At 37.1% G+C, this 72,089-nt stretch overlaps 3 protein-coding genes and 1 long non-coding RNA gene across 7 annotated transcripts; 2 read left to right on the top strand and 2 right to left on the bottom strand.

The window, feature by feature from the left end:
- Positions 1-8,720: 8,720 nt before the first annotated feature.
- LOC142170537 (uncharacterized) lies at positions 8,721-11,153 on the bottom strand. The gene is made up of 2 exons (XM_075232462.1): positions 10,899-11,153; positions 8,721-9,686 (listed from the first exon to the last, which is right to left on the bottom strand). Exon 2 carries the CDS (start codon positions 9,581-9,583, stop codon positions 9,092-9,094), a length of 492 nt encoding a protein of 163 aa, XP_075088563.1. The 5' UTR covers positions 9,584-9,686; positions 10,899-11,153; the 3' UTR covers positions 8,721-9,091.
- A 30,440-nt stretch (positions 11,154-41,593) lies between these two features.
- On the top strand, positions 41,594-42,827 carry LOC142170536 (uncharacterized). The gene is made up of 2 exons (XR_012699769.1): positions 41,594-41,669; positions 42,374-42,827. It is a non-coding gene; the product is annotated as an uncharacterized LOC142170536 (long non-coding RNA).
- An 8,971-nt stretch (positions 42,828-51,798) lies between these two features.
- Positions 51,799-59,291, top strand: LOC107762960 (protein CLT2, chloroplastic). 3 transcript variants are annotated; one of them, XR_012699967.1, is made up of 11 exons: positions 51,799-52,280; positions 54,118-54,263; positions 54,554-54,591; positions 55,600-55,715; positions 55,968-56,067; positions 56,151-56,186; positions 56,334-56,384; positions 56,545-56,695; positions 57,119-57,242; positions 58,351-58,476; positions 58,592-59,291. XR_012699967.1 is itself a non-coding variant. In XM_016581363.2 (10 exons), the coding sequence occupies exons 1-10, from the start codon at positions 51,898-51,900 to the stop codon at positions 58,744-58,746; spliced, it is 1,275 nt and encodes a 424-aa protein (XP_016436849.2). In that variant the 5' UTR covers positions 51,799-51,897; the 3' UTR covers positions 58,747-59,291. The 3 variants fall into 3 exon arrangements, 1 of the variants encoding a protein (XP_016436849.2); XR_012699966.1 differs by having other exon boundaries at positions 56,545-57,242; XM_016581363.2 differs by lacking the exon at positions 56,545-56,695.
- Positions 59,292-63,564: 4,273 nt separating this feature from the next.
- On the bottom strand, positions 63,565-65,342 carry LOC142170659 (uncharacterized). 2 transcript variants are annotated; one of them, XM_075232694.1, is made up of 5 exons: positions 65,201-65,342; positions 64,990-65,130; positions 64,554-64,708; positions 64,248-64,371; positions 63,565-63,737 (listed from the first exon to the last, which is right to left on the bottom strand). In XM_075232694.1, the coding sequence occupies exons 3-5, from the start codon at positions 64,661-64,663 to the stop codon at positions 63,726-63,728; spliced, it is 246 nt and encodes an 81-aa protein (XP_075088795.1). In that variant the 5' UTR covers positions 64,664-64,708; positions 64,990-65,130; positions 65,201-65,342; the 3' UTR covers positions 63,565-63,725. The 2 variants fall into 2 exon arrangements, with proteins under 2 accessions (XP_075088795.1, XP_075088794.1); XM_075232693.1 differs by having other exon boundaries at positions 64,554-65,130.
- Positions 65,343-72,089: the final 6,747 nt, after the last annotated feature.

Genomic DNA, 72,089 nt, shown 5'->3' with positions numbered 1-72,089 from the left:
TCACAACTGCACGGACAACTCACGTGCCAAAAATATCAATATATAAAAAAAATATGCACGATCAATTTACTTTACAAATAGTTTGAGTGAAGAAAATGACATTGCACTTAAATTAAAGCATCATATAGACTATTGATTTGGATATAAAACTTATTAATTTAAAACATAATAGTAATTTTTTATTTAAAACAACTCAATCATTGAAAATCACTAAAAACCAAAAATATAAATCTTCAAAGTCTCGTACTAAAAAGTCAAAGCCAACACAATGCAATAAGGAGCGCAAAACACATAATCATAAAGTCAACTAGTACATCATGGAAGAAGACAAGAATTTACATATTAATGAAATAAAATCACCAAAGACAAGAACATAAATAAAGAAATATCAACGGGGCACTCACGAGGTACCGCCTCGTAGTCCCAAATCATAAATAAACTCACAATATCTCATTTCCTTATATCACCGCGGGAGCCTTCACATATAATTTTTAAGAAAATATTTTTCCCCGAAATAGCATCTCGCGTTTTAGCCACCCTTATCACACCGCATGACTTCTAGTAGTTCCCCTACTAGCCACGCGTTTCAAGCCACCCTTATCTCACCGCATGCGTTTCAACACCCTGGTCTTATATCACCACATGTGTATCAATATCACAATATTTCACAAATCGCACCTGAAGTGCCCAAATATCATAGCATAATACAACTTGCACCTCAAGTGCCCAATTATCGCAGCATAATACAACTTGCACCTCAAGTGATCACATATCAAAACATATCATAAATTGCACATCAAGTGCTCAAATATTACAACATATTACAAATTTCACATCCAGTGCTCAAATCTTACAACATATCACAAATTTCACGTCGACTGCTCAAATATTACAACATATATCAGGTGCCCAAATATTACAACTTGCCACATAAATCAACAATACATTATTTTTTCACAATAAGAAGCCCACGGCTCGGTCATAATGCGCACAAAAATTCTAACAAAATATCTGGAAGTGAAAACTCAACAAAATAATATTTCACAATTTAACACTTTGCCTCAATATGATTTACAGCATTTATAACTCAATATCAATTTCAACAACATGAACTGAAAAGAAATTCATCAAGGGACAACACTTTTTTTTAATTCACAACTTCATGAAATAAATATATTTATTCATCTTATTAACTAAATTTCTCATTTAAATTGTATGTAGATAAAATCAATAATGAAAACTATTTTCATAAAAATAGCAACTCAAACAAATATAGAGTTCACATAAAAGTCAAGTAGCAATCACACCAAATTATCATATAAAAATAATCTAGACAAATAAGGAATGAGACATGACAAATAAGAGATTTAATAAGTCCCAACAATTTTTCAATTTAATACATAAGGTTGTCTACGAATTTTAACCGATATAATTTGCACATATAAATTAAGTACGTACTCGTCACCTCGCGTACATGGTTTTCAATCACACAATTTCCACATAAAACTCAGTGCCTAAGGGGAAATTCCCCCACACAATGTTAGGCAAGATACTTACCTCAAATCACGCTATGTCAATCCAATAATAGACATTTTCCTCGATTATCCAACTCTGAATGGTTCGAATCTAGCCAAAAATAATTCAATACAATCAACACAAATTATTGGAATCAATCCCATATGAAAAATACCAAATTTTCCAATAAAATCCAAAATTAGATCAAAAATCGCTCGTGGGGCCCACATCTCGGAATCCGACGAAAGTTACAAAATATGAATGCCCATTCAACCACGAATCCAACCATACCAAAATTACTAAATTCCAACAACAAATCGACCTCCAATTCTTAAATCTAAAGTATAAAGAATTTCTACCATTTTTAACCCAATTCACTAATTTTTGGATAAAAACAACAATAGATTCATGTATTTTAACCAAAAACGAGTTAGAATCACTTACCCCCAATGAAAATCGCCTCAAAAATTGCTTCAATCTGAGCTTCATAGCTCCAAGTGTGTTAAAAATGGCTGAAACTCGTGTTTTGTAATCTGTCGAGGTAAGTCGCAGGTGTCGAATACGACTTATAAATCGCATTTGGTAACAACAATTTGCCTCTGCCCCAGAACACAGCATTACCAGCCTTCAGTAAATTACTCATAACTTTTTGTACAAATGTCCAAATGATGAACAGTTTAAATCGCTAGAAACTAGACTCAAATACCTTTAATTTGATAGGTTGTGCATCACATAACACTTTATATATATGTAGATATGCTAGTCCAAAGTGTAATCTTGTGCGTGCTCATTTAGAATTTTAGTCTATCTTGAAAATTTCCAACTTGGCTTAGACTTAGGCTTCTCCTTAGACCCCAAATCACTTATAATATACTTCGCACACTTATTATTATATCCAATTGACATCTATCATATTAATAGTCCGTCTTTGCACACAAAATAATATAATTAGCGCACATCAACTTTCTTAATAGCTTAAGTACTTCAAAAAAATTCTGGGGTGTTACAGAAAACCACGTTTGTCTAACATAGAAGCTGAAATGATTTTCGAAATAAATTTAGGAACATAATAACAATCATCCAACATAAGTACTTTGCTCGTAGGCATTATTAAAGAAATTGATCCTACAGCTACGGCCGCAACTTTTGCACTATTTCTAACTTGTAGATTAACTTCTCCTTTCTTTAGCCTCTTACTTATCTTGAACCCTTGCAACATATTACATATGTTATAACCACTGCCAGTATCTAATACCCACAGTGAAGAATTAGTAGTAGCTAAAGAAACCTTAAAAATATTTTTCATTAATGTCTCACCTTGTTTCTTGTCCTTTAGAGTTACAAGATACTCCTTGCAGTTTCTCTTCCAATGCCCTTTCTTCTTACAGTGAAAACATTCAACATCATATACTGACTGCAAGATCAAATCTTCAGAAAGCTCTTTACCAAGCTTGTACCACAACTTCTTATGTTCTTCGGTAAAAACAATCATATGATTGACAAAGGACAACTAGAGAGTTTTCAATGTCCAACTGTGTATCAACCATCTTCTTAAGACATTCAACGATTGCAATTGGATCCATATTCTGATGTTTCCTCTGGAGTTCAGAAATCATAGAAGCGAGAATTATGTATTCAATAGCACGACATTCTTCGATGTGTTTCTGATAAACCTTGGTGCCTTGAACATCATTCTCTGGTGGAATTATCTTTGTAGGCTTATCGATCACATCAATAAGCTTTTCATGCATGAGAACAATTCTCAAATTTCTATACCAGTCATCAAAGTTTGGTCCTACCAACTTGTTGGTCTCAAGTATTTCACGCAGTGATATAACAGACATATTGAGAAACCTAAAATATAGAAAAGAAAAGGCAATGATATTGGAATATATTTGCATATATCATAAAGACATGGACTTTTATCTAAATGATATTTCCACTAATTATTTTAAACTATTTACCCTCATTATAGTTTATGAAATCTTTATTTCTGTTAGTGGAGTAAAGGAATCCTTTAACAATATGTATGAGCCCCTTGGAAGTCAAGTCGTTTCACACATATATTTTAAAGGTAGGTACTCTTACCAATTGTATCTCCATATAATTTTCTTAAATAGCTCTATGTCAAGTAGTCCCCTGGTAGTCAGGTCGATCCTATTGGCATAGTTGAGTTCAACCATCATGATAGCAAAGAACTTATTAAATTTTATACTCCCCAAATAGTCCAGGCGTCTAGTAAAAAATTGAATAATTCTTTCAATCCATGCATCTAATGCAATAAATAATTTTAACATATTCTCGAACTATAAGTCTCCTGGTAGTCAGACCGCTCCTTATAAACAAGAAATAAGTAAAATTATTTACTTAGATGGATAACTCTATAATAAAATATCTTATATTTTATTATTTAAGAACCCAAATTTTAGTAAGAGAGAATTGTTACTAAAACAGCTTTTAATAACATGAAGATCAAATCTTTATAGCATGTGAATGTAGTTCAAGTTGTCATGCTTAGTCCTAAGTTGATTTACATCACATGTAATAAATAATTCAAAATTATGTAACGAACAAGCACGTGACATAAAAACAAAATTCAACATTCTTCTAACATGTTTAATCTATATATCACATATATCACAAAAAAGTAATTCATGCCAAAATATCATTATTAATTAACATCTCATGAACTAATAACAATTAAAAATAATAATAGAATCATGTAACCTATTATAGATTCCCGTCGTATCTAATACAAAATTTTAAATTCAAGTTATTAACTATCCCAATAGTTATATGAATACATATTTTATCCACAATAAAATAATATCAGCATTCAAACGATTTGACTATTGCACAAGACACATGTATTATGGTTTGAACTCTTCAAATATAATATTAAAATATTTTGTAAATAAATTTTAGACACAATAAACCATGAGCTCTAATACCACTGAAGGATTGCATATAGGTGTTCGTAACACGCAGCGGAAGACAATAACAATCCTATGTAGATCTTTCCGTGTTTAAAATTTATTTACATATCAAAGATCGAATCTAAGACATACATGGTGAAGAGAGCCTCGTTTCAGAATTTTCTTCGATAGTGCGAAGAATCTATGCGTATTCACACCGAGACCGATCATTGCTATCAACTCTTTGATCAACGAAACCCGCAAACAAATTGAACGAACTATTCTGCTAAAGTTCTTCTCAAAAACCGTAGCCAACGTGAAAGACCAAGTAACTAAATTTTCTTATCAAGAGTATTTCTTGACTCTTTCAATATCTTTGCGTGTGGCAAACCTATTATACGTTTTATATGTTGTAGGTCTAGGTTTTCTATAAACCTTCTTCATATATGTATGTGTGTGTGTGTGTATATATATATATATATGTGTGTGTGTGTGTGTACTAGTACTACCTTAGTAGTCCCTTTTCCAATACAATGAGGAAAAGTCAAAGGCGATGACTTTGTGCAAGTCTAATGCCAAACATAATTTCCAATTGAAACTGGAATCCCATGACAAATGGGTATCATGTTTGCCGACAAGTCTTTTTGGACTCTTACGCTACTTAATCCAATTCAAAATTGGATTACAAGCATAATTAATAATATATATATACAACTTTTGTGCAATATCAGTTATATTATATAAATCACATATATATTTCAATCAAGAGATATATTTTAATTTTCTATTCTAATAGAAAAGTTTAATTTGTTCACAATATTAATTATATCCTCTGTGCTAACAAAGAATATAATAATATTTCATTTGGACTAATAATTAAATTTATTTGACAAATTAAATTATTTAATTTAATTATCAAATAATAAAGTAATTAATTCTTTAGCAAAGATCAGAACATTCATTAGTGTGCGACCCCATAGATTCAATACTAAGCCGGTAGTAAATTGATCATATCAATATACTAATCAAGGGTGGCGTCTAGCAACACTCCTTAATGACCGGATAGCATGAAGTATACAATTTACTCTCAAGAACCTGTAGAAGAATAATGTATTAATTCCTTCCGTCCATATAGCTCCGAGTCACCCTAGGATATGGTTCAACTGTAAAATCCTAATAGACGACCAACTATGTGTTCATGTCAAATATAATCGACCATCGAATGACCTAAGAAACTCATTTCTTCTTTCATTCAATTGCCATAGCCATGGTCTTAATTGGGTCGTTTATAATTCATGACAACATGGAGCTTAAACTCATTACCAAGAGTTGACAATTTCCATTTTGATCAATCACTAATTCTACAAGCATTTAATCATGCCCAATATCCTTTCAACTATCGCCCTAGGACCATAGGTGTCTGGTATCAAAGCACAATAAATAACTTGTCAATTACTATAACGATCTCAGGTCAAAGAAAACTTTTACATTACATTCTTCAAGAGAATATTCTATTGACAGTTAATGGTAATTTTAACCATTAGGAGTTATCCAATAAGTCGGTTTCAATGATCATATCTCTATATGCATCATCTATCTATGTAATTTAGTTAATGAGATCATTTAATCTTTATCCCATAAAGACGATCACATAAATATTGATCTAACTGGATTACTAATGTCTAAATTAATAATCCTACGATCAAGAACAAATTTAGATTAAGTTATAAGAGATTTTACTCTCATTATCATGATCTCCATCACGATGACAAGTCTCAAAATTTAATCAAGGACCTTATTAAATTAATCAAACAATTAATAATAACTATGATAAAAGAATATAAAATGCCATATATTTTTATATCAAATAACGTTCACAAAATATGTTCAAATCATCAATATGATATTGGATCTAGGGAATATCTACTATATCCCTAACAATCTCCCACTTGAACTAGAGCCAATCACTCTTGTACTTCATTCCCAATTTCCACTTGTACTTGTCAAACTCCTTTGCGCCAAGAGCTTTAGTGAATGGGTCAGCAGCATTTTCTTTTCCATCAGCCTTTTGAATCTCGACGTCTCCACGTTCAATGATCTCTCTTATCAAGTGATATCTTTGCAGAATGTGTTTGGATTTTTGGTATGATCTTGGTTCTTTTGCTTGAGCAATGGCTCCAGTATTGTCACACAATAGTGGAATTGTACCTTCTATTGAAGGAACCACACCAAGTTCAGTTAAGAACTTTATCATCCATACAGCTTCACTAGCTGCTATATATTCTGCTTCAGTCACTGAATCAGCTATTGTAGCTCGTTTGGAACTTTTCCAACTCACCGCACCACCATTTAAGGTGAATACATAACCAGAAATAGATTTGCTATCATCTCTATCTGAAGAGAAACTTGCATCAGTATAACCTTCAAGTTTCAACTCAAAATCTCCATAGATGAGGAATTGGTCTTTAGTCCTTCTTAAGTACTTAAGAATGGTCTTCACTAGCCTTTTTGTACACACAAGGTTCTTCTTCGCATCTAACAAAATTGAACTTTTCAATTGTCTTGTTAAAGCTAATATTCCAACTTCGAGAAGCTTGCTTTAGTCCATAAATGGATCTTTGTAGCTTGCAAATTTTAATATGATCAGACGAAGATGCCTTCAGGTTGTGTCATGTACACATCCTCTTCTAGCTCACCATTAAGGAAAGTTATTTTCACATCCATTTTCCATATTTCATAATCATAGTATGCTACTATAGCAAGCAAAATCCGATTAGATTTGAGCATTGCCACAGGAGAAAACGTCTCGTCGTAGTCGACTCCTTCTTTTTGACGATATCTCTTGGCAACAAGAAGGGCTTTGTAGGTCTCTACCTTTCCGTCTGCTCCAATCTTTTTCTTAAAACCCCATTTACAACCTATAGGTTTTATATCCTTTGAAGGTTCAACTAAAGTCCATACTTTATTTTCCTTCATAGATTCCATTTCGGATTCCATGGACTTTTGCCACTTCTCATAATCAGAACTTTGTATAGCCTCTTCATAGGTCTTAGGGTCATCATCATTATGATCAACCTCATTTGATACATCATCTCGTATCATTAAATTTAATCTAGTTGGTACATGACATTCTCTTGTAGACATTCTACTTGTACAACCTGTTCACCTTGTGCTGGATTTGGTTGTTATTCAATTTGGTTTGAAACTAGTTCATTAACCTGTTCTTGAACTTCATTTAGTTCTTGAACTTCAACCGTTGAAGATGGCAACTTCCTTGGCAACTTCAAAACAACCAATAAAGGTTCTTCAACTTGGGTCTCGTGATCTTTATATTTGTGTTGATTCATCAGTTTCTTGAACTTCATAAAGTTCTATTTCTCCATTATAATTTCCATCCAAAAGAAATTCCCTTTCCAAAAAGGTTTCTCCTCTAGCCACAAACACTTTATGGTCAGAAGGGTGATAGAAATAATATCTTGTTGTTTCCTTGGGATACCTAATGAACCTACACTTATTAGATCTCGAGTCAAGTTTATTAAACTGTAGTCTCTTAACATAAGCTAGACAACCCCAAACTTTAATATATTTAAGGTTAGGCTTACATCCTGTCCATATCTCATATGGTGTTGTAGAGACTGACTTAGTGGAAACTTTATTAAGTAAGTATGTTGCTGCTTTCAAAGAATATCCCCATAAATTTATTGGAAGATCAGTGAACCCCATCATAGATCTCACCATATCTAATAAGGTTTGATTTTTCGTTTCAGACATACCATTGTGTTGTGGTGTTCCTAGAGGTGTCCACTGTGAGAGAATCCCATTGTCTGTGAGATATCTGGTAAAATCTTCACTAAGATATTTTCCTCCTCTTTCAGACCTTAGTACTTTGATACTTTTACCATACTTCCCAACTTCACTATGGAACCTTTTGAACATTTCAAAAGATTCAAACTTGCGTTTCATAAGATACACAAATTCATATCTTGACATATCATCAGTGAAGATGATGAAATAAGAACATCCACCTCTAGCTTAAATTTTCATGAGCCCACAAACATCTGTATAAATTAGTCCCAATAATTTAGAAGCTCACTTTCAGTAAATGGAGATTTGGTCATTTTTCCTTTGAGATAAGATTCACAAGTTGGATAGGATTCAAAATCATATTTGTCAAGGTACCCTTCCTTGTACAACTTGTTAATTCTTTTCTCTCCAATATGACCAAGCCTACAATGCCAAAGATATGCATGATTTACTTGATCATCTCTTTTCCTCTTAAGACTTGAAACATGCATAATCAAATTAGTATTCACATTAGGTAAGACATAAACGTCATGTTGGAGATAGCCATTCACATATAAATTATCACTATAACAAATAGAGCAAAGACCATTGTCTATATTAATGCGAAAACCACGTTTGTCTAACATAGAAACTGAAATTATGTTCGAAATAAATTTAGGAACGTAATAACAATCATCCAACATAAGTACTTTTCCCGTAGGCATTATTAAAGAAATTGATCCTACAGCTACGACCGCAACTTTTGCACCATTTCCAACTTGTAGATTAAATTCTCCTTTCTTTAGCCTCCTACTTATCTTGAACCCTTGCAACATATTACAGATGTTATAACCACTGCCAGTATCTAATACCCACAGTCAAGAATTAGTAGTAGCTAAAGAAACCTTAAAAATATTTTTCATTAATGTCTCACCTTGTTTCTTGTCCATTAGAGTTGCAAGATACTCCTTGCAATTTCTCTTCCAATGCCCTTTTTTCTTACGGTGAAAACATTCAGCATCATATACTGACTGCAAGATCAAATCTTCAGAAAGCTCTTTACCAAGCTTGTACCCCAACTTCTTATGTTCTTCAGTAAGAACAATCATATGATTGACAAGGGGTCCAACTAGAGAGTTTTCAATTTCCAACTGTGTATTAACCATCTTCTTAAGATATTCAATGATTGCAGTTGGATCCATATTCTGATTTTTCCTCTGGAGTTCAGAACTCATAGAAGTGAGAATGATGTGTTCAATAGCACGCCATTCTTCCATATGCTTCTGATAAACCTTGGTGCCTTGAACATCATTCTCTGGTGGGATTATCTTTGCAGTCTTATCGATCACATCAATGAGCTTTTCATGCATGAGAACATTCTCAAATTTCTATACCAGTCATCAAAGTTTGGTCCTACCAACTTGTTGGTCTCAAGGATTTTAACGCAGTGATATAACAGACATATTGAGAAACCTAAAATATAGAAAAGAAAAGGCAATGATATAAGAACATATTTGCATATATCATAAAGACATGGACTTTTATCTAAGTGATATTTTCACTAATTATTTTAAACCATTTATCCTCATTATAGTTTACGAAATCTTTATTTCTGTTAGTGGAGTAAAGAAATCCTTTAACAATATATATGAGCCCCTTGGAAGTCAAGTCGTTTCACACATATATTTTAAAGGTAGGTACTCTTACCAATTATATCCCCATACAATTTTCTTAAATAGCTCTATGTCAAATAATCCCCTGGTAGTCAGGTCGATCCTATTGGCATAGTTGAGTTCAACCATCATGATAGCAAAGAACTTATTAAATTTTATACTCTCCGGATAGTCCAGGCGTCTAGTAAAAAAATTAAATAATTCTTTCAATCCATACATCTAATGTAATAAATAATTTTAACATATTCTCGAACTATAAGTCTTCTGATAGTTAGGCCGCTCCATATAAACAAGAAATAAGTAAAATTAATTACTTTGATGGATAGCTCTATAATAAAATATCTTATATTTTATTATTTAAGAACCCAAATTTTAGTAAGAGGGAACTGTTACTAAAACAACTTTTTATAACATGAAGATCAAATCTTTATAGCATGTGAATGTAGTTCAAGTTGTCATGCTTAGTCCTAAATTGATTTACATCACATGTAATAAATAATTCAAAATTATGTAACGAACAAGCACGTGACATAAAAACAAAATTCAACATTCTTCTAACATGTTTAATCTAATATCACATATATCACAAAAAAGTAATTCATGCCAAAATATCATTATTAATTAACATCTCATGAACTAATAACAATTAAAAATAACAATAGAATCATGTAACCTATTATAGATTCCCTTCGTATCTAATACAAAATTTAAAATTCAATTTATGAATTATCTCAATAGTTATATGAATACATATTTTATCCACAATAAAATAATATCAGCATTCAAACGATTTGACTATTGCACAAGACACATGTATTATGGTTTGAGCTCTTCAAATATAATAAAAAAATATTTCGTAAATAAATTTTACGCAATAAACCATGAGCTCTGATACCACTGAAGGATTGCATATAGGTGTTCGTAACACGCAGCGGAAGACAATAACAATCCTAGGCAGATCTTTTCGTGTTTAAAATTTATTTACATGTCAAAGATCGAATCTAAGTCGTACCTGGTGAAAAGAGCCTCGTTTCAGAATTTTCTTCAATAGTACGAAGACTCTATATGTATCCACACCGAGATCGATTATTGCTATCAACTCTTTGATCAACGAAACCCGCAAACAAATTGAACGAACTATTGTGCTAAAGTTCTTCTCAAAAATCGTAGCCAACGTGAAAGACCAAGAAACTAAATTTTCTTGTCAAGAGTATTTCTTGACTCTTTCAATATCTTTGCGTGTGGCAAACCTATTATACGTTTTATATGTTGCCGGTCTTGGTTTTCTATAAACCTTCTTCACATATATATATATGTGTGTGTACTAGTACTACCTTAGTAATCCCTTTTCCAATACAATGAGGAAAAGTCGGAGGCGGTGACTTTGTGCAATTCTAATGCCAAACGTAATTTCCAATTGAAATTGGAATCCCATGACAAATGGGTATCATGTTTGCCGACAAGTCCTTTTGGACTCTTATGCTACTTAATCCAATTCAAAATTGGATTACAAGCATAATTAATATTATATATACAACTTTTGTGCAATATCAATTATATTATATATATCACATCCATATTTCCATCAAGAAATATATTTTAATTTTCTATTCCAAATAGAAAAATTTAATTTGTTCACAGTATTAATTATAACCTCTGTGCTAGCAAAGAATATAATAATATTTTATTTGGACTAATAATTAAATTTATTTGACTAATTAAATTATTTAATTTAATTATCAAATAATAAAGTAATTAATCCTTTATCAAAGATCAGAACATTCGTTAGTGTGCGACCCCATAAGTTCAATACTAAGCCGGTAGTAAATTGATCATATCAATATACTAATCAAGGGTGGCGTCTAACAATACTCCTTAATGACCGGATATCATGAAGTATACAATTTACTCTCAAGAACCTGTAGAAGAATAATGTATTAATTCATTCCATCCTTATAGCTCCGAGTCACCCTAGGATATGGTTCAACTGTCAAATCCTAATAGGCGACAAACTATGTGTTCATGTCAATTATAATTGAACATCGAATGACCTAAGAAACTCATTTCTTCTTTCATTCAATTGCCATGGCCAAGGTCTTAATTGGGTCATTTATAATTCATGACAACATGGAGCTTAAACTCATTATCAAGAGTTGACAGATTCCATTTTGATCAATCACTAATTCTACAAGCATTTAATTATGCTCAATATCCTTTAAACTATCGCCCTAGGGCCATAGGTGTCCGGTATCAAAGCACAATAAATAACTTGTCAATTACTATGACGATCTCAGGTCAAAGAAAACTTTTACATTACATTCTTCAAGAGAATATTCTATTGACAGTTTATGGTAATTCTAACAATTAGGAATTATCCAATGAGTCGGTTCAATGATCATATCTCAATATGCATCATCTATCTATGTAATTTAGTTAATGAGATCAATTAATCTTTATCCCATAAAGACGATCACATAAATATTGATCTAACTGGATTACTAATGTCCAAATTAATAATCCTACGATCAAGAACAAATTTAGATTAAATTATAAGAGACTTTACTCTCATTATCATGATCTCCATCACGATGACAAGTCTCAAAATTTAATCAAGGACCTTATTAAATTAATCAAATAATTAATAATAACTATTATAAAAGAATATCAAATGCCATATATTTTTATATCAAATAACGTTCACAAAAATATGTTCAAATCATCAAATATGATATTGGATCTAGGGCATATCTACTATATCCCTAACAATCTCCCACTTGCACTAGAGCCAATCGCTCTTGTACTTTATTCCCAATTTCCACTTGTGCTTGTCAAACTTCTTTGCACCAAGAGCTTTAGTGAATGGGTCTGCAGCATTTTCTTTTCCATCAACCTTTTGAATCTCGATGTCTCCACGTTCAATGATCTCTTTTATCAAGTGATACCTTCACAGAACGTGTTTGGATTTTTGGTGTGATCTTGGTTTTTTTGCTTGAGCAATGGCTCCAGTATTGTCACACAACAGTGGAACTGCACCTTCTATTGAAGGAACTATACCAAGTTCAGTTAAGAACTTTTTCATCCATACAGCTTCACTAGCTGCTATATATTCTGCTTCAGTCACTGAATCAGCTACTATAGCTTGTCTGGAACTTTTCCAACTCACCACACCACCATTTAAGATGAATACATAAACAGAAATAGATTTGCTATCATCTCTATCTGAAGAGAAACTTGCATTAGTATAACTTTCAAGTTTCAACTCAGAATCTCCATAGATGAGGAATTGGTCTTTAGTCCTTCTTAAGTACTTAAGAATGGTATTCACCACCTTCCAATGTTCCTCACCGAGATTTGACTGATAGCGGCTAGTCACTCCAAGTGTATAAGCCACATTAGGACGTGTACATGTCATGGTATACATGATAGCTCCCACTACACTAGCGTATGGGATCCTACTCATGCGTTCTCTCTCTTCAAGTGTTTTGGGACAATCCTCCCTACTGAGAGTAATTCCAGTGCCTATCGGTAGATAGCCTCTTTTGGAATTATCCATATTATACCTCTTTAAAATGGTATTAATGTACAAAGTCTAGTAAAGTCCAAGCAACTTCCTAGATCTATCTCTATAGATCTTTATTCCTAATATATAAGATGTTTCTCCCAAGTCTTTCATGGAGAACTGTTCAGATAGCCAAATCTTAGTACTTTGCAATGCAGGTATGTCATTCCCTATGAGCAATATATCATCAACATACAACACTAAAAATATAATTGTGCTCCTACTAGCCTTTTTGTACACACAAGGTTCTTCTTCGCATCTAACAAAATTGAACTTTTCAATTGTCTTGTTAAAGCGAATATTCCAACTTCGAGAAGCTTGCTTTAGTCCATAAATGGATCTTTGTAGCTTGCAAATTTTATTATGATCAGACGAAGATGTGAAACCTTCAGGTTGTGTCATGTACACATCCTCTTCTAGCTCACCATTAAGGAAAGTTGTTTTCACATCCATTTGCCATATTTCATAATCATAGTATGCTGCTATAGCAAGCAAAATCCGAATAGATTTGAGCACTGCCATAGGAGAAAACGTCTCGTCGTAGTCGACTCCTTCTTTCTGACAATATCCCTTGGCAACAAGACGGGCTTTGTAGGTCTCTACCTTTCCGTCTGCTCCAATCTTTTTCTTAAAAACCCATTTACAACCAATAGGTTTTATGTCCTTTGAAGGTTCAACTAAAGTCCATACTTTGTTTTCCTTCATATATTACATTTCGGATTCTATGGCCTTTTGCCACTTCTCATAATCAGAACTTTGTATAGCCTTTTCATAGGTCTTAGGGTCATCATCATTATGATCAACCTCATTTGATACATCATCTTGTACCATTAAATTTAATCTAGTTGGTACATGACATTCTCGTGTAGACCTTCTAAGAGGTACTTGTACAACATGTTCACCTTGTGCTGGATTTGGTTGTTGTTCAATTTGGTTTGAAACTGGTTCATTAACCTGTTCTTGAACTTCATTTAGTTCTTGAACTTCAACCATTGAAGATGGAAACTTCCTTGGTAACTTTAAAACATCCAATAAAGGTTCTTAAACTTGGGTCTCATGATCTTTATATTGTGTTGATTCATCAGTTTCTTGAACTTCATAAAGTTCTATTTCTCCATTATAATTTCCTTCCAAAAGAAATTTCCTTTCCAAAAAGGTTTCTCCTCTGGCCACAAACACTTTATGGTCAGAAGGGTGATAGAAATAATATCACGTTGTTTCCTTGGGATACCCAATGAACCTACACTTATCAGATCTTGAGTCAAGTTTATTAAACTGTAGTCTCTTAACATAAGCTGGACAACCCCAAACTTTAATATGTTTAAGGTTAGGCTTACATCCTTTCCATATCTCATATGGTATTGTAGAGACTGACTTAGTGGGAACATTATTAAGTAAGTATGTTGCTATTTCAGCATATCCCCTTAAATTTATTGGAAGATCAGTGAACCCCCATCATAGATCTAACCATATCTATCACGACCCAAAAGCTAACTAGTCATGATGGCACCTAACTCATCCTGCTAAGTAAGCCAACTCATCAAGTCCAATATAATATAAATTACTGAAGGAAAAATAAATGATCTCTTATCACCTCTCAAGGACTGGTAGTACAAATTATGAGCTTCTAAGAATAGAATTTACAAAACTGATAGAATTTACACCGGTACATTTTCTAAGTCAGCTCCCATCGAACACACCAACGTCGACATCCGAAATCTACACGCAATGTGCAGGAAGTGTAGTATGAGTACAACCGACCCCATGTACTCAAAAAGTAACAAACCTAAACTTAGGTTAAAAGTAGTGACGAGCTTGTACCAAGGTCAGAGTCCACACTAATATCCAATAAAATCTCATAACAATATAATTAAAGCATCACAAGGAATAACTCAATAATAAAATGCTCAGCTCGTTCACAGTTTCAAAAAAAATATTTTCTTTTCAAGTATAATAGTAAAACTCAATTCTTTTCATTGAAATCACAAGTATGTGTAACGACCCGACCGGTCGTTTTGAGATTTTGCACTTTGATCACCAGTTCTCGGGCATGACTAGCCTCGTGTAATGTATTATGACTTGTGTAAATCGTTGTTTTGGGTTTTTAGGGAAATCAGAACGAATTTGGAAGAACAATTCTCAGTTTAAAGCTTTAAATTTGAAAGGTTTGACCAATATTTGACTTGTTTGTATATGATCTTGGATTGAAATTTTTATGATTTGGTTAGCTCCGTTAGGTGATTTATGACTTAGGAGCATGATCGGAATGCATTTTGGAAGTTCGTGGAAGGTTTAGGCTTGAATTAGTGAAATTGAGATTTTGGCATTTTCCGGTTGATAGATGAGAATTTAATATAGAGGTCGGAATAAAATTCCGGAAGTTGCAATATTTCCGTTATGTTATTTGGGATGTGTGTGACAAATTTCAAGTACTCGGACGTGGTTTGGTTGGGTTTTTGATCAAAAGCGTAATTCAGAAGATTTTAGGAAGTTTGGCTTGAATCCGATGTGCTTTGGATGATTTGATGTTGTTTGAGGTGTTTTGATAATTGTGACAAGTTTGAATAAGGTATTGTGTCATGTTTGTGCTTTTGGTTGAGGTCCCGGGGCCTCGGGGTGATTTCGGGTGGTTATCGGAGAATTGGAATTTTGTTGCAGCTTCAGATTTGCTGCTTCTGATATTTTCGTATCTGCGGGTTGTGGACCGCAGATGCGGCGTCGTATGTGCGGTTAATTAGTCGCAGAAGCGAAAATGAGCCTGTTGGGCAGAGACCGCAGAAGCGGTTAGAGTGGCCGCATTTGCGATGTCGCAGATGCGGGGATTTGATCGCAGATGCGATTGTTGGCCAGTTAAGTGACTTCCGCAGAAGCGGAAGAAGGGCCGCATATGCGGTACCGCAGAAGCGATAAAATGGCCGCAAATGCGAAAAGTTCTGGGAAGAAAGTATAAATTCAGGCCTTCGCAAATTTTGAGCTATTTCACCATTTTTATCTCGGCTTTGGAGCTTTTGGGGCGATTTGAGAAAGGGATTTCAAGGGAACTTCATTGAGGTAAGGAATTTGGACCTAAAACCTGTTCCAATGCTATTATTTCATGAATTAGGGCTAGAAATCATGGAAATTAGAGGTGAAAATTGAAGAACTAGAGCTTACAAATTTGATACCAAACATTTGGGATTCGAAGGGTCAATTGTGGATGGATTTTGATGTTTTCATATGAATGAACTCATGGGGAGATAAGGAACCCGTTGATGTGAATATTTTTGAGTTTTGAGAAGTGGGCATGGGGCTCGGGTTTTGCTAATTTCGGGATTTTGGTATTTTTCGATTGTTTTCGCTTGGGCTTTGTTCCCTTGGCATATTGTGACGTATTTGTTCTGATTTTGGGTAGATTCGACGCGCGTGGAGGCCGATTTGAGGGGCAAAGGCATCGTGAGCTAGAGATTTAGCCGGTTCGAGGTAAGTAATGATTGTAAATACTATCCTAAGGGTTTGAAACCCCGGATTACACATCGTTGTGTTACTTTGAGGTGACGCACACGCTAAACGACGAGCGTGGAGTTGTGCACCATTGGAGATTTGTGACTTGGTCCGTCCCGTATGACTATTAAGTCACGTATTTGATTTGAACTCTTATGATGTTCCATGTTCTAGAGATTGATATTATATGTTTGGGTTGTATGCCATGCTTGGGGCCTTGTGCCGACCTGCTGAGACCTTTAGGGGCATTTTCATTATTTTTCCTCACTCTATTTGTTTTGAAAGCATATCCTCAGTCATGTTTTACCTGTTTATTGTTTAAATCCGGTTTATCACTTTATTTCATAAAAATATGAAAACTATTTGGGCTAAGTTCCCTGTTTTACTGATGGTCCGAGTGATCGTAAGGTTGATGACTGAGATAGACCGAGAGTCTGATTGTGCGGTTAATGACCTAGAGAGGCCGAGAGTCTGGTTGTGAGGATTATATAGTTATAATTGGGTTGCACGCTGCAACGATATGTTGGATCGAGCTGCACGCCGCAATGATATAGCGCTTGGGCTGTAAGAGCCCTGCCGGAGTCTGCACACCTCCAGTGAGCATCGTCGATGAGCTATATGGATCGGGCTGCACACCGTAGTGATATATGGATCGGGCTGTGCGCCGCAGCGGTTACTTTATGGTACCTATTGAGCGTGAGTGCTGAGTGTAAGTACTAATTGGTATGAGTTGAGTCACGAGTGACTGAGAGGCTAGCCCGAGGGGCGATTGGTATATATACATGCACCTGAGGGATGCTTGGACTGAGAGGCCTGTTTATGAACTTATTATTTTTACTCCTCTTTAAGTGAGTTTCTATCGAATATGTTGATTTATTGACTGCTTGCACTCATCTTTATATCGAGCCTCTGTCGAAAGCGTTGAATAAATGTTTTTAAACAACTATCATTTAAGCTGGTTTTTATGAGATGTTCAGAACTTAATCACTGATTTGGCTTTTTTTGTTATTTCCACTAAGATTTTCTTGTTATGAGGTGTTTACGACTTATGTTTTGCCCGAGGGGCCGATTATGGTTTTCAGTTCCTTTTATTAAAAATGGTATTGAACCTCTACTGAGACTGTTGGAAGGCATTTTTAAATGATTTTACCAATGGCTGAATTTTAAATGAGGCGATTGACTCGTATTCTGATTTAAAAGCCTGTAGTGCTTATTGAGTTTAACATAAATGTGGATTCATCATTTCCTACTGCTCAGTCTTTATTTACTCTTGTTACTTACTTTGTTAGAGTACTCACATTACTCCCTGCACCTCGTGTGCAGATTCAGGTATTTCGGAACCCTGTAGTGGGTGTTGGTTGCTTAGACGCGGAGTCATCAGACTTAGCAAGGTGGCTGCACGACGTTCGCAACACTGCTTCCTTACTCTCATTTTCATTTCTGTACTTAGTACATCTTGATTGTTTTTGCTGTATTCTGACCTTGTTAGATGCTCATGGCTAGTGACACCCCGATGCTGGGCTTGTATGTTATTTCTGCACTGTTCATTCAGACTTATGTTATGATAAATTATTTAATTAAAGGCTTAAAAATAACTCTTAATGATTAAAAAGTTAATATGGGTGTTGTGTCGGCTGGCCTTGTCTTCACGAGAGGCGCCATCACGACCGGGCCAGTTTGGTGTCGTGACAAGTTGGTATCAGATCCTAGGTTACACAGGTCTCACGAGTCATGAGCAGGTTTAGTAGAGTCTCGCGGATCGTTACGGAGACGTCTGTATTTATCCTCGAAAGGCTGCAGAACCTTTAGGAAAACTTCACATTCTTGAATTCATATCGTGCGTCCTTGATTCAGCTTGAAATGTAACTCTTGAAATTCCTTCCACGCGTTCGTATGCGTGCATGAGCGCTCAGTATCAGATGTGCATTGCGCTTGTGATTCCCTGCTCGAGGGACGAGATGTGATCTCCGTCAGTTGATGTTGGGCCAGTCTGGAGGACTTGAGGCCAGATCTTTTCCTATGGCTTAAGCACCGAGGTGCTGATTGTGTGAGCGAATGTTTTTGAACTTATATGTCCGGTACTGTCCCTATTAGTGGGAGCAACGGCTGGATGGCTATGTGTTGAGTATGTTATGACTACGAGATGTACCCGTACGAATTGGAAGCGACGAGAAGGGTCTGCTAGAGGATAGAAGAACTATTAGGTGCTTGGATTCCGTCTTGATTCGAGGTATAGCCCCGAGTTATGGGTGAGTGAAGAACCTTTTCATGTTTCCTAGTTGTGAGTGGAGTAATTTTCATGTTGCAGTATAAGTTTAGACTCAGGAAGGTTAAGTGACTACGCAATGTTTGTGATGGTGGAAGGTATACAGGAATGTTAATTGAAGGCAAGTAGGTGGATTATCTCCTGTGGAGTGTTCTGAGGTTGTGTGATCCTCATGTTGTCGGCTAGAAGATCTCATTTACAAAGTGAAATATAAGTGTTGAAGATTTACCGCTTAAGAGAGTGGGCTTGGCTGTTGCGAGGATGAATGCGAGATTTGTAGAAGGTTTAAAGTACTAGATGATCTATGGTTTCACGAGCTTACAAAGGATTTGAGTTTAATCTCACTATGGTATTATGGCATCAATAGAGTACCTGCATTATGAGTTATTGAGTGTATGTTGATCTATGGCTTCGAGCCAAGTGGGGGAGTTTGCTATTGATTAGTTAAATGCACGGTTATATGCTATGTCGGTTCCAGTTTGAGGCGTTTAGGCGAATCAGTTATGGCCTATGGGGGTTGAGAGCGAGGATGGCTCGAGTAAAGGAAACTTCTTAACAAAGGGTATAGGATGCTTCACAAGTGTGCGATAATCACGGGATGTTTTGAGTCATTGTTGGTAAAGGATGTTCAGTGCATAGAGCAGGGAGTTGCTTGGTTGTAACGGAATGATGTCACACTCTGTGGTGTCAGAGTGCAAACGGGGCACGGGTTGTTCGGTTCGTTCGATCAGGCTAATTGCAGTTTGAGTAGAGTGAATAACTCGTGGGAATGGTTCTAATGTGTTCACGATTTTACATGTAACAAATGGGTATTTTCAAGTTGTATGTGTGGCTAGGAACTGAGTTTTCATTAGAAGATGTCAAGACTTGTGGTATTTTTTATATTAATTATGGGATTCCATGTATCAGTATCAGGAAGGTAAAGGTAACGGATTTATATTCGTAGGAAGTCTCTTCAGAGTAAAGTATTATGAAGGTGATGCTTTTGGGAATATTTAATAGAGTATTCAGTGGCTTATGAATCTTAGACGGTGTGGTTTTGTGCTTGGGTCTCGTATGGTAAGTTTGGGTTGCGAAATTGTGATGTTATAGCAAGAAGGAGTATCAAGTTGAAGGTAAGTCAAAAGGGAACTCAGATAGATGGGATAGCTTGGTAGTAGCCGGGATCGGTATCGTAAGGATATGATTAGTTCCTTGAGTGTTTACGAGGTAATGAGTTTTTACGGGTATTTCGTGGCAGTGCTCTTAGGTTTTGATGGCTTGCGTAGCTTGGTCAAGTTAGAAGGATTCAGTCCTGGCAGGTCTGGTTTGTGCAAGGGGAACTCGGAGAATTCTTGATGGTTTCGACCTCGGTTGGAAATGTATATTTTCTATGGGCATGAGGAGCATGGTATGTATAGTGATTTTCCTTCTAGACGGGACCAATAGAAAGTTCGTGACTAGTTGAATACATAGATATCTGTGGCTTGGAAGGGAGATAAAGTCCGCATGTTATCCTAGGATGGTACGGTTTATGCGGTATAATGCGTGGGATTGAGATTGGCACGTGTAAGGTTACAATTCAAATTTGAAAGGAAGGTCATGAACTCTTAAGCAGCACGGGCAATTTCAGATAATTAGAGAAATGATCATCAGATGATTAAGTAAATGGTAATGCCAATTGAGGTGATTTGACGATGGTATATGTTTCAAGAAAAGGCAATGTGATTAAGTTGATGGCACTTCGGTAGTATTGCAGCACTTCTTGTGGTGCTTTTGGGAATATTTAAGAGAGTATTCAGCGGCTTATGAATCTTAGACGGTGTGGTTTTGTGCTTGGGTCTCGTGTGGTAAGTCTGGGTTGCGAAATTGTGATGTTATAGCAAGAAGGAGTATCAAGTTGAAGGTAAGTTAGAAGGGAACTCGGATAGATGGGATAGCTTGGTAGTGGCCCGGATCGGTATGGTAAGGATATGATTAGTTCCTTGAGTGTTTACGAGGTAATGAGTTTCTACAGGTATTTCACGGTAGTGCTCTTAGGTTTTGATGGCTTGCGTAGCTTGGTCAAGTTAGAAGGATTCAGTCCTGGCAGGTCTGGTTTGTGCAAGGGGAACTCGGAGAGTTCTTGATGGTTTCGACCTCGGTTGGAAATGTATATTTTCTATGGGCATGAGGAGCATGGTATGTATAGTGATTTTCCTTCTAGATGGGGCCAATGTAAAGTTTGTGACTAGTTGAATACGTAGATGTATGTAGCTCGGAAGGGAGATGGAGTTCTCATGTTATCCTAGGATGGTACGGTTTATGCGGTATGATGCGTGGGATTGAGATTGGCATGTGTAAGGTCACGGTTCAGATTTGAAAGGAAGGTCATGAATTCTTAGGCAGCACGGGCAGTTTCAGATAATTAGAGAAATGATCATCAGTTGATTAAGGAAATGGTAATGCCAATTGAGGTGATTTGACGATGGTATATGTTTCAGGAAAAGGCAATATGATTAAGTTAATGGTACTTTGGTAGTATTGCAGCACTTCTTGTCAGATCGACTACTGATATTCGAGTTTGCTTGACATCACAGAAGAATTTTAAAGTATCTCTCGTGGAATGATGGAGTACTAGAGGTGTGTTATATATGTGAGCGGCGGAATTGGGATCAGATATGGTAATTCGTGTGCTTTATGGACACAGAGACTGGAAGTTTTCATATACAAGTTAACTCGTGGTCGTGGATGGAAAAATGTGGGTAAGTTAGTCAAATGTTAGTATGTGCCATGATCCAGTCATTGTGAACCTTCGGAGGATTATTTATCTGTTGTGGGTGACTAGAGTTGATGCGTGGTTCATTGGTAGGCCCATAGGGATGTATGTTCTGCATCGAGACGGCTTTGTTGACTTCGAGTTGCCATTTGGTGAAAGATGTGTTGATTCAATTACTATGGGGATATTTGAGTTGGGAGGTGATCCATGAGCTACCTTGCTGGGTTGCGAGGCGTTATGATTTGTTGGTTATAGGCACATGTGGTGCGGTTCTATTGAGGTTTAATAGTAAAAGTTGAGCAGGAAGGGTGATTGGGTGTTGCTCGGTGAATGGTGTATCAGTTATGTCCTTTCAGGTTTGTGTGGTGTATGTTATTTGCTTCGCGGTGGTTATGATGATTGCTTTAGTTTCAAACATCATATTGCGCATGGTTGTCGATTTTGAGCATAGTGACTTGTGGTGTCTCATGTGGACCAGTGTTTGGATAGGGTCGCGCATTGCAGCGAACTTATGTGGAGGTATAACCCTTTGGGTTAGATTCGTGTGTTCTGTTTCTATGATGTGTGACGAGTTCTCAGCATTGTGTGTGGTGATACTAGTGAGCTTGCGGTACAGCTCTTTCTTTTGAGTCATTTTCATGATTTGAGTATGTTCGGATTTTTGCTTATTGGTGCGCGGATTGCACAAGTTGCGACTTCCGCCTGTATCGATGTGTCATGTCACCAGAGTAATTGTGTTGGATTAGATGAGATCGTTGGGGTATTTAATGAATACAAACGAATTCGATTTCAGCATGTTGGAAGGATAATATCGAGGTTTGGCTCTGAAATTGCTACGGTTTTTGCCAAAGGAGAAGTGGCTTCATGAATGGTTGATCTGAGGAATGGTTATGGATTACTGTGTGGTTTATTTATCATTGGCAGTATATGGAAGTGTTGGAATGAGACTTTAGTTGATAAGAGGTTTTCTACCGGTATTCGGTTGTTGTGTGCAGCTGTTGTGATTAGAAGTTATCGCTACAAGTGGTTGAGGTATGTGGTATACCATGTAATTGCACCTGAGGTTGCAGGTATGGGTTATTACAACCAGTTTGGGCTTATTCGGAGAATAGATGTGAGATTTTGATCTTGTGGATGATTTCAGGAGTAGAAATGTGGTTCTAAGGTTTATGGGCTAGGATAGATTGTGACATTTCAGTTATATTATGTTATCGAACCTATGTGAGATAGGGTGACGTGGGATCACCCCCGGGTATGTGCATGCTGAGGTTATTCAGCAATTGATTATCTTTTGGATAAACTATGGGCACATTCGAGGACGAACGTATGTTTAAGTGGGGGAGGATGTAATGACCCGACCGGTCATTTTGAGCGTTTGCACTTTGATCGCCAGTTCTCGGGCATGACTAGCCTTGTGTAATGTATTATGACTTGTGTAAATCGTTGGTTTGGGTTTTCAGGGAAATCAGAACGAATTTAGAAGAACAATTCTCAGTTTAAAGCTTTAAATTTGAAAGGTTTGACCAATATTTGACTTGTTTGTATATGATCACGGATTGAAATTTTTATGATTTGGTTAGCTCCGTTAGGTGATTTATGACTTAGGAGCGTGATCGGAATGCATTTTGGAAGTCCGTGGAAGGTTTAGGCTTGAATTGGCGAAATTGAGATTTCGTCGTTTTCCGGTCGATAGGTGAGCTTTTGATATAGAGGTCGGAATGAAATTCTAAAAGTTGCAGTAGTTCCGTTGTGTCATTTGGGGTGTGTGTGCAAAATTTCAGGTCATTCGGACGTGGTTTGGTTGGGTTGTTGATCAAAAGCGTAATTCGGAAGATTTTAGAAAGTTTGGCTTGAATCCGATGTGTTTTGGATGATTTGATGTTGTTTGAGGTATTTTGATGATTGGGACAAGTTTGAATAAGGTATTGGGTCATGTTTGCGCTTTTGGTTGAGGTCCCGGGGGCCTTGGGGTGATTTCAGGTGGTTATCGGAGAATTGGAATTTTGTTGCAGCATCAGATTTGTTGCTTCTGATATTTTTGCATCTGCGGGTTGTGGACCGCAGATGCGGCGCCGCATGTGCGGTTAATTAGTCGCAGAAGCTAAAATGAGCCTACTGGGCAAAGACCGCAAAAGGGGTTAGAGTGGTCGCATCTGCGATATCGCATATGTGGGGATTTGATCGTAGATGCGATTGTTGGCCAGTTAAGTAACTTCCGCAAAAGCGGAAGAAGGGCCGCATATGCGGTACTGCAGAAGCGAAATGGTCGCAAATGCGAAAAGTTCTGGGCAGAAAGTATAAATTCAGGCCTTCGCGAATTTTGAACAATTTCACCATTTTTATCTCAACTTTGGAGCTTTTGGGGCGATTTGAGAGAGGGATTTCAAGGGAACTTCATTGAGGTAAGGAATTTGGACCTAAAACTTGTTCCTATGCTATTATTTCATGAATTAGAGCTAGAAATCATGAAAATTAAGGGTGAAAATTGAAGAAAAAGGACTTACAACTCTGACACCAAACATTTGGGATTCAAAGGGTCAATTGTGGATGGATTTTGATATTTTTCATATGAATGAACTCATGGGGAGATAAGGAACCCGTTGATGTGAAAATTTCTGAGTTTCGAGAAGTGGGCCCGGGGCTCGGGTTTTTCTAATTTTGGGATTTTTGGTATTTTCGATTGTTTTCGCTTGAGCTTTGTTCCCTTGGCATATTGATGTATTTGTTCTGATTTTGGGTAGATTCGACGCACGTGGAGGCCGATTTGAGGGGCAAAGGCGTCGCGAGCTAGAGATTTAGCCGGTTCGAGGTACGTAATAATTGTAAATACTGTCCTGAGGGTTTGAAACCCCGGATTACACATCGTTGTGTTACTTTGAGGTGACGCACATGCTAGATGATGAGCGTGGAGTTGTGCACTGTTGGGGATTTGTGACTTGGTCCGTCCCGTACGACTGTTAAGTCGCGTATTTGATTTGAACTCTTATGATGTTCCATGTTCTAGAGATTGATATTATATGTTTGGGTTGTATGCCATGCTTGGGGCCTTGTGCCGACCTGCTGAGACCCATAGGGGCATTTTTATTATTTTTCCTCACTCTATTTGTTTTGAAAGCATATTCTCAGTCATGTTTTACCTGTTTATTGTTTAAATCTGATTTATCACTTTATTTCTTAGAAATATGAAAACTGTTTGGGCTGAGTTCCCTGTTTTACTGATGATCCGAGAGATCGTGAGGTTGATGACTGAGATAGACCGAGAGTCTGATTATGAGGTTAATGACTGAGAGAGGCCGAGAGCCTGGCTGTGAGGATTATATAGTTATGGATCGGGCTGCACGTCACTGCAATATGTTGGATCGGGCTGCACACCACAACGATGTAGTGCTTGGGCTGTAGGAGTCCCTCTGGAGTCTGCACACCCCCAGTGAGCGCCGTCAACGAGATATATGGATCGGGTTACACGCCGTAGCGATATATGGATCGGGCTGCGCGCCGCAGCGGTTACTTTATGGTACCTATTGAGCGTGAGTGCTGACTGTAAGTACTGATTGGTAAGAGTTGAGTCACGAGTGACTGAGAGGCTAGCCCGAGGGGCGATGGGTATATATACATGCACCTGAGGGATGCTTGGTCTGAGAGGCCTGTTTATGAACTTATTGAATTTTACTCCTCTTTAAGTGAGTTTCTATCGAATATGTTGATTTATTGACTACTTTCACTCATCTTTATACCGAGCCTCTATCGAAAGCGATGAATAAATGTTTTTAAACAACTATCATTTAAGCTGGTTTTTATGAGATGTTCAGCACTTAATCACTGATTTGTCTTTTTTTGTTATTTCCACTGAGATTTTCTTGTTATGAGGTGTTTACGACTTATGTTCTGCCCGAGTGGCCGATTATGGTTTTCAGTTCCTTTTATTAAAAATTGTATTGAACCTCTACTAAGACTGTTGGTAGGCTGATCCGGTCTATTTCTCTTTCCTTGTGCCTATTTCATTGTAGGGGGTTGGTTCACAAGTACAACCTTTGTAACTTCATGGTATACCCATGGATTGGCCAGTTCTTATTTGGAAGGCTGCAATTTCTTAACTGTCGTGGTTTCTACTCCTGCTAATAGTTTAGCACATTCGTTGTTTTTACTATGGGCCTCTATAGAGCCTCACCACATCATAAGTACACCAAGAACCGATCATATTCATTATCATGTTGATCCAACTCACTACCAAGTTATTCTATTTCTTTGATTCCTTTCCGAATTACCCTCAAGTCATCACTCTTACTTACGAACGTTACCCAAAGCTCACTACTAAGGATCCCAGCATAAACCCATATGGCCCTAAGGCCCATAAGCCATTGTATTCTCCTTAAGCATCCCCGTAAGTACCATAACCGAAACACCCATTTTGAATGTACCTTAGGTGAATTTAAAATCATTTCTTTCGCCTCCCTTATACTGGAATACGAAATCCGTAGTCATACAGAATTACCGCAAGTTTCGATACCATTCAATGCAAATAATTGGTTCTAGTGGTATACGAATCCAAAAAAATTCAATTGCTACATATACATTTTTAAATCCATTATAACTCTATCAAGAGTCATCTACTCTGCTTAAATCTAAATTGCACTGCCCAAATAGGCCAAATGACACATGTCAGCACAATAACACTCAAAGAAGTAACCCTGCCTTAACACCACCGGTCGATTTAATGTTCCATACGCACTACATTCTTCGCAATTAATAACTTACTCATTCCATGACTTTCATATACTCATAAATTGTAATATAATCCGTGTTCGGGAATTTCATTATTCTAGTCTTCCTCGATCTCAACCTATGCAAGTTATAACTAATCCACAAGTATGTCTCAGGCCAAAACCTAAATTTAGAATATAACCATGAAATCGAATTGTCAATAGTAGGATCCCCTACTTGGCTCCAAGCCATATGTCAAAACATTCTAAAATTCTCAATACCCATATTCATTTACTGCTATAACACCACAGTGAAACTTAATTAAATTCTTCACAAGCTCGTGCAACACAACCTATATGGTTTCTCAAATCATCCACAAAGTTCACCTTCATTCTCGTGACAGTCAGGTCAACTTCCTTAACTAATTTAAATTCAAATCTCAATACCACTACCCTACCGGTAGTAAAGAAAAAAAAATCTCCACATAATATTGTAAGGATCACACATCTGTAGTTTACCTCGCAGGTGATAACCCACCTGTTTAGCTTCAAATTGGCATCTCTCTATGACCTTTCACAGCCACAAATATTAGGCCATCAATTAATCTTTCTGAGTTTGGACTCATCAATAAGACATTAAAATTTTAATTTGTCCCACAATTTCACAACATGAAAGATGCTTCAACACATTCATAACTCGAGACCCTACGTCAAAATCGAGACAGGAGTCATATACTCAAAAGTCCCTTTTTTCACTTTCAAACCATCTGAACATATCCCGCAGTCATCTCGTACTCATCATATCACCATTCAACCGCTCATCAAGCCACATATTTCAACTCATAAGGACACTACCATACACATAAGTTCAATACACATGTTGTTACAACTAAAACTACCGAGCGTAAGCTGCGGTCTACACCTGGCCTCAAGTCCTCCAGACTGGCCCATTATCGAAAATCAAATTACACATCTCGAATCTCGTTTATGGAATTACAAGCCTTCAATGCACAACAGATACCGAGTGCTCACATGCACACATGCGCATGTGTGTAAGGAATTCAAAGAGTTATCTTTCAAAGCTGAATCAATTCTACATGATAAGGAAAGAAAGATGGGAAGTTTATCCTAAATGCCTTGCAACCTCTCGAATATAGGTATGGACGTCATCATACCGATCCGCAAGACTCTACTAGACACTTGCTCATGACTTGTAGAACCTATGAACCTAGAGCTCTGATACCAATCTGTCACGACCCAAAATCCAACTAGTCGTGATGGCACCTAACCCATCCTGCTAGGTAAGCCAACTCATCAAGTCAAATATAATATAAATTACTGAGGAAAAATAAATGATCTCTTATACACCTCCCAAGGACTGGTAGTACAAATCATGAGCTTCTAAGAGTAGAATTTACAAAACTGATATGAAACAAATACATCTTCTGTTTGAAAAGTTACATAAACAGAGTTTAATGAATCTAAGGCTACCATGAACAAGAGGCAGCTACAACTGGGACGCCGGTACATTTTCCAAGTCAGCTCCCATCGAACACAGCAACGTCGACATCCGAAATCTGCACGCAATGTGCAGGAAGTGTAGTATGAGTACAACCGACCCCATGTACTCAAAAAGTAACAAACCTAAACTTAGGTTGAAAGTAGTGACGAGCTTGTACCAAGGTCAGAGTCCACACCAATATCCAATAACATCTCATAACAATATAATTAAAGCATCACAAGGAATAACTCAATAATAAAATGCTCAGCTCGTTCACAGTTCCAAAAAAAATATTTTCTTTTCAAGTATAATAGTAAAACTCAATTCTTTTCACTGAAATCACCAAAATATGAGTAAGTCTGAAAACTATGATCTTTCCCATAAAACTTTCTTTCAAAATAGTAGATTTCATTTTTCAAATGGCATGAGGAAAGTACATCTCTATGCCTATATTTCAATGCACATGCCAATGCAATGCAAAATAGTGACCAAAACCATATGCATACTCTTAGAGTATCAATTCACTCAGTCATCTTTGTCACTCAATCCTCTTAGTCACTCAGTCCTCCCAGTCACTCAATCCTCACAGTCACTCATGCCTCACAATCACTCAATCCTCCCAAGTCTCTCGGCACTCGCACTTAGTAGGTACCTGCGCTCACTGGGGGTGTGTACAGACTCCGGAGGGGCTCCTTCAGCCCAAGCGCTATAACAAGCCATCTCGTGGCATAAATCAATCAGGCCCTCGGCCTCACTCAATCATAAATCAGTAACAACATGCTGCGGCGTGCAGTCCAATCCCATAATCATCCTCACAATTAGGCCCTCGGCCTCACTCATTCATCAATCTCTCCAGTCTCTCGGGCTCAAAATGTCATGAAAATCAACCCAAAAATGATGATATCATGTATTAATAATAACAACTGAGACTGAGATATTATATGAATAAATGAATATGACTGAGTATGAAATATCAATGAAATCAGTGAGATGACAGCAATAAACGACCACTATGGGTCCCAACTATATCGGCATAAAGCCTAAACATGATATCTAGCATGATATACAACTCAATTTACTTATCACATGGTGAAAACATAGATATCAATAAAGTAGGACCACTATACAGTGTCCTGGAAACAACAGAGTCACCATTCACAGGGTGCACGCCCACACGCCCGTCACCTAGCATGTGCTTCACCTCAACATCAATCACATAATACATAATTTGGGGTTTCATACCCTCAACACTAAGTTTAAAAGAGTTACGTATCTTGAACAAGCTGACTCCAATGCCGAGTAAGCTAACAATACTCCGAAAATTCCATTATATGCGTATCAACCTTTGAACGCCTTCCAATCTCCTCAATTTCAAGCCAAACGATTCAAAACTAGTCAAACAACGTGCAAATTAATCAAAACATACTCCAATTCTTACAATTTAACAATTTATGAAAATTCTCAAGTCCGCTCAAAACTTTGACAGTGGGGCCCACGTCTCGGAATTCGATGAAACTTATAAAATCCGACAACTCATTCAATTACGAGTTCAACCATACTAATTTTACTCAACTCCGACTCCGGATCGATGTACAAATCTTGAAAATTCATTTTATGGAATTTTAGAAAATTCCATAAATTTCTCTTGAAATATCAATAATCTAACCCCAAAAATGAAGATTAATTCATGGAATATAATTACAAGGGAGTTAAGAACACTTACCCCAAGTTTTGTGGTAAAGTTTGCCTCTGAAAATCGCCCAAACCGAGCACCATAGCTCCCAATGTGTAAAAATGGCCGAAACCCCCGTTTTATAGCATTTTACCATTCGGGCGCCACAGGTGGAACTGGGCGCTGCCTGTGGCGCTGGTTCCAGTAGCTAAAACAATCCTGGCACCAGGGATAGCGCCCAACGCTACCCTGGGCGCTGGCGATGGGAAATAATTTTTTCCGACACGAAAATGGGCATAACTCTCTCATACGACATCCGAATTCGACGATTCTTTTTGCTATGACTCCGAAATTTCGATACGGATCTAATGCTTCAGTAAAAACAGAATTTGGAGCTCATTTTCTTAATGTGATACCACTTATTCTTGAAGAAACGCGTTGAAACGTTCTTGAAATGCCCAAATCCAACTCTGTTACCCATACGAAATTCACCTGAGGCCCTCGGGACCTCAACCAATTATACCAACAAGTCCTAAAATATCATACAAACTTAGTTGATGTCTCAAATCACATCAAACCCTGAATAAAACACAAATCACACTCCAATTCAAGCTTCACAGAAACTAACAAATTCTAACTTCTACATTTGATGCCAAAACCTATCAAATCAATCCGGAATGGCATCAAATTTTTCACACAAGTCATAAATGACATAACGAAGCTATTACTATTTTTGGAATTGAATTTCGATCCAAATATCGAAAAGCCAACTCTCGAGCAAACTTCCGAATTCCATTTTTCCAACTTTTGCCAAAATGCTTCAATTTATTCTACGGTCTTCGAAATAAATATCCGAACACACTCCTAACTCCAAAATCATCATATAGAGCCATTGAAACCATTAAAACTCATTCCAGGGTCGTTTGCACAAAAGTCAAACTCCGGTCAACTCTTTAAACTTAAGCTTTGAATCTTAAATTTCATTCTTTCAAACTGACTCCGAAATAGTTGAAAATCAAAACTGACAATGCAGACAAGTCATAATACATCATAGGAGGATATTTAAGACTTAAAATAGTTGAAAGGAGTGTAAATGTCTGAAACGACCTGTTGGGTCGTTACAATATCTAATAAGGTTCAATTTTTCTTTTCAGACATACCATTGTGTTGTGGTGTTCCTGGAGGTGTCCACTGTGAGAGAATCTCATTCTCTTTGATATATCTGGTAAAATCTTCACTAAGATATTTTCCACCTCTATCAGACCTTAGTACTTTGATACTTTTACCAGTCTGCTTCTCAACTTCACTACGGAACCTTTTGAACATTTCAAAAGATTCAGACTTGTGTTTCATAAGATACACAAATCCATATCTTGACATATCATCAGTGAAGGTGATGAAGTAAGAATATCCACCTCTAGCTTGAATTTTCATGGGCCCACAAACATCTGTATGAATTAGTCCCAACAATTCAGAAGCTCTTTCTCCACTTCCAGTAAATGGAGATTTGGTCACTTTTCATTTGAGACAAGATTCACAAGTTGGATAGGATTTAAAATCATATTTGTCAAGGTACCCTTCCTTGTACAAATTGTTAATTTTTTTTTCGCCAATATGACCAAGCCTACAATGCCAAAGGTATGCATGATTTACTTGATCATCTCTTTTCCTCTTAAGACTTGAAACATGCATAATCGAATTAGCATTCACATTAGGTAAGACATAAACGTCATGTTGGAGATAGTCATTCACATATAAATTGTCGCTATAATAAATAGAGCAAATAACATTGCCTATATTAATGCGAAAACCATGTTTGCCTAACATAGAAGCTGAAATTATGTTCGAAATAAATTTAGGAACGTAATAACAATCATCCAACATAAGTACTTTGCCCGTAGGCATTATTAAAGAAATTGATCCTACAGCTACGGCCGCAATTTTTGCACCATTTCCAACTTGTAGATTAACTTCTCCTTTCTTTAGCTTCCTACTTATCTTGAACACTTGCAATATATTACAGATGTTATAACCACTGCCAGTATCTAATACCCACAGTAAAGAATTAGTAGTAGCTAAATCTATTAAGGTTAGGCTTACATCCTTTCCATATCTCATATGGTGTTGTAGAGACTGACTTAGTGGAAACTTTATTAAGTAAGTATGTTGTTGCTTCCAAAGCATATCCCCATAAATTTATTGGAAGATCAGTGAACCCTATCATAGATCTCACCATATCTAATAAGGTTTTATTTTTCCTTTCAGACATACCATTCTGTTGTGGTGTTCCTGGAGGTGTCCAATGTGAGAGAATCCCATTCTCTTTGAGATATCTCGTAAAATCTTCACTAAGATATTTTTCACCTCTATCAGACTTTAGTACTTTGATACTTTTACCAGTCGACTTCTCAACTTCACTACGGAACCTTTTGAACATTTCAAAAGATTCAGACTTGTGTTTCATAAGATACACAAATCCATATCTTGACATATCATTAGTGAAAGTGATGAAGTAAGAATATCCACCTCTAGCTTGAATTTTTATGGGCCCACAAACATCTGTATGAATTAGTCCCAATAATTCAGAAGTTCTTTCTCCACTTCCAGTAAATGGAGATTTGGTCATTTTTCATTTGAGACAAGATTTACAAGTTGGATAGGATTCAAAATCATATTTGTCAAGGTACCCTTCCTTGTACAACTTGTTAATTCTTTTCTCTCCAATATGACCAAGCCTACAATGCCAAAGGTATGCATGATTTACTTGATCGTCTCTTTTCCTATAAAACTTGAAACATGAATAATCGAATTAGCATTCACATTAGGTAAGACATAAACGTCATGTTGGAGATAGCCATTCACATATAAATTATCACTATAAGAAATAGAGCAAATATCATTGCCTATATTAATGCGAAAACCACGTTTGTCTAACATAGAAGCTGAAATTATGTTCGAAATAAATTTAGGAACGTAATAACAATCATCCAACATAAGTACTTTGCCTGTAGGCATTATTAAAGAAATTGATCCTACAGCTACGGCCGCAACTTTTGTACCATTTCTAACTTGTAGATTAACTTCTCCTTTCTTTAGACTCCTACTTATCTTGAACCCTTGCAACATATTACAGATGTTATAACCACTGCCAGCATCTAATACCCACAGTGAAGAATTAGTAGTAGCTAAATAAACCTTAAAAATATTTTTCATTAATGTCTCACCTTGTTTTTTGTCATTTAGAGTTGCAAGATACTCCTTGCAGTTTCTCTTCCAATGCCCTTTCTTCTTACAGTGAAAACATTCAGCATCATATACTGACTGCAAGATCAAATCTTCAGAAAGCTCTTTACCAAGCTTGTACCCCAACTTCTCATGTTCTTCGGTAAGAACAATCATATGATTGACAAGGGGTCCAACTAGAGAGTTTTCAATGTCCAACTGTGTATCAACCATCTTCTTAAGATATTCAATGATTGCAGTTGGATCCATATTCTGATGTTTTCTCTGGAGTTCAGAACTCATAGAAGCGAGAATGATGTGTTTAATAGCAATGCATTCTTCCAAGTATTTCTGATAAACCTTGGTGCCTTGAACATCATTCTCTGGTGGGATTATCTTTGCAGGCTTATCGATCACATCAATGAGCTTTTCATGCATGAGAACAATTCTCAAATTTCTATACCAATCATCAAAATTTGGTCCTACCAAGTTGTTGGTCTCAAGTATTTCACGCAGTGATATAACATACATATTGAGAAATCTAAAATATAGAAAAGAAAAGACAATGATATAAGAACATATTTGCATATATCATAAAGACATGGACTTTTATCTAAATGATATTTCCACTAATTATTTTAAACTATTTACCCTCATTATAGTTTACGAAATCTTTATTTATGTTAGTGGAGTAAAGGAATCCTTTAACAATATGTATGAGCCCCTTGGAAGTCAAGTCGTTTCACACATATATTTTAAAGGTAGGTACTCTTACCAATTGTATCCCCATACAATTTTTTTATATAGCTCTATGTCAAATAGTTCCCTGGTAGTCAGGTCGATCCTATTGGCATAGTTGAGTTCAACCATCATGATAGCAAAGAACTTATTAAATTTTATACTCCCCGGATAGTCCAGGAGTCTAGTAAAAAATTGAATAATTCTTTCAATCCATGCATCTAATGTAATAAATAATTTTAACATATTCTCGAACTATAAGTCTCCTGGTAATCAGGCCACTCCTTATAAACAAGAAATAAATAAAATTATTTACTTTGATGGATAGCTCTATAATAAAATATATTATATTTTATATTTAAGAACCCAAATTTTAGTAAGAGGAAATTGTTACTAAAACAGATTTTAATAACATGAAGATCAAATCTTTACAGCATGTGAATGTAGTTCAAGTTGTCATACTTAGTTCTGAATTGATTTACATCACATGTAATAAATAATTCAAAATTGTGTAACGAACAAGCACGTGCCATAAAAACAAAATTCAACATTCTTCTAATATGTTTAATCTATATATCACATATATCATAAAAAAGTAATAAATATCATTATTAATTAACATCTCATAAACTAATAACAATAGAATCATGTAACCTATTATAGATTCCTGTCATATCTAATACAAAATTTCAAATTCAAGTTATGAACTTTCTCAATAGTTATATGAATACATATTTTATCCACAATAAAATAATATCAGCATTCAAACGATTTGACTATTGCACAAGACACATGTATTATGGTTTGAACTCTTCAAATACAATATTAAAATATTTCGTAAATAAATTGTAGACATAATAAACCATGAGCTCTAATACCACTAAAGGATTGCATATAGGTGTCACGACCCAATTCCCGTACCCGGTCGTGATGGCGCCTCTCGTGAAGACAAGGCCAGCCAGACCAAACAAAACACCTCTTTTAAAAAGTTAAATATCATATATAGTTCTAAAGCATGATATAATAGCCATAATTTGCGGAATTAACGATAACCTCAGTAAGAACCGTTCCGACACAGCACAAACCAGGGTGTCACAAGTCATGAGCAACTAAGAAATCCGGATACAAGTTTACTGAACACTAAATCCGATACAATAGTTCTAAGAACATGAAAATGATAAGATAAGGGAGGCACGGGGCTGCGGACGCCAACAACTACCTCGTAGTCTCCGAATCACTACCTGGACTGGGAGGATCAGCACTCAGGAGCGGACTCTGCGATGCCTGAATCTGCACACAGGGTGCAGGGAGTAATGTGAGTACTCCGACTTAGTAAGTAATAATTATAAATAATGGATGAAAGCATGAAAACACGTAAGGCACAAAGCAATTCTGTATCAAAGCAGTAAAAATCACAAAAAGCAGTAAATCAGTGACGAAGTCAAGTGAAATCTCTTTAAATCAGGTAAAACAGGTAATTTGGCAGGTAAATAACGAGTAGAAATCTGCCCCTCGGGCACAGTATCAATCACTCAGAACAGTATCAGCTCCTCGGGCTCACTCTCATCACTAGTGCTCATTCTCAGCTCTCGACCCATGTATCTCTCATAATAACAGCAATTAGAATAACCGTTGCGGCGTGCAACCCGATCAGAATAACTGCTGCGGCGTGCAGCCCAATCCATATAGATAGTCGACTGCGCTCACTGGGGGTGTGCAGACTCCGGAGGGGCTCCTACAGCCCAAACGCTATATTGTTGCGGCGTGTAGCCCGATCCATATAAGTATTGTTGCGGCGTGCAGCCCGATCCATAACATATATAATATCCTCACCATTGGGTTCTCAACCCCTCTCAGTCATTAACCTTACAGCCCCTCGGGCACAATAACAGGAGATAGGGATCTCAACCCACAAATTCCTCTCATTTAGGAATAGTATGATAAAACCAGCTCGAATCGTTTAAAACAGATAGAAACATGACTGAGGATATGATTTTTTAACAAGTATAGCGAGGAAAATCAGTCAAAATCCCCGAAGGGTTAAGATAGTTGGCACGAAGCCCAAATATGGCAATCAACCCAAATCATGATGATAACAAATAAAATTTTAGTCAAATACACGGTAAAAATCATCAATCGGGACGGACCAAGTCACAATCCCTAGTAGTAAAAGACCTCACGCTCATCATCCAGCGTGTGTCTCACCTCAATATAGCACTACGATGTGCAATCCGGTGTCTCAAACCCTCAGGACATCATTTACAATCATTACTAACCTCGAACCAGCTAATTCTCTAGCTCGCGACGCCTTTGCCCCTCAAATTGGCCTCCACGCGCGTCGAATCTATCCAAAATCAGAACGAATACGTCACAATATGCTAAGGGAACAAAGCCCAAGCGAAAACATTCGAAAAATATCAAAAATCCCGAAATTAGCAAAACTCGAGCCCCAGGCCCACATCTCGGAATCGGGTAAAATTTACATTTTTAGAATCCCCATACCCTCATGAGTCTAACCATACCAAAATTATCCAATTCCGATACCATTTGGTCCTTCAAATCATCATTTTATATTTTTGAAAGGTTTCATAATTTTCTTCCCAAATTCCATCCCAAATCATGAATTAAATGATGAATTCAATGATAGATTCATGTACTCTAGCCAAATCTGAGTTAGAATCACTTACCCCGATTAATTTCTTGAAAAACCTTCGAAAATTTGCCAAAATCCGAGCTCTCTAGGTCAAAATATTAAATAAAACCCAAAACCTCGTATTTATAGAGTACCCCTCAGATCTCAGCCTTCGTGGTCCGCACAGAACCACCGCGGTCCGCACAAAAGCACCGCGGCCCGCACAAAACCACCGCGGCCACACTTCATTTTGTTCGGTCCGCACAGCACATATCGTGGCCGCACTTCCTTTTGTGCGGTCCGCGCGGGTGGTTTCCGAGGCCTGCAACCCTTCTGGACCTGCTACAGCTATGATTTTTGGCCTAAAACATCCCGGAACCTACTCGGAACTCCTAGAATTCCAAAAAAATTGCACCAACACATCTCATGACATCGTTCAAACTTGTTCAAAACCTCGGGACGCTCACAACAACATCAAATCACCAATTTAACAGAGGATTCAAGCCTAAGAACTCCAAGAACTCTTAAATTATGCTTTCGATCAAAAGTCTATCAAATCTCACCCGAATGACTTGAAATGTTGTACACACATCCCAAATGACACAACGAAGCTATTGCAACTCTCGGAATTCCTTTTCGACCCCTATATCAAAATCTCGCCTATTAACCGGAAATCGCCAAACTATCAACTTCGCCAATTCAAGCCTAAATCTTCTCTACAACTCCAAAACCCATTCCGGTCGTGCTCCTAAGTCACAAATCACCTCCCGAAACTAACCGAACCATCGGAACTCACATCTGAGCCTTCTAACACATAAGTCAAAGTCCAGTTGACTTTTTCCAACTTAAGCTTTCTTAAAAGAGGCTAAGTGTCTCATTTCTTACCAAAATCCTCTCCGAACTCAAACTAATCAACCCGATCACATAGAACATGGATGACGAAGCGTAGAGAAGCTGAAATGGGGGGAAAATGGAGTAGTAACTGATGAGACGACTGGCCGGGTCGTCACATCCTCCCCAACTTAAACAAGTGTTCATCCTCGAACGAGTCAAGAAAACATACCTGAAGCCTCAAATAGGTGAGGATATTTGCTCCGCATATCCCGCTCGGTCTCCCAGGTAGCCTCCTCCACGGGCCGACCTCTCCACTGCACTTTCACTGAAGCTATATCCTTTGACCTCAACTTCCGAACCTGATGACCCAAAATAGCTACTGGCTCCACATCAAAGGTCAAATCATCATCCAACTGAACCGTGCTGGAGTCCAACACATGAGATGGATCCCCAATATACTTCCGGAGCATAGTAACATGAAATATCGAATACACGCTAGACAAGATGGGTGGCAAAGCAAGCTCATAAGTCGCCTCTCCAATCCTCCGAAGTACCTCAAAAGGCCCAATGAATCGCGTACTCAACTTTCCCTTCTTCCCAAATCTCATAACACCCTTCATGGGCGAAACCTTCAGGAAGACCTTCTCACCGACCATGTAGGACACATCTCGAACCTTCTGGTCCGCATAACTCTTCTGACGCAACTGTGTTGTACGAAGCCTCTCCTGAATCACCATCACCTTCTCTAAGGCATCCTGAACCAAATTTATCCCCAACAGTCTAGTCTCGCCAGACTCGAACCAACCAACTGGAGATCTACACCGCCTCCCATACAAGGCCTCATACGGAGCCATCTGAATACTCGACTGGTAGTTGTTGTTGTAGGAAAACTCTACAAGCGGTAGAAATCTATCCCATGAACCTCTAAAATCCATAACACAAGCACGCAACATGTCCTCTAATATCTGAATAGTACGCTCGGACTGCCCGTCCGTCTGAGGGTGAAATGCTGTACTCAACTCCACCTGAGTACCCAACTCTCTCTGCACGGCTATCCAAAACTGCGAAGTAAACTAAGTACCTCTATCTGAGATGATGGAAACCGGAAAATCATGCAACCGAACAATCTCCCAGATATAAATCCCTGCCAACCGCTCTGAAGAATAGGTAGTACGCACCGGAATGAAGTGCGCGGACTTGGTCAGCCGGTCTACAATCACCCAAATAGCATCAAACTTCTTCAAAGTCCGTGGAAGTCCAACAACGAAGTCCATAGTGATCCTCTCCCACTTCCACTCAGGAATAACCATCTGCTGAAGCAAGCCACCCGGTCTATGATGCTCATATTTCACCTGCTGACAATTGAGATACCGAGCTACAAATCCCACTATATCTTTCTTCATTCTTCTCCACCAATAGTGCTACCTCAAATCCTGATACATCTTCGCGGCACCCGGATAAATAGAATACCGCGAGCTATAGGCCTCCTCCAGAATCAACTCTCTCAGCCCATCCACATTGGGCACACAAATTTGGCCCTGCATCCTCAACACCCCATCATCACCGATGGTCACGTCTCTGGCATCATCATGTTGAACTCTGTCCTTAAGGACAAGCAAATGCGGGTCATCATATTGCACTCTTTGATGCGATCAAATAAGGAAGACTGAGAAACCACGCAAGCCAACACCCGACTGGGCTCCAAAATATCCAACTTTACGAACCGATTGGCCAAGGCCTGAACATCAACTGCGAGGGGTCTCTCCCCAATTGGAATATATGCCAAACTTCCCATACTCACTGTCTTTTGGCTCAAAGCATCGGCCACCGCATTGGCCTTTCCCGGATGGTACAATATAGTGATATTATAATTTTTAAGCAATTCCAACCATCTCCGCTACCTTAAATTAAGATCCTTTTGCTTGAACAAATGCTGAAGACTGCGATTATCAGTGAATACCTCACAAGACATGCCATACAAGTAATACCTCCAAATCTTCAATGCATGAACTATGGCAGCCAACTCCAAATCATGAACAAGGTAGTTCTTCTCATGGGGCTTCAACTGACGAGAAGCATAAGCAATAACTCTACCCTCCTGCATCAATACACAACCAATCCCAACTCTCGAAGCATCACAATACACAGTATATGAACCTGAATCTAATGGCAAAACCAATACTGGAGCTGTGGTCAAAGCTGTCTTGAGATTCTGAAAGCTCTCCTCATACTCGTCTGACCATACAAATGAAACACCCTGCTGAGTCAACTTGGTCAAGGGTGATGCGATAGATGAGAATCCCTGAACAAACCAGCGATAATAGCCTGCCAACCCAAGAAAGCTACGAATCTCTATGGCTGATGGTAGTCTAGGCCACCTCTAAATCGCCTCTATCTTCTTTGGATCCACCTGAATACCCTCGTTGGACACCACGTGCCCCAAGAAAGCCACGGAACCGAGCCAAAACTCACACTTGGAGAATTTTGCATAAAGCTTCTCCTCCCTCAATCTCTGCAATACAACTCTCAAATGCTCCACGTGCTCCTCCTAACTACGCGAATACACCAGAATGTCATCAATGAATACTATAACGAACGAATCAAGATAAGGCCAAAACACGCTGTTCATCAAATGCATGAACGTTGTTGGGGCATTGATCATCCCAAAAGACATAACAAGGAACTCATAATGACCATATCTAGTCCTGAAAGCATTCTTAAGAATATTTGAATCCCTGATCTTCAACTGGTGATAACCCGAACGGAGATCAATTTTGGAGAACACCCTCGCTCCCTGAAGCTGGTCAAATAAATCATCAATGCAAAGAAAAGGATACGTGTTCTCAATTGTTACCTTGTTCAATTGCCTATAATCGATGCACATTCTCATTGTGCCATCCTTCTTCTTCACAAACAGAATGGGCGCACCCCAAGGTGACACACTAGGCTGAATGAACCCCTTATCTAGGAGTTCCTGAAGTTGTTCTTTCAATTCTTTCAACTCTGCTGGTGCCATACAATACGGCGGAATAGAAATAGGCTGAGTGCCCAGCACCATGTCAATACCAAAATCAATATCCCTATCCGGTGGCAGATCTGCGGAAACACACCGGGAAAATCCCTCACAACTGGAACAGAATCAATGCTAGGAGTTTCAGCTCCCATATCCCTCACAAACGCTAAATATGAACGGCAACCCTTCCCAACCATACGCTGGGATTTCAAGAAAGATATCACTCTACTAGGAACATAATCAATCACACCACGCCACTCGATCCGTGGTACACCCGGCATAGCCAAAGTGACTGTCTTAGCATGACAGTCTAGAATAGCACGACACGGAGATAGCCAATCCATGCCCAAAATGACATCAAAATCCACCATGCTCAATAGCAATAGATCTACTCGGGTCTCCAGACCCCTAATAGTCACCACACATGACCGGTACACTACAACAACAGTATCACCCACCGGGGTAGATACATGAACAGGTAAAGCAAGAAACTCACGGGGCGTACCCAAATAACGAGCAAAGTATGATGACACATAGGAAAAGGTAGAACCGGGATCAAATAATACAGAGGCATCTCTGTGGTAGACTGAAACAATACCTGTAATGACAACATCTGAAGCAATAACATCTGTCCTGCCTGGAATAGCATAAAGACGAGCCTGGCCACCGCCTGATCGACCTCCCCTTCTAGGGCGACCTCTGGCTACCTGACCCCTACCCCTAGATGGCTAGGTGGGTGGTGAAGTAACTGGAGCATAAGTCGAGGGTTGACCCCTCTGTTGAAGCTGATCATCACGAAGTCGAGGGCACTGCTCCTTATATGTCTAAACTCTCTGCACTCATAACAACTACCGGTGTTGGAGATGGGGAATGAAGGGAACCCCTAGCACCGGAATGACCAGTAGAAGGACCTGGCATAGAAGAACCCTGGACTGATGGGGCACGTGACGTAGGGGTGGGCATAAAATCCGAAAAACCGAATTCCGAACCGGACCGAATTAATTCGGTATTTCTGTTTCGGTTTTTTTGGTATTTCGATCTAATTCGGTATTGCAATTTCGGTATTTCGGTACGGTCCTCAGTATTAAAATTCTGAAATTTTGGTATACCGAAATACCGATAATCCGAATTTTACAAGACATTTTCTCAATTCTTACTGCCCACCCAGCCCCAAACGCCCAAGCTCATCTTAATTCTTACGCCCAAGCCTAAGCCTAAACTCTAAAGGTTAGCTGGTTACTGGTTAGTGGTTAGGGCATTAGCATTTAGCAATTTAGATTATAGTACAGTTGAGTGGCGATTTGGCGATTTTCGACTTCCTGACGATTTCTGACTTCCGACTTTCGAGCTCCGACTCCTCACTCCTCACAAATTTTGGGCAAACGAAGACGCTGCTGTTGCGAACTTGCGATAGTTTCAATTTTCAAAGGTATGTTTCTACTATCTAGCGATGGAAATGAATTTGATGAAGATTTCTAGCGATGTTCTTTAGCGAAGATTAATTTTATATTCGAAACTCATTTTTTTTAGATCAAGTGTTTTATTAGGTATAAAGTAGGTTGACATATGAGAATCCTATAAGGTATAACAGTAGAATAGGGAATGAAGATAGTAGTTTCGTGAAATTTTTTTAGCAGTAAGCGTTGGCAGTTGTGTATAGATATTGATTGAAGTAACTGATACAGGAAAATGATTCTGTAAAGTAATTTATGTAGCCCGTTGCACAAACTGTAGTAATTGTATCTTACTAGAGCTAACTGGATAGAAACTGTACTAATTTCTGCTGCTGCTGCTCTCTGTTCTTTAGCAATGGACATAGTACTCTGATTAATTTTGGATAGATCATATTGTAATTTGTATTTGACAGCATAAAGATAAATGAAGATGATTACAAAAAGATTTTGTTTTCTCTTTCTATTTTGTTAAAATCTTCTTTAGACTTGGTGGAATCTTCAACTTTATTCAGACTGATATATGACTATATGTTAATCGGCGGGCTAATGGACTCAATATTGTGTTACTGTTAGCATCTTTTAAAAGAACTTCTAGTGTTACTGCTAGCATCTTTTAGCTGCTGCAAGACCTCAAACTTGTTGAATGTTGTGTATTTGTGTTTATGGTTTGGTTGTTCAGGTGTTCTTGGCATTGGTAGTGTGTAAATATAATTGGCATAGTGCAATTGGTTGTTCAGGTGTTCCTGATGTTGCTGCTGCATCTTAGTTACAATTGCAGCTTGGCAGTGTGTAAATGTTTGGCTGTTCAGGTGTTCTGCAGATGGTTTGGTTGTTCAGGTGTTCTGCAGATACTTGTTACATAGCTTGTTCTGCAGATGCTTGTTACATGTTGTGCAGGTGTTCTGAATGCTAGTCATCTCTTCTAAAGAATGACAAGAATAATTCTGATTTTTCTTGCTTGGTTGCAGATCTATTAGCTTGGCTGCAGATGCTTGTTCCATGGCCTGAAGCCTTCAGTCTAATTCTGTTGTGTGCCTGTGTCTGTTTAAGACTGAAGGCACAACTGCATTTGTTACTAATTGTAATTTTCATTCACAACTGCAAGCCTAAATTCAAGCTGATCTTCCCTCCTATAACAGTGTAAACAATCTAGTAAGTAAATTTTTTCCTCATCCCTATAACATAATAGTATGCATGCAGCCTATTAAAGATCAGAAAACTAATAAGGTGATGAGAACTAACAGGTCCAAGCAGGCAAGAATGCACGCCCAGTTACAGACCACAAGAATAACCAAAAGGTGCTATATTTGGCAATTTCCTTTTAAGGACTAAGATTTCTTCAACTGGTTGTGGTTTTTCAAGAAACGACTTTGCTTTCTTAATGTAAAGTCTTGACACGTCTATATGAAAAAGCAGCTTAATATTGAAGCAGAAATTTCATATTGAAGCAGTATTGAAATTTAATATTGAAGCAGAAATTTCAGTAGTTGACGCGTCAATATTTTAAATTTTACTCATTAATGTATCAAACTGAAACCGTACTGGAATCGTGCCGAACCACAATAAGAAATACCGAACCGTACCAAAATATTTTGGTACGGTATTTAGTACACACAATTGATAAACCGAATACCGAAATACCGAACCGAAATTCTTAAATACCGAACCGAAATACCGAATGCCCACACCTAACGTGACGAGCTCCGGGCTGGTAGGGCACCGAGTGATGACTGGCCCCACTGAGATCCATGATGACCATGACCCGAAGATGCCCCGCGATACTCTGGACGGGCTGGCTGAGCAGGCCTGAAAGAACGACCTCTACCATACTGGAATTGGCCCCTCGAAGGAGCACCACTATAACTGCCCAATCCTTGAGGCCTCTTGGCCTCCCTCTCCTCTCGATCCTGACGACGAACTATCTTAATCTCGCGAATGATATCAACCACCTCCTCGAACATAGCACCCAACACCCTCTCTCGGGTCATAAGAATATGGAGATGATAGTTAAGGCCATCAACAAATCTCCTGATCCTCTCACGATCTGTCGGAACCATCCAGACGGCATAACGAGCCAACTCAGAAAACCTCGACTCATACTGTGACATAGTCATTCCCCCTGTTGCAACCACTCAAACTGTCTACGCAGATCCTCTCTGCGGGACTGTGGTACATACTTCTCCAAGAAAAGAGTGGAGAACTGCTGCCAAGTAAGGGGCGCCGCACCAACCGGCCTACGCCTCTCATACGCCTCCCACCAAGTGAAGGCAGCCCTAGAAAACTGAAAAGTAGTAAATGCCACACCACTAGACTCAAGAATCCCTGCTGTACAGAGCATCCGCTGACACTTATCTAGAAAACACTGGTCATCCTCGCCCTCAGCACCACTGAATGACGGAGGTTGGAGTCTACCAAACCTCTCAAGATGACGTTGCTCATCATCCGGCATAACTGGCACCACAAACTCCTGAGCTGGTGCACTCGGCTGGTCTGGAGGTGCCCCCGGCGTCTGAAGTCCATGCACTACCTGCTCAGGTGCGCGAGCAGCGGGGGTCTGATTACCTCCCTCGGCCTATGAAGTAGCTGCTGCTGTAGTGGCTGAAACTGCCTGAGCCAGGCCAGTGCAAACTGTCAAGATCTGTGCCAAGGCCTCCTGTAGACCAGGAATCATGATAGCCACAGCTGGTGCCTGAACTGGTGTTGTTAGAGCATCCATAGCTGGAGCCTGATCCGGAGCTAGGGCAGCTGGTGGATCTACAGGTGCTGCCCTCGCTGCTTTGCCACGACCACGGCCGCATCCACGGCCTCTGGTGGTCTCAACTGGTGGTACTGGTGGTCGTCCACCTCATCCGGTAGCTCGCGTCCTCACCATCTGTGAGAAAATATGATAACAGAAGTTTAGTACTCGGACCACAAGTTCGCACGACAAGAATTTAAAGAATATGTAGTTTTTTCCTAAAGGTTCTACAGCCTCTTGAGGATAAATACAGACATCTCCGCACCGATCTGCAAAACTCTAATAAACCTGCTCATGACTCGTGAGACCTATGTAACCTAGGCTCTGATACCAACTTGTCACGACCCAATTCCTGAACCCGATCGCGATGGCGCCTTTCGTGAAGACAAGGCCAGCCAAACCAAACAGAACACCTCTTTTAAATAGTTAAATATCATAAATAGTTCTAAAGCATGATATAATATCCATAATTTGCGGAATTAACGATAACCTCAGTAAGAACCGTTCCGACACAGCCCAAACCGGGGTGTCACAAGTCATGAGCAACTAAGAAATCCGGATACAAGTTTACTGAACACTAAATCCGATACAATAGATCTAAGAACATGAAAATGATAAAATAAGGGAGGCACGGGGTTGTGGACGCCAACAGCTACTTCGTAGTCTCTGAATCACTGCCTGGACTGGGAGGATCAACACTCAGGAACGGACTCTGCGATGCCTAAATCTGCACACAAGGTGCAGGAAGTAATGTGAGTACTTCGACTCAGTGAGTAATAATTATAAATAATGGCTTAAAGTATGAAAACACGTAAGGCACCAAGCAATCCTATATCAAAGCAGTAAAAATCATGTAAAGTAGTAAATCAGTGAGGAAGTCAAGTGAATCTCTTTAAATCAGGTAAAACAGGTAATTTGGCATGTAAATAACGAGTAGAAATCTGCCCTTGGGCACAGTATCAATCACTCAGAACAGTATCAGTTCCCCGGGCTCACTCTCATCACTAGTGCTCATTCTCAGCTCTCGACCCATGTATCTCTCATAATAACAGCAATTAGAATAACTGTTGCGGCGTGCATCCCAATCCGTACATCGTTGCGGCGTGCAGCCCGATCCATATAGATAGTTGACTGCGCTCACTGGGGGTGTGCAGACTCCGGAGGGGCTCTTACAGCCCAAGCGCTATATTGCTGCGGCTTGCAGCACGATCCATATAAGTATTGTTGTGGCGTGCAACTCGATCCATAACATATATAATATCCTCACCATTGGGTTCTCAACCCCTCTCAGTCCTTAACCTTACAGCCTCTCGGGCACAATAACAGGAGATAGGGATCTCAGCCCACAAATTCCTCTCATTTAGGAATAGTATGATAAAACTAGCTCGAATCGTTTAAAACAGATAGAAACATGACTGAGGATATGATTTTTTAATAAGTATAGCGAGGAAAATCAGTCAAAATCCCCGAAGGGTTCAGATAGTTGGCACGGAGCCCAAATATGGTAATCAGCCCAAATCATGATGATAACAAATAAAATTTCAATCAAATACACGGTAAAAATCATCAATCGGTACGGACCAAGTCACAATCCCCAGTAGTAAAAGACCTCACGCTCATCATCCAGCGCGTGTCTCACCTCAATATAGCACTACGATGTGCAATCCGGGGTCTCAAACCCTCAGGACATCATTTACAATCATTACTCACCTCGAACCGGCTAATTCTCTAGCTCGCGATGCCTTTGCCCCTTGAATTGGCCTCCACGCACGTCGAATCTATCCAAAATTAGAACGAATACGTCACAATATGCTAAAGGAACAAAGCCCAAGCAAAAACATTCGAAAAATATCAAAAATCCCGAAATTAGCAAAACCCGAGCCCCGGGTCCACATCTCGGAATCGGGTAAAATTTATATTTTCAGAATTCTCATACCCTAATGAGTCTAACCATACCAAAATTATCTAATTCCGATACCATTTGGTCCTTCAAATCATCATTTTATATTTTTGAAAGGTTTCACAATTTTCTTCCCAAATTCCATCCCAAATCATGAATTAAATGATGAATTCAATGATAGATTCATGTACTCTAGCCAAATCTGAGTTAGAATCACTTACCCCGATGAATTTCTTGAAAAACCTTCGAAAATCGCCAAAATCCGAGCTCTCTAGGTCAAAATATTAAATAAAACCCAAAACCTCGTATATATAGAGTACCCCTCATATCTCAGCCTCCGCGGTCCACACAGAACCACTGTAGTCCGCGCAAAAGCACCGCGGTCCGCACAGAACCACCGCGGTCCGCACAAAAGCACTATGGTCCGCACAAAACCACCGCGGTCCGCACAAAACCACTGCGGCCGCACTTCATTTTGTGCGGTCTGCACAGCACATACCGTGGCCGCACTTCCTTTTGTGCGGTCCGCGCGGGTGGGTTCCGAGGCCTGCAACCCTTCTGGACCTGCTACAGCTATGGTTTTTGGCCTAAAACATCCCGGAACCTACCCGAAACTCCTGGAATTCCAAACTAATTGCACCAACATATCTCATGACATCGTTCAAACTTGTTCAAAACCTCGGGACGCTCACAACAACATCAAATCACCAATTTAACAGGGGATTCAAGCCTAAGAACTCCAAGAACTTAAATTATGTTTTCGATCAAAAGTCTATCAAATCTCACCCGAATGACCTGAAATTTTGTACACATATCCCAAATGACACAACGAAGCTACTGCAACTCTCAGAATTCCTTTCCGACCCCTATATCAAAAATCTCGCCTATCAATCGGAAATCGCCAAACTATCAACTTCGTTAATTCAAGCCTAAATCTTCTCTACAACTCCAAAACCCATTCCGGTCGCGCTCCTAAGTCACAAATCACCTCCCGAAGCTAACCGAACCATCAGAACTCACATCCGAGCCTTCTAACACATAAGTCAACGTCCGGTTGACTTTTTCCAACTTAAGCCTTCTTAAAAGAGGCTAAGTGTCTCATTTCTTACCAAAATCCTCTCCGAAATCAAACTAATCAACCCGATCACATAGAACATGGATGACGAAGCATAGAGAAGCTGAAATGGGGGAAAAACGGAGCGGTAACTCATGAGACGACTGGTCGAGTCGTCACAATAGGTGTTCGTAACACGCAACGGAAGACAATAACAATCCTAGGCAGATCTTTTCGTGTTTAAAATTTATTTACATGTCAAAGATCGAATCTAAGACGTACCTGGTAAAGAGAGCCTCATTTCAGAATTTTCTTCAATAGTGCGAAGACTCTATGCGTATCCACACCGAGACCGATCATTGTTATCAACTCTTTGATCAACGAAACCCGCAAACAAATTGAACGAACTATTGTGCTAAAGTTCTTCTCAAAAACCGTAGCCAATGTGAAAGACCAAGAAACTAAATTTTCTTGTCAAGAGTATTTCTTGACTCTTTCAATATCTCTGCGTGTGGCAAACCTATTATACGTTTTATATGTTGTAGGTCTAGGTTTTCTATAAACCTACATACATACATATATATATATATATATATATATACCTATTATACGTTTTATATGTTGTACTTCATAGGTTTTTCCATAAAACTTCTTCATATATGTGTACTACCTTAGTAATCCATTTTCCAATATAATGAGGAAAAGTCAGAGGCGGTGACTTTGTGCAAGTCTAATGCCAAACGTAATTTCCAATTGAAATTGGAATCCCATGACAAATGGGTATCATGTTTGCCGACAAGTCCTTTTGGACTCTTACGCTACTTAATCCAATTCAAAATTGGATTACAAGCATAATTAATATTATATATACAACTTTTGTGCAATATCAATTATATTGTATATATCACATATATATTTCAATCAAGAGATATATTTTAATTTTCTATTCCAAATAGAAAAGTTTAATTTGTTCACAATATTAATTATATCTCTGTGCTAGCAAAGAATATAATAATATTTCATTTGGACTAATAATTAAATTTATTTGACTAATTAAATTATTTAATTTAATTATCAAATAATAAAGTAATTAATCCTTTAGCAAAGATCAGAACACTCGTTAGTGTGCGACCCCATAGGTTCAATACTAAGCTGGTAGTAAATTGATCACATCAATATACTAATCAAGGGTGGCGTCTAGCAACCCTCCTTAATGACCGGATAGCATGAAGTATACAATTTACTCTCAAGAACCTGTAGAAGAATAATGTATTAATTCCTTTCGTCCTTATAGCTCCGAGTCACCCTAGGATATGGTTCTACTGTCAAATCCTAATATGTGACCAACTATGTGCTCATGTCAAATATAATCGACCATCGACTAACCTAAGAAACTCATTTCTTCTTTCATTCAATTGCTCAGGCCAAGGTCTTAATTGGTCGTTTATAATTCATGAAAATATGGAGCTTAAACTCATTACCAAGAGTTGACAGATTCCATCTTGATCAATCACTAATTCGACAAACATTTAATCATGCCCATTATCTTTTCAACTATCGCCCTAGGGCCATAGGTGTCTGGTATCAAAGAACAATAAATAACTTGTCAATTACTATGACGATCTCAGGTCAAAGTAAACTTTTACATTACATTCTTCAAGAGAATATCCTATTGGCAGTTTATGGTAATTCTAACCATTAGGAATTATCCAATGAGTCGGTTCAATGATCATATCTCTATATGCATCATCTATCTATGTAATTTAGCTAATGAGATCAACTAATCTTTATCTCATAAAGACGATCATATAAATATTGATCTAACCGGATTACTAATGTTCAAATTAATAATCCTACGATCAAGAACAAATTTAGATTAAGTTGTAAGAGACTTTACTCTCATTATCATGATCTCCATTACGATGACAAGTCTCAAAATTTAATCAAGGACCTTATTAAATTAATCAAACAATTAATAATAACTATGATAAAAGAATATCAAATGCCATATATTTTTATATCAAATAACGTTCACAAAAATATGTTCAAATCATCAAATATGATATTGGATCTAGGGCATATCTACTATATCCCTAATGACCACGCCCACCTTCTCCCGAATATCTTCATTCTTAATCCTATCCATCTTAGAATGTTTGCATATCCACCTCAACATCCTCATTTCTACTACTTTCATCTTCTGGATGTGTGAGTTCTTAACCGGCCAACACTCAGTCCCGTACAACATGGAAACCTAACCACTGCTTTATAAAACTTACCTTTTAGTAACAATGGCACTTTCTTGTCACACAGGACTCCCGACGCTAACCTCCACTTCATCCACCCCACCCCTATACGGTGTGTGATATCCCCGTCGATCTCCCCAATCCCTTGAATAACCGACCCAAGATACTTGAAACTACCCCTCTTGGGAATGACTTGAGAGTCAAGCCTCACGTCCACTCCCACTTCCGTCGGCTCGACGCCAAATTTGCACTCGAGGTACTCCGTGTTAGTCCTGCTCAACTTGATACCCTTAGATTCAAGGGCATGTCTCCAAACCTCCAGTCTCTCGTTGACGCCGCCTCGTGTCTCATCAATCAGAACTATGTCATGAGTAAATAGCATACACCATGGCACCTTCCCTTGAATATGATGAGTCAGCGCATCCATCACCAAGGTAAATACGAATGGGCTGAGCGCAGATCCTTGATACAACTCCATAACAACTGAAAAATACTCTGAGTCGCCTCCTACTATTTGAATCAATGATATGAAATTAAGAGTTGAGATAGTTGTAAAGAGAAATAATTTTCATTCACAAGTGAATAATTATTTTTCGCCCTTCCATTAATATGATCCTTGGAACTATCAAATACTCTCAAACATAATTTTCCTAGTTTTTTGTGGCACCAAACACGCCAGAAAGGGACGGTTTCTATGAAAACATGCGAAATATCAGAAGGTATCTGCCAATTCTATCGTGCTAAAAGGAATAATCAAAGACAAAAGTTGTCAAAATCTGCACCAAGCAGTCAAGCACAACGTCGAGTTCCACGTTTGCAGCGGCGGATCCAGAATTTTTATGCTACGGGAACTTATTATTGTGCTCAATCAGTGCCCCCTAAAGGCTTTTACTGTTAAGGATGCAATTGCTTTAAAATTGACTATTTTCAAAATATATACGTATATATATACTGAATTTCAGCCGAAGTTTACGGGACCCCTCGCCCACATACATGGGTCCGCCTCTGCACGTTGGGTACTATGATAATATATGGATATATAGATGCTATCATTATTTGAAACAAAAAACACAAATATAATTAAAGTTGTCACAAATTTTTTAACACATGTTTTTAGATGAATTGAAAGATAAACAAAATACAAGCCACATAAGAATACGGTTGAAGAGATCGAAAATGACTAATAAGGAATAAAAATGAAACACGGGTGCACATTTTCCATATGCTTTTATATTTGCTTGATTCATTTGTAATTTTCTGTGAACTTTTTCACGTGGTTCTTGGTCATTTGAGATATTTTTATAGATGAGAAAAGGAAGGAAAAAAATATGAGGGGATTATAAAGTGAAAAATCGAACCCAACCTAATGAAGTTCAGTTAACAAATTAAATGGACTAATAAGATATTTCGGTCATTAATCATAGGCGGACTTGGTATTTGAAGATTATGGGTGCATTTTTGAATTAAATCAAAATCTGCTTTATATATAGGACGTCACTGATAATATATCACTATAGAAATATATACATATATACATGAATTTTTGTCGAACTTTACGGGTGTCGGTGACCTCTCTTGGTATAATATAGGTCCGCGTCACCTGATACTTGTTTATCGAAAAGAAAGGAAAACATTAATCCTCCATTCTTCCAAATTAATTGTCATGTTTCACTTCTCGAGAGTTAATTTGACTAAGTTTCGAAGCTAAATTAGATTAGATCAACTATATAAAAAGTAGTACAAGTAGCAATTATTCTCATGTCAATATGATAAAAATTATATATTTCAAAATATTGGCAAAGTTCATATAGTTTGACTCTTGAGATGCCAAATATGACAACTAATTTGGGACGGAGGGGGTGATTTCTTTTCTGAAACAAACAAACTAAGCGTGTATTTAGTAATGATGCCAATTATTTTCTGAATATTTTCAGAAAATAAGTTATTACTATATTTTTCAAAACGCATTCAAACGTGAAAAACATTTTTTTATTAAAAGAAAAAATATGTCTTTTTCGCTTATATTTTTCTCCAATGATCCATTTGAAATATTTTTAAAATTTTAAAGAGTGTTGGATAGTAAATAGAATTTATAGTGAAGAATAATTTTCGAAAAACATTTTCACCCTATATAATTTCACGTTCAAAACAAATGGGACCCCAAATAGTAGTTATAAGGTTTGAATTTCCCTATATTAGCTGGTGTAGTAGGTAAGCTATCAGTGAGCTTTCCTCATTCACATTCACCTAACGAAACAGCAAATTCATGGAGTCTCGCTCTCTAACAATTCGCGCCAAATTCCCAAACCATTTCCACATTTCATCATCTCTTCCTCGTCTGGCCATTATCAATATACCAAACCCTAAATTTCTCTTCATATTGTCTTCTTCTCCGATGCCTCTTCTTACATCTTCACGGCGACTTCAAATCCACCGCAGAAGGACCTCTTTTTCACGGCAGTTCTCGAATTCGAGCTCAAAATTTGCCGCACGCGCCGTGGGAAGTGATTCGAATGTGACTAGAGAGCTAATCATTTTGAACTCTGTTTTAACTCTGGTGCTTGGGGTTGCGAATCGTGTACTTTACAAACTTGCCCTTGTTCCTATGAAAGAATACCCCTTTTTTCTAGCTCAGGTTACCACTTTTGGGTGAGTTTTATAATTTATTCTTACAATTATAGTGTGATCACCTATATACCTCATTTACCTGTGGGATATGATTTGGTTTTTGTACCTTCAAAATTAGAGTTCTTTCTAGAACTATTTTAGAGGTTATTTGGGTAAGCTTATAAGCTGGTCAAACTGCTCATAATCACTTTTATGAATTTAAATTTAAAAGATCAGTTTCAATTAGCTAACCCAAACAGGCTCTTAATACTTTCTCCAACTTAAAAAGAACGATACTTACTATTTGAAGAGTGTGATTGTTTTTCTTTTTTTCCTTTGACTACAACCTTTTCATTCATTTTATAAAATTAATGATAAAAGATTGTGATGTATAATGTTTCTTTCTCTGAATTTGTAAATTTTATTTTTAAACCTATATTTGATTTGAGATAAAAAAATATATATTTAGTAATTTGACCTCTACTTACTACTGGATTCTTTAAGAGTATATTGTAGACTTGCCTAGAGATATTTTTCAGCCTAGATTTCAACGTGGCTATGAGTATTGTGAAGAAAATGCCAGAAGTTTTAAGTTGTATGAATCTCTTGGTTTGACTTCGAAATTGTACTTCCACTTAATGACTTGTATTAACTATTTATGAATTATGAAATGTATGCCTAGTTACCTTAGGTTAAATTAAATTGCAATTACATGGTAGATATAAATCTTTGGTGGTACAAGCTTTCTTTTAACTATAGCATAGTGTCCACGGTAGCTAATCAAGAAATATAATAAGTAAATTTGCAATTACTACATGTTGTCCCTAAATGACCTTGCAGAGATCTCCATAATCAGCTCCCCCAACATTGAAAATAACGTCTTTAGGGCAAAAACTTCCACTTTGAAGTACCTTAAGAACAATGGAGAATACTCCGTTTGTTACCATTTATAGAGAGGTATTTGACAGGGTGCGGAGTTTAAGAGGTTAATTTGACCTATATATCATATCGGTAATGGTAGAAGAAAAAAATAGTTTTATAGAGAAAACATCACATCAAAATTGAAATTTTGATTGGATGCGTGAATTTCTTAATCTTGAAAGTTGTGACTTCTTTTTAGAAGAGGAACTGTGACAAATATTCTGGAACTTTTCAAATTGAGAAGAGTATAAGATAAATTGGAACGGAGTAACACTAACATCTTTAGTCCTACGTTTCACTTTGAAAAATCATTTTAAGACCAAAGAAGGAAGAGGATGAGGTGACATGTAATAAGTTTGTTACCTTTTACATGTAAAAAACTGTTCCAGCCTTAGCATGTGAGTAGAGACACTATTTTCTTGACCCGTTTGATTTAGTAATTCATCGATCACCTATTGCATTTTCGAAGCCCAAAATTACAACTGGACATTGTTCCTAGTAAATTTCTTTTGCATTGAAGATGCTGGGATTGGAATGTTGAATAACTAGTGTAATACCGGTTATATCTCTCTATCATTGATTGCTAGAGACCAAGTTTCCATGCAGTTGCACAAGTGCAAATACATGGCTCTATGCCGTCATGTCTCATATTCTAGCATGTCAGAATAATGTAAGTTATTAACAGGTTTTGACCTAACTTAGATGGGTAGGCAAATAAATGACAGGTGAATATTTGAGTCTTCGGGGGCAGCATTTGCCTACATTCAAGTCGATGACAAGCTGAGAAGATGATCTAAATTAAAACACTAAAATATGTTTGTCAAAACAGGTTCTGAGAAACATGTAACTTTGACTTTTATTCTGAAATGCCATGATTTAATTGAGCTTTTTGATCCTGGTTAATTGCTATTTGTTATACTATGTAGAGGCTGATAGTAATGTGGTTCATTAACTTCAGGTACTTGGCTATTTACTTATCCATATTGTATGCGAGATATCATGCTGGTATTGTAACTGACGAGATGGTGGCCTATCCAAAATCACGCTTTTTGCTCATTGGTTTCCTTGAAGCCCTGGGGGTTATTTCTGGAATGTATGCTGGAGGTATTACATTGTACTTAGGAAAGTTCTAGGATAATAAATTAACTGTTGCCCCTCCCTGTCTAGATTAATATCTCTGCCTGCTTTGGAAAAAACATTTAGTTTAGATCCTTTATGTGTTCTGCTTTCTTACTCTAAACTCTCGTCTTCCCACAATGATTAGACTTTTCTCATTTTTTTTGCTGCTTGATATGAACCTGAAAAACAATAGTAAGCTCCACTGAGAAATGAATATAAATGATTCAATCAGTTAAGAAGTTATTTCTGATCGCTTGCTTTTTGATATTTTACAGCAATGCTTCCTGGACCAGCCATACCGATACTTAATCAGGTAATGTCAACAATAGTAGCTTCCCTTTATTGCCAAAAAACATATGAGTGGTTCACAATTTATCTTTCCATTTACAGTAGATTTCCTAGAGGGTTGACAGTGGGACACCCTTTTCTGGTGGAATGACACGTTCAATGCATCCTTGATTTTCCTTTAGCATCTACAAAATGCCATTAGAACTTATTACTCCATTATAGTAGCTGTTGGATGAGGATTAAATGCATGCCCAGTGACTCGGATTAAATGTATAGATATGTAAAAATTAGCATTTAAGCTGTCTTGAATATGTATTAGGCTCCTCAATATCAAAGAAGTCGTGAAATACCTTTAAACAAAAATTCCCAAAGGAAGAGGAAAAATAACTTATATAAACATAATGGTTTATCCATATAGGTCACGTATTTGGGAGCATTTTGTTAGAGATAAGTAACTGTTATCAGCATTTATTGTTCAATGAAACAAGCTATTGTCTTAGTAAACTGAGAAATTACCCAGAAGATGACCCAGTACTGTTAAATCTTTTTCTTTGTTTCCTTGTAACTTGCATCAGATATATGTATTCACCAGTCCTCCCCCCCCCCCCCCCCCCCAAAGAAAAAGTAACGTATGGAGAGAGTAATAGGATTTCTTTTGTTTTAGGAAAACAGTGTCTGTATGAAATTATCTAGTTTATCAGTCTATGAAACTGGATATCTGGAGGTGATCAGCAAAGTATTAAATATATTGACGCTACTGTTATGATTTGGAGTCCAAGGATTCTGCCGGCACAGTGTCAGGTAGTAGTTTACTCATTTCAATGCCTTGATGGAAACACTTTGTTTTATTTCCTCTTACTTGTTAATGGATTCATGGATTGGGAATAGGTTCTGTAACTTGCTGAAAATTCATGTCTTAACCAACTTCAACAAGTAGAGTTATAATTGCATCCTGAAGATCGCTTAACAAAGATCTCACTCGTCCGTAGAAGAAGCAAAACAAGATTGCTTAGCAAAGACCTTTCTATTGCAGACCTTCTTGGTGTGGCAGTTGGCTCTCTCTGTTTTCATACTTGGGCGAAGATACTCGATGAATCAGATAGGCGGATGCTTACTGGTGGTTGCTGGAGTGGTACTAGCCGTAACAAGGTCCAACACTCTGCTGGAGGGAACCTACAATATTTCACTTCTATTGACAGAGACGTTTGGGAACATGCAGAGCTTATAACATATATTCCTGTTTTCTTTCTCGTTACTTAGCTACTTCCTATGGCTGATCCTTTCGGCAAATGAGCTGTTATAGATAGTGATAGGAAATTGTTCTGCATGATCAAGCAACTCACTATTTCTGTATGCTATTCTGCTTTTATTTACCTTGGCTTTTGTCCTTGTGGAATGCAGTGGACCAGACTCCAATCAGATGCTGGCAGGAATCGCATTTGTTTGGCCAGTATTGATGGTTGCTTCGAGTGCATTCCAAGCCGCTGCGTCTGTTATTAAGGTATTCAGTAAATCATGGTATACCAAATTACCAGTAGCAGTCTGGATCCTTAGATAATCATTTTAAGGGCTTTGAATGTGTAGGAGTTTGTTTTTATTGATGCTGCCAGCAGACTCAAGGTGCATAGCTCTTGTACAGAGTTTCGTTTTTGTGTGCCTTCACTTAGCTTTGAATACGGGATGCTCCAAAGATACTCCATTGGTCTCTTTTCAATTCTGTTGGTAATGCATAATGCACAGTCCTGATAAATCTTACAATTTATCCAGGGGAAGGTGCTAGATATTTTTGTCGTCAATTCTTTTGGATCTGCATTCCAGGTAATTGTATGAGTAAGAGAAATTTTGATACACTAACTTTTCGTTCTGACAATTCTTCAGGGTTATTTACTTTAGAGTTTAGAGTTGAATGCTTACATATATACTGATTTAATTAGCCTTAACCAAATACCAATTAGTGGCTCTTCTGTTGACTTGGTAGTATTCACATTCAGCCCCATTCTTCAATTCCAGAAGTCAAGTGGAACTAAATACCAACTGCTGGCTTTTGTATGACATAGTTGTAATCACATTCAGCACCATTTCTTCAATTCCAGCAGTCAACTGGAAGATAAAGATACTTCTTTGCGCAGGTGTTGTCTTGAACATGAAATCTAGTTCTTTCACTGAAGTTTCATTGGCAGTTATGCAAGAGCTCATGGCTAACGGTTTTAATGATAGAGAGAAGAAATGCTTGAAAGATTGCAGTACAATATGCAAAATCTCTTTTTAGTTTTGACTGGATCCTGAGATGTTTTTCATAGACTTACAAGCCACTCTAACCCTTTATGCTCCTCAATTTCAATTTATGCTGTTGCTGAAGTGTTATTGCAGAATCAATTATAGTTATTAAAATGACATTGCACTTATAGACAATTGATATGTTAGTAGAGAATTGCTTCTTCTATACATATGTATTAGACACTCACACACATATCAGAGTGAGTTGATCTGTTGACTGTTCAGCAATGCTGTATTCTGAATGTTTCTTTTCGTAATATGTGTTTTATTTGTAGGCTCTTTTTGTTCTCCTTTTTCTGCCTTTTCTTTCAAACTTGAAGGGGATACCATTTTCTGAGCTCCCTTCATTTCTTAAGAGCGGTGCTGGTTGCTTCTTCAACATAGGGAACAATATTTCAGGTACAATCTCTGTTCTCTTGGACCTATATGTTGCTTGCATAAAAGGACAATGGCATCATTTCAGGATTTGTAAAGTGAGTTCGTGAAGGTCATGATCTTCTGCAGTTAACATATTTTCTTTTAAACTCCGCATGTTTTACGCACAATATGAGAAGCTCCCCATGTCTCCCCCGTAGATAGCAGTTTTAACAGGTCAGCCCCAGATGTGACCTCTGCAATCCTGCTGAGTTCAGAGTTTGATGAGGACCTTAAGTTTCTTTTTTGGGGAAGCTGGCAGGAAGGAAAAGACTTGAACCTAGAATATTTTGGCAGGAAATCTTGCTTACTATAGGCACCCGCTTTCTTCAGTCAATCACATAGAGATTTCAAGGTTATAAATGCACCCATCGGAAACAAGGGTGGAGATATTTTGGGTAGTATGGATTTATCTACTTGTTAGTTGTTAGTAGATTGCTCTAACTTACATTGTGAAAATATCCATAGAACTTGGGGGTACTGGAATAATAAAAACCAAGCACAGAAACTGGATTTAAAAACTTAATGTTGGTTGCCACTCGACGTGAATTGTATAACTGAAATCTTGCTATCATAAGGTATTCTGGAAATATAAGCTAGTTGTGTGCCTAGTTGTTTGCATATTAGTACATGTCTCTTAGGATTCAGTCCATAGCTATACTTTATCAGTGGAAACATGAAGAAGAAGAAAATTAGAATGATAGCACAAATTTCTGGTAGTTGCTCGAATTGGCCATTTACTGCTGGCATAATGTTACATTTTTTAATAAGGTAAATACTAATTTTATAAAAAATGGTGAAACCCCATATACAAAAGCCGTATACCAAAAAAATAGAGAACCTACATCAAAACCTAGTTCTCTATAAAAGAAGCCAATCTTCAAAGCATTGTTCATGTCACGAACATGTATTAGTTTCAGTAGCTCTGATGTAGAACTTAAGTAGCTAAACAAAATTTTAATTGTCTTTTCCCATAGTAGATGTGAACACGTGATTTTTTTTCTCCATAAAAGAATTATCAAGTTAGAAGCATTTTTTCCCTACATCATGGATTGATGAGTCTTACTGTCCTTTTGGCAATTCTATTGATCAGGTTGTGATGGGGCGCCGTTGCTACCCCTTCTTTACATATTTACAAATATTGCTTTCAACATATCAATTCTCAATCTTGTGAAAATCTCGACTGCTGTGATTTCATCCCTTGTTGTGATGTCATCAGGTTCTCTCTCCCTCTCACAGATGCTCCGAACACAATACTTAGAGGTGTTGTTTATATTCAATTTTTTTTGCAGTCCTATGACCAACTACATCTTTTTTCCTCTCTGCTTTTGTAGTGCCTTTATCAATGTATCTTCTCTCCATACCGCTGCCATATCTCCCAGAAGGTTCAGTTTTGAGCCCCTATTTCCTTCTCGGTAGTGCTGTCCTTCTCATTGGTCTTATCCTGTATAACATACCACGGGCTCAGAAGCAGGACAAAAAATTGTGACTCGTTCGAATCATTGCAACTGATGTCCTTCTATCAAGATTCTGGATTTAATAGTCATCATCTTGGAAAGGCATCGATCCACAAGGGTATAATCTCCATCTTCTAAGATGCATTGTTCCCTGGTCAAATGGTGCGGCCTACCAGCACAATGGATTTAACAATGTCATTAATTGACTAATCCTACTACCGGATGTCATCACAGGCTAAGGTATGGTTAATCACCACAAGCATTGACGTATTCTGGGGTGTACTTGCACTGTTAGAGTGTTTTGACATTACAAGTGGATCACAATACCAAAGGACTCTTGTTATGAAATGCCTACGGTTGACTAAAGAAATTTAATTGCTAGATCTTTTTGCTGAGGTTTTCCTGCAAAAGAGACATTTGTGTAATCTTTTTCTTTTTTTCTTTATTGGGTAAGGCACAAGATTCCAGAAATAAATTTATTCGAAGTAATTATTTCGATTGCAAAAATAGAGAAAGAAATTTACACTATGTTTGGATCATTGTTACCCATCGTTTTATAATGTATTGTATTGTACTGTATCATTTTGTGGATACAACGTTTGGATAGATTGTATCATTTGCTGTTGTTAAATAACAATTTTGTTGTTTGGTTTGATTGTATCGTATTGTACTGTAACTGATAAGTTTACTAAAATATCCTCAGTTGTTTTAAATAAAATTTATCAAGAATTACATATAAAAATAATTTAAGAAACCTCTTTAAAAAAAATCTAATAAGATGGAAAGAGATAAAGAAACGAACGGAGATTTGGATGAAAAGAATAACACAAACCAACTCCGGAAAACATGGACGTGGATAAAGTAGGTCAATAAGTTGGAGATCTGGAGTTAAAATAAAAAAAAATAAAAGGATAAAATAGAATTATGAAGTAATAAGTAAGGACATAATTGGAAAAGAAAATACGAAATAATCCCACCACACTAAATCGATTGTTTAAAAAATTGGAGCTTTTGGTTGTTCCGGAACAATGGATTTAATAATACGATACAATCAATTTTAAATAAACAATCAAAACAAACATTGTTTCCAGATAAAATACAATACGATACAATATGTAACAATCATCCAAACAAGTTGTTAGGCTATCAAGTAGCGAAGCGAGTTATCTATTGCCAGCTTTTCCTTTTCTGTTATTCCAGTGAAGTCTTCACCAAATGGTGAAACAAGTTATGTAATGTCATTATCTGCGAATGCTAAGAATATCGATCTGTCATTATGTTAACTTTCCTGTATCCTTTGTAATGAACAATTTACTCAGCCTTTAAACTTGTGGTATGAGCAATACCAATCACGAACTTTTGTGGAGATTAGTTATCCCTCCTCCTCCCCCACCCACCCAACAACAACACACACAAACAGATGTTCCATTTGGAACACCCTTTTATCAGATGTTCCATTTTGAATGCCCCTGTGTTATACTCACTAGATCTCGCTCCAAAACTCCTCTCAACAGAAAAGCAGAATGCATCAGCATAACAACCGAGAAGGTAAATGTGGGCTAGTAATTTGCGACTTAATAAGCATTACTGTTTAGGATAGACTTATTTTATGGAAGAGTAAGAAATATAGTTTGCGACAAGAGGGGTTGTTCAAATAGTTACAACTCCACTGTCGTGGGTTGAGTCACCAAATTAAAGGAGCAATAGCTCTTAATCAAAGGGGAGGGGAATCAACAAAAAAAAAAAAAGGTTTGCAGCTACCCATTAAAAAGTAAATACTACTCATTAAATTTATGATTATTAAAAACCTCAACAGGATGATTCTGAACATCCTCTAGAGATAATGAGATGCATTCGCACTTTTTGCCACCTTTACGCGTTTCAATAATCATACTAAACTCGCTTATTCTTACGGGAAAATTGGTTCTTGGATATGTATGCGCAATACATAACTTCCATTGCTTATGCTTTTAAAATGACTAGTCCCATGGTACACGCTGCATTGCGCATTTTCTTATATCAATAAGTAGGGGTGTTCATAGTTCGGTTTGGATCGGTTTTTCCCTAAAAAAAAATCAAACCAAGTAAGTCGGTTTTTTCAAATATTAGAACCAAACCAAACCAATTAAGTCGGTTTTTTCTTGATTCGGTTTATGTTGGTTTTTTCGGCTATTTGTTGGTTTTTTCTTAAATATAAGACATACACTACCAAACACATATTTCGGCGATCACATTTTCAACGTAACATTATCAAATCAATTGCCCTTTGAGAAATCTATTATTTACCAAGATATATTGATGATAATTGAATCAAATAGTGATGAATAATTTAAGGACTCAATTAAAAATATATTATTTTTAACATGAAATAGATTCTTACACTTAACAAAAGAAAACTACCAATCAAACTAGAATGTAAAGGTAAAGACCTGTACTAAAAGTGCAAACGATTAATATTTACTATAAAATTTTTGAAACTTTGTATAAAAGTATACATATATATAGGTGTAATAATAAATTTAAAATAGTTACTCCTATATTCGGTTTGGTTTGGTTTTTTTTTATTAAAACCAAACCAAATTTGATCGGTTTTTAAATTTCAAAACCAAAACTAAACCAAACCAAAAAGTATCGATTTTTTTGGTCGGTTTGATTTGGTTTTCGATTTGGTTCGAGTTTTTGGATTTTTATGAACAATCCTATCAATAAGGATAGAGTTTTAAAAAATAACATAAATATTAATTAAACGGCATGTTTGATAATATATTTTTGAAAATAATGAGTGTTGGTCGCATTTAGCTAGTTCAATAAGAAAAATTTCCTACCCTACGGAAGATTTATGAAGACTTATGTGGAAATATCTTATGAAATACTTTTATCACGACTCTTCAAAAATTTGTCAAATAACAAATTAAAAATGTGAATATGTTAGTCTTTTACTGATTAATGAAGAGATTGGCCTTACAGCTCCTAAAATTTTTGATAAATAACAATAGGCGAAATATATAAATAATGATATATAAATAATGCGAAATATATAAACGACCCCTTTAAGTTGCCTTCAGCGATCAACTGAACACCTAATTTATTTATTCACAAAACAAGATCAACCAAATACCCGACCATGTCAGTCCCTTCGCGTGAAATGCACTTTCTCGGACGGGAGTTGCCTACCAAAAATTAGGTTTTTCCTTTTCTTTTCCTAAGATAATGTGGACCCCACCTAATTTACACACATACTTCTCCTCCAATTTTCACACCGCCTAAATATCAATTATCAATTTGTTAGTTTCGGTGTATTATCAATTTGTGGGAATTGGTTCTTAAATATCAATTTGTTGGTTTCAGTCTATTATCTTTTCGCTGAATGCATTATTCCGGGACAATCTGGTATTTAGGTGGTGTAAAAATTGGAGGAGAAGGACGGGCAGAAGAAGATGAAGGAGGGGGGAGGGGAATATCATAACAAAAGGTAGCCGGAAAACATGGCTGAAAACACTGGCAAAGCGAAGGACCGCCGGATTTCGACTTTTCGGCAGGTTTCACGGCCACATCGAAAATCACCATCAACTCAAGGGAACATATAGAGCAGTAAAAAGGACATAAGCGAGGGGGTCGCCTGAAAAACGTAAATCCGGCCAGACTGATGAAAAACAATCCACAAACATGACGCAAAAACATATCTTCAGTCAGATTTGGATGTATCTAAAGTCGACCGGTTTTAATGAGGTCACCGACTTTGTAGATTTCACCGGCGTTTGAAGGCCTGTCGGTAAGGGTTCTGCCTCGACAAAACAGTGATAGGGAGAAGGGGGGAGGGTAAAGGGTGGTTGTGGTAGAAGGGGAGGTCGCCGCCTAGTCGGTCATCACCTCCGGAGGCGGCGATTGGTGCCGATGCGGCGGCACAAATGGAGGGAGAGAGGAGCCGACAGCTGCTATGTCAAAATGAGAGAGGAGATGGTAAAGAACGGTTCTTTTCTTCTTTAAATATATTTTCTTTTTGTTAATTATATATGGCAAAATTACACATGTCATTTTTTGATTGGTCTATTTGACATGTCATCGGCAAGTGCAATTCACGTATATGGTCTGTTGTACTCGGTTATTTACTTGACCTATTTAATAGCCGCTTGAAGTGTTAAAATGAAAAATGACTCGGTTGAGGTGTTTGTTGATCATCGAGGACAACTTAAAGGGACCTTTTTATGTATTTCGCCAATAACGATATAATGTTTAAAAGTATAAATGAATGATTTATGCAGATAAAACTAAATGATACAATTATTTATGTGGAGAACAGATTTTTTCTCTCTAGTACTTGCGTTTGATCTCTGTTATCTTTTAAAGTTGTTTTGGCTCTACAATTTAAGCAGCTCGCTAAGTCTCTTTGTGGATGCATATGATTAGTAAGTTTAATAGTACCAATTCATGAGCAAAACATTTGCCAACGTAACCAGAGTATACGGAAGGATTGAAATGACGAATCCTATTTCCACTGCTTATGTGCAGTTGTATGAGCACAGAAAACACTAGCATTTCCAAATTATCACTGAAAATGATCACAGGATAAAAAGAGGTTCAGATTTTCACATTACACAGAACTTTTAGATAGGCAATGCAGACCCCCAACAAGTAGCTTGTATTCAGACGTCTTAAATCTCAATGTAATGGAGATGAGAATTACCTAAAAAGAACTACAATTTCCTTTTTGATTTTGTGAACGGATTATACAACCATAAGAGGCTTCAGTTTACCTGTCTGTCCCATAATTTTCGAAAGAGAAACATACAGCCAAACCACATCCACCATGGCACATTAGCCTTGCAGCAAGAAACTTCAATCTTAACTGCTGACAACAATAACAAATACGGTGCAGATTTTGAAGCGATAAAAGTCACAAAAATTAACATCATGATGAAGTTGTACATCTTACATGAGCCAAGGAACCTCTAATCATTCCTACCTAAGTCTCTATATTCTTGGATATTGATGTACTCAAGCTTGCAGTCGTTCAATTCCTCCTCTGCAGTACATAGATATTAGAAGTTAATTTCCAGCAAGTTTCCCCTTACAAAATAAACTTATGTCCATAAACAAAAGATAGAGACAAATTATAAGCTACTACAAATTAAATGGACAAATAAGCTCCATTTTAACCGCGAGTATTACAGTTTTACTGCTTGCTTCAGGACACAAGGTTGTTCACTATACATACAAAGTCAGGGAAGAGTGGAGGGTTGTGAAGCATTGAAAATAATCACAGAACTCAGGGGCCAACAAGTTCCGTCCAATTAAATTATTGAGCTGAGTAAAAACAAGAGAATAAGCAACCATTCCAGAATATCAACATTTTATGCATTCACTAGCTCGATCATCACCTAAATGGGAATGGACAAGATTTATATATGTCTAGGGCAATTATTACATCACAGCAACGGCGAGGATTCATATATAACTCTCTCGAGCAGATCTAAACTTCGTATTCTGAAAAACTGACAAACCAAGGATATATCCAATCTCCCTAAACAATTACCTTACGCTTCTTCTGTTGTTTGATTCCAGCGCTGCCGTTATCAAAGTTTGCTGATTGTTCAGAAGCATCCCCTAAAGGCAAACTTTTTATCTCGTCATAGAAACTATCTGTCTGCCCAAGCAACCTAGCACAATTAAAGGGAAGAGATTAGCGTCCATTTAACAAAAAAACAGAGCTCCACCTAATCTTCCGGCACTCTCCAGACTACGCATACATTAAGTTTCTACGTGAAATGATCAAGACTGACCATACAGTGCTTTTCTTTTTAATTAGTAAGACTGATCATACAGTTCCTACAAAACTTACCCATTTCTTGACTTCTTCAGATGTTTCATTTTCTTTTTTTCCAACTTTGTGAGAGGGGCACGAGCAAACGTCTCCTCTTCTTGTCGTGCACGTTCTTCCATTTTAGCCATGTACTCTCTGAGTTCTCTACTTTCAGTTCCAACAACTTCTCTTACCTGTATTTTTCACCGAAAGCAATAGTAAAATACAGGAGGGGACATTACATTTTATCTTCTTCCATAGGAGCAGGTACAAGTTTGGGGGGTCGATATACATTGCTGCCATCCTGTAGCTCTAGACAAGAAACATTCAACCATCTCTTTTATTTTAGGAAATCATATGGGAGATTGAGAGAGTAAAATCATAACTTCAACTTTTTGAACTGCTAATGATCGAGTCAAGTCTTTGAACAGGAAGAGGAAAAAGGAAGTAAAATGGTCGAGTACCAATCACCCACCTCTGTGCCACGTGTTTTAATTTACTAACAAGCAAAGCAAATCAGGATTTGGACGATACGTCCTCCTTCTGGGTATCTGTTCCATTCTCACTTGTGAGCTTCTGAATTTGATACTGTAGTTTCTTGTCGATGGGGGCGAATCTGCACAACTGCAATTAGGAGCAGAAAACTACCCAAGAGGAGCTGGAAAGAGGGAAGAGCTTCAACATACCTTCTCCAAAAACAATCAATTGAGAATCCTTTTGCCTTGCGAAGCAGATAATAGACAAGTGATTGGCAATAATTCAGAAGTAGCAGATGCTTCGTTTCAAGGTAACTTATTCCTTCTGCTGACCCGCTTTCACCTCAAGACAAATTAATTGCATCGGGATTTTGGAAGAAGAAACAAATACTAAGTGATTTGCCGCTAATTGACTCAAATATTACTGGCAATAGATTAATGGCAATTGAAAGACATAGCCATTAAACTTAGTTTAATAGGAATCCAACTTTTATTATTTTATACTCCCTCCAACTTTTTTCCTCTTTAACTTTCATTCCCGCTCACCCATTCCCTCCTTGTAAACCACAAAAAGTACCCACTAAATTCAACTCTAATTCAGCCACCAATTCCCTTACTGACTATCATCCGGCTATCACCAATTCATCTCTCTCTTTTATATATATATATATATAGCTTTTCCATCTAGTTTTTATTTGCTTCGATGTAGATCTTTTATATATATATATATAGCTTTTCCATCTAGTTTTTATTTGCTTCGATGTAGATAGCTTTACCTCGCTAATTTCCAGCATTTTTACAAATATCGAGCCCTAGGTTTGGCTGTTGTCTTTTTTCCTTCTATTTTTGTTCTTTGTATTTAGACTAATTTTTTGTTTTAGTATTTAGTTTTGTGCCCTAGTTGTTAACTTAGATTTGCTCAATTTTCGTTACTAATTTCTCACACTATATGTACCAACCTACCTATCATGTAAGTAGCAGTTGGTTATATGGTTGTGATGGATTATTAGGCATTATCAAAGTTTCTCTGTTTAATTTAGTGAATTTGGTGTTGGAACACTGCTATTTACCCAAAGAAGGATGCTTTACTTTATAATTCTGATAAAATTTTGCTTTCTTTGAGCAATTGATGATGATTAGTAGGCCTTATTGGGATGATACTGGTAGAATGACAGTCTTTCATTTCACTTTTCAGTAAAATTAGCATTTACTAATTTCCTTCACATACTGTTGTCTATCAATATCTCTCTTTCTTTTACCCTCTATCTCTCTCTTCCTCTTCTTTTATATCTTCCTCAGGTATTGCATTTGTTTTTCTTTTATCAGGATTAAGGGAGAATTAAGTGGAGAACATGGAAAAGAAACACTCAGCTGAGCAATGAAGCTTTTGGTCAGATTTTATCCTTGAATTTCTATTTGATTTGTTGCTAAATGCAGTGAAGTTTGCGTATTTTAGTTTCATATTAGCGTTTCAAAGTTACTGGACTGAATAGTCATAGCTGCTCCTATGCGGAGGTTGTGTTGAGTCTCCTATTTGATTGATATGTTTACGATGCTTTTAATGGTTTGCCACTTTGTTTGGTGTTCATGCTTGTTCCAACTCCTGGTAACTTTAAGTCAATGCGATTAGCGAAAATTGCTTTGGAAATAGCTGTACGGTTCATGTGCTTACATCAAGTTTCTGAATTACTAGAGCCTAGAGGAGAGAAAAGATTTTATGAACTTGCAAAATGCTTCAAATTGATAAGAGTACTGACATGGGAGATTATACCATCTCTTCTCTCATTTGAGGCATTTTATGTTGTGTCTCGTAAATATTTAGTACATCTCCAACACTAAATGGATACCAGTAAAAGATCATTTTTGTACAAACGATAAATTAAAATTATGTCGAATAATCCCAACAACTTCAATTATACTTTCTGTATATGTATATATTATAACAAAGCCAATGACAAATACGAGATATTGTGAATTATGCACCAACAAATATAAAACAGGAACGAAAAAGATGTAAATAAAAAATAACAGACATTCTAGAAAAATGAGAAGTGATAGACTATCGAATAAGTTAAAGATGACAAAGCAGTAAACCCACATGACACTAGCTATAGAGAAAATCAAAGGAAACTATCAACTATCATAAAAAGTTAAGAGAAAGGCCTACAAATAGAGGGGTAAATAGAATGTTAGTGAATAAAAACAAAGAAGGGTAGCTTGGTTGAAGAGTAAAAGGGATCCAATGTGGGTAAAATGGTTGATTCACCTGTATTTTGATAATTGATTGGTGTTTATTTATTTTCTGAAGGTATAAAAGTGGTAATATAAGTCTTCTCATAGTTAAATGATATTTTGGAATGTCATAGTTTGCCAAGCTGGGTTCTATAGCAAGTTACTCATAGCTGATGGTTAGGATATGCTTGTGTGCTTGAAAATATAAACAATTCCTATGTATTTGGGTATTGTATTTATAATAGTTAACTGTGGTTGGACAATATTTCTAGAGCCATACACTATTCTTATGTCCTCTTCTACACATACTAGTTAGAGAGGTGGCCCGTGCTGAGCCCGGGCCCAACTCAAAAAAAGTTAAACCGGTCAACATTCATTACTAATTACACTTGCTATATTTTTATTATTACTAATTTTGTCAAAAAATTTAATTGAGTTTTCACTACTCACTTATAGCCTGTTTGACCAAGCTTCTCCCAAGTCCAAAAGTGCTTTTATTTTCCTTAAAAATATTTTTTTTCCTAAACTTGAGATTTTTGGCCAAGCTTTTCTTGGAAAAAAAGGCTTTTGGGAAAAAGCAGAATCACTTTTTGAAAAGCAGAAAAAAGTAACTTCTCCCAAGAAGCAGAAGTAGCTTTGACTTAGGATATTAATATATAATTTTGTTTTCTTATTTTTAGGATAGCTTTCTACTATATAGTGACTTCTGGGGTGAATGCTTTTATATATATTTGTTGAGTATTGATTTAAAAGAAGAAAGAATTACAAGAAAATACACATGACTTCACACCATAACAAAAAAATGACCCATGTTTTTAAGTTTTACCCCACCTACCCCACATTGTACATATTTTGAAAGCACTTAAATTTAAAATCTGTGTTCTTACAACCATTGCTTCTAAAAGCTATGGAGTTAATTCTTTTTTCTCACAATCATTGCTTTCACACTCTCTTCTTCTCACATCTTCTACATATGCTTCAAGGGGCCGTGTATTTTATGTTTCTCCTCTTGTGTCACATGCTTGCAATGTAAGAAAATTAAAGAGTAAAAGTCCACCATTGAAGACCATTCAAACCTTTGCTTTTGAAAATAGGTTTTTTTGAATTTGTTAGTTGTTTGGATTGGGTGTTGTTCCAATTGATTGAAAATATCAAAATGAGTTCAAAATTTAAATTTGAAGTGATTTGGAGTAGATTTGAGTTAAATTTTAGAAAAGACTCAAGGAAGAAGACGAAGTCAGTTTTTTGTATAATTATGTATAATCTTGTATAATAGTGTATATGAGTGTAGAAACACACCTTATACACTATTATACACTTTTATGCACCCTTATACAAACGTCTGTAGACGAACTTCTTCCACGATTTTCAGTTGCAATTCTTGTTCAAAACCAGTCCAAATCTGCATTAAATGACTTCAAATTTTATATACAACATCCTTATACTATTTCTAACAAGTCTAAATAACACCCACTCCAAATTTCTCACAAAATCAAATTCGAAATTTAAACCCACATATTTAAGCTTGTTAAAAATCTAATTTTTACCACCCAAATGAATTTGGTTTGTTGAATTAATATTTGAGTCATGTTACTGATTCGAAAATTAATTTAAAAGTTTGAGGAATCTTTTTTAAAAATTAAATAGTAATTTTGAGAACCTATTGGAGTTAGATGTTGAATCTTAACCTATTATTTTTGGGTTAGTTGGTTGTAAATTGAAATATGGGCTATAAAATTGAAAAGTATGAAGCTCAGTTGTTCTAATGTGAAATTTTTCCTTAAAAGAATTAAAGTACTTTTTAATTTTATTTTCATATTTTACTTAAATAAAATGAAATAAAAACTTAATTATTGTCTTTAATAATAATTTTAACTTATTTATTTACTTACATAACTATTAAATAAATCTTTTCATGTCCTTATTCATAAAATGATACTTCAAAGCATTTTTTTTGAAAAACTTAGCCAAACACAAATTATTACTCAAAAATATTTTTCAAATAAATCCAAACACAAACTACTTCTCTCCCTAAGTACTTTTTCGAAAAGCACTTTTGAAAGAAAAAAAAATCAAAATAAGCTAATTTTTCTACTTTGGCCAACCAGGCTATTAATCGAACAAAAGGAAGTTTAACTAATTTAATTTAAAGATAATTTTTCATCTAATTGGGACTAAGGGTGTTTAAGTTATTAGATGCAAATTTGGTAGTGGGGAAATGTAAGAGTGACGGCAACTATATTTGCATCTATAAATCAGTTATATACTCCCATTCCCATAAACCGTATTGGCAATGGTTTGAGAGACATTGCACAAAGGTTCCACAGTCGCTTCGTGTACTCGGTATGAGCAGCAAGAGGATCGTCGACCTAAGCAATATTTATTAGTCAGTCACGTTATTCTTTAACTACCAAAGATAGTCAAATAGTTATTCCAGAAAGTTGGAGTTCGCTTTACTTTCAACGGTCACCCCAAAACCTTGTCGCTGGATTCACCATCACCACTAATTCTGTACTCAAAACGAGAAATCAGCATATAATTCCTTGGTCAGTAAATAGTGTAGTAGAAAGAAAATAAATAATTAGAATTTTTATGTACAAATTGGAAGGAGGTTATAGCTAAAGAGACATTCAATCTTCACACATTTCATGATCTTTCTCTGTCGATCTTACTGTAAAGATAAAATGGCTAAATTAACAGAAGTACGCTACAAACCTCATAGAAAAACATTGCACTAATTTGGCTACATAAGCCAACCCTATATTTAGAACTTCACAACCGGACTTGCCAAAGCTTGTGCCAAGGACAATGCATGGAGAGCATACAACTGACATGAATCTAGCACGTGCATAGAGCACCTAGACACCAGCTTTTTCGTAATGATATAGCAAATCCAAAGTCTGCAAAAGCACACTAACGATATAAGGGTTATAAATTCTTGTTTGCATGTAACAAGTGTATGTAATTTAATACATGAATAGGATTCACATCTTACCTCAAACAATATATGTCAAGGCGGAACTTTGGGACATCTTAGTGATGCAAAATTGGCGTAAACATATTTTCCTCCCCAAGGCTTATAAAATTTGCAGAGCCTACGCGTTAGGTACATGAAACTCAAAAATTGAGCTGTAATTCATAACCTTATCTAAGCAGATAACATTGACTCTCCTTTGCACTTTTTATCTTCTCAAGCAGTTGAATAAATCATGAAACTCCAAAACTCCATGTTTGTTCAGATAGTTCAAAAATAAGTAGGGCATAGGCGGGGTATATTCGAATAGAACAAAGCAAAGTGCAGGGAGCTAATATTTGGGGAAGCTAAATGTTACTCTCAACTCTCAATAAAGCTGAGCTAAAGCTCAGACTTCACTTGGTTATACTATATCCCATTATGAAAATAGCTTCAGTAGAAACCTCATTTTGTTGTGCATTTCACTTAAGAAATGAAAAACCTAGCTAGATCATGAAAGACATGATAATCTTGTTGTTCTAGTTTCAAAGCCTACGTTACAACAAGGTGACTATATAAGAATTATAAATTCATTAATATTATTAAAATAAACTTATAATTATGTTGTTTCATGCAATGCATGCTTTGGTTGTTTTTACCCTGAATACGAATCATCGTTACACCAGTTCCTAAAATAGCAGCAGGAAGATAATGTCTTGCATGAGGAGCAGACGTGAGTTTCTTTTGACATATTCCAACTTTTAGCGAGCTGAAGAGGAATACTCATATTAACATTTTCTGCTCTCTCTCCCTCCCCCCCCCCCGGCCACCTTCCTGTTTTAACTTTATTAATGGTTTAGTGACCAGCGGAGAGGGAGTTAATCTTAGGTTAGAGTTTATTGAGATTCTGAATTGGCATCAAAAGATGTGAGTTAGCATTTGAATGAAAGATCAGTAAAGAAAATCTAGCGAAGTGACTTAAAAAGTAGTTAAGAATTTCTAAAATTTACTTTATTCAAATTAATTCACCAAGACATTGTCTTTCCCTACAATAATTTCATGTTTTACCAAAAAGCTTTGAGTCTCTGACAATGTTAGAATGCAATTTTTTGCATCTATAGATTTATATGACCTTCAATTTTTTTGCATCTATAGATTTATATGACCTTCAATTTTTTTGTGTAACATGTAAAACATACCTTGTTTTGTGATTAAAAGGTGCATTCACATTGGGTTCTTATTTCTAGTTTCATGTGCTTTTTCCAACTGCACAGAATAATAAGTTGAGTTAGTACATACCTTCACATTAAAATTGACCATAACACGTTAATAAAACCAGTAAAAAAACCAATAGCCTTACAAATTTAACTTATAAGCAAGAAAAAAGTGTCATTCTTAGCTCTTCCACTTCGGGTGCTTAACAAGCCAATCACTGTCTGAGTCAAGGTTGGTGGAATTCTCGCTATATGATTATTATCCCTCTTTTTTCTCTTAAAAAGGCTTTTTCAAGATCATAATGGGGAGAGATACCATCGAGCCAGACAGGATAAAATGAAGGCAAGTTTCAACTTTCAGCTTCACTCTCCATATAAAATGAAGGTTTGTTTCCTGCATTCGACTTTTTCACATGGTCAATTGAACAAATAAACATCCTCTTCTAAACGTTGCAAAACTCACTGAAGCAAATTCATTGAACACCATATTATGTTAAGTTCCTCGGATACTTTATCTCATCAATATCCTTTCTTGTTCGCTCCCTTCAAACTTAACCCTTGGCATTTGCAATAGTACATCTTTGATGGATATGTAGATTCAATTGCAGGCTAAATAGAAGACCTACTACCTATGCAGAATAGATAATGTAATGATTGTCTTCAAGATTTACTCACAATCCCTTTTTGTAGTGACCAAAGA

This window comes from Nicotiana tabacum, chromosome 16 (assembly GCF_000715075.1).
Source record: "Nicotiana tabacum cultivar K326 chromosome 16, ASM71507v2, whole genome shotgun sequence".
NCBI classification, from domain to species: domain Eukaryota; kingdom Viridiplantae; phylum Streptophyta; class Magnoliopsida; order Solanales; family Solanaceae; genus Nicotiana; species Nicotiana tabacum.
The sequence above is the reverse complement of the archived record's forward strand: the minus strand, read 5'-3'. Positions and strand labels throughout refer to the sequence as shown.

What these genes read in the sequence shown, in the direction of transcription:
- LOC142170537 (XM_075232462.1), bottom strand. Translation starts at nt 9,583, where the DNA reads ATGCATGAAAAGCTCATTGATGTGATCGATAAGACTGCAAAGATAATC.
- LOC107762960 (XM_016581363.2), top strand. Translation starts at nt 51,898, where the DNA reads ATGGAGTCTCGCTCTCTAACAATTCGCGCCAAATTCCCAAACCATTTC. An exon ending in GCTCAGGTTACCACTTTTGG is followed by an intron (nt 52,281 to 54,117) that starts GTGAGTTTTATA and finishes CATTAACTTCAG; the next exon opens with GTACTTGGCTATTTACTTAT. An exon ending in GTGGTACTAGCCGTAACAAG is followed by an intron (nt 55,716 to 55,967) that starts GTCCAACACTCT and finishes TGTGGAATGCAG; the next exon opens with TGGACCAGACTCCAATCAGA.
- LOC142170659 (XM_075232693.1), bottom strand. Translation starts at nt 64,663, where the DNA reads ATGGCTAAAATGGAAGAACGTGCACGACAAGAAGAGGAGACGTTTGCT. An exon ending in CTGAAGAAGTCAAGAAATGG is followed by an intron (nt 64,372 to 64,553) that starts GTAAGTTTTGTA and finishes TAATTGTGCTAG; the next exon opens with GTTGCTTGGGCAGACAGATA.